General features: G+C 42.7%; 1 protein-coding gene across 1 annotated transcript; it reads right to left on the bottom strand.

Moving 5' to 3' along the window:
* Nucleotides 1-4,147: 4,147 nt before the first annotated feature.
* PRRX2 (paired related homeobox 2) lies at nucleotides 4,148-35,785 on the bottom strand. Its single transcript, XM_069986093.1, has 4 exons — nucleotides 35,272-35,785; nucleotides 8,135-8,322; nucleotides 7,704-7,879; nucleotides 4,148-5,487 (listed from the first exon to the last, which is right to left on the bottom strand). The coding sequence occupies exons 1-4, from the start codon at nucleotides 35,504-35,506 to the stop codon at nucleotides 5,337-5,339; spliced, it is 750 nt and encodes a 249-aa protein (XP_069842194.1). The 5' UTR covers nucleotides 35,507-35,785; the 3' UTR covers nucleotides 4,148-5,336.
* Between the last annotated feature and the right edge of the window lie 28,607 nt (nucleotides 35,786-64,392).

The following is a 64,392-nucleotide window of genomic DNA, read 5'->3' as shown; positions in this document are numbered from 1 at the left end:
CAGGCTGGGGCTTGCATCAGGGGACAGAACTGTGGAGGTAATCTCTTCATAGCTGTAACCCCTCTCTCTCCGGACAGAGAGCGCTGCATGTATGTACCCACATCTGTACTGCTCATTCCTTCATGCTCCCTGCAGTCTCTGTCAGTCCTGATTGGTCCATGCTGAGCACACACCCCTTCTCCATTGCTGTCATGTGACCACACAGACCTCTGACAGCAGCCCTGCTTCTCTATTCTAGCATGTTGTACTACGCTACTGCATTATAGGGATCTGCAGTTCCACCCTGTATCTACAAACTGCTGCTGTGTCCACATGCTGTCCATATGCTGATTGCTATACTACACAGTAACCTATAATATCACATATTCAGCTGTTTATAAATGTCTGTTTCATTTGTCTTACATGTTATTCAAAATATAAAATCATTATTTTTGGGGAGTGGAACCAATTGTCTGCATATCAGTGATTTCTTATGGGAAAATTAGCTTTGGTTTAAGAGTGGATTTGTATATATATATATATATATATATTTATATATTTAAATAGTTGCCAGGGTACCCCTTTAAGTAAATGTTTATGTTGAGTTTATTAAAAGAGGAGGAATAAAACTTTAAACTAACACTGAAGTAATGTGTATTTATAAACACTAGATGGCGACAAAGTCCTTATTATAGGAAGAGGATGCCGCAAAGCGCTCCTATGTGAGTTCACTTCAGGCTAGTTATCCAAGATTGCAGTAAAAAGTTACGCACAGTTATCATTGAGGCCGTTTTTGGAGCAGGTTCTTTACACAGTAGACATGTTACACCCCATTCCTTATAATTCTTTATACTTACTACATCCTTCATGGTTCATAGCACAGATTTTTACTGCATACTAGCATGACTTGGTCTGAGCATCTACGTGACTTAAAGGGGTTATCCAGCGCTACAAAAACCACTTTTCCCCCTACTGTTGTTTCCAGTTCAGGTGCAGTTTGCAATAAAGCTCCATTTACTTCAATGGAACTGAGTTTCAAAGCCCCACCCAAACTGGAGACAACAGTAGGGGGAAAGTGGCCATGTTTTTGTAGCGCTGGATAACCCCTTTAAAGGGGGATCTAAATTTATTTGGGGCCAGTTATGTATTTTTTCATGACTAATCAATATTGCTAAAGCTTTGGCTGTCCAGGCATGATGGGAATTGTAGTGTTGCAACAGCTGGAGGACCGCAGGTTTGACACCCCTGTAAGGCATCTATCTAGCCAACTAGAGGACCCCCAAAGTAGCTAAAGATTAGCTGATCACCAGGGCCCAAGAATTGGTAGAGGTTTAAAAAGATGGGATACCCCTTTAAGGAGTTATTCTCATATGAATATGTTCTGGCGTTAAAGAAACTGATTAGTAGAGGTCTGACTGCTAAGAACCTCACTGATCCTGATCCCTAAATCTATTAGTGTAGCTTGTTATCCCCTGTCCTGTGCAAAGGGGGCAACTTATTACCATGGGACACACATAAGAGACAGGACAACCTGTTGGCAGAAGCCGGCAGAGTCGAGATCAGAGATAACTCCAGTCCTAATTGTTTCATAGCCTAGATGAGTTGGTCAATGAGGTAAGCAATGAGGAGCCCCCTCTATCACCTGACATGATTGCAAGGTGCCATTAGGTTGCTATGACAGTGCCATCATTGTATTCCTGCTACAGTTAGGGGGCAGTATTGCAGTGATCAAGTAGTCACATGGTATTCTCTGACACAGCTCTGTAGAAAAAAAGAAAGTTACAGGGATCTAAATAGGATAATGCAACTAGGTTCTATCTCCCTACAGCTACCACTAGGGGGAGCTTAAAAGCTAGTTGCATACAACGTATAGATTAAACTCCACAATCATATTGTATGCAGTAAGCTACTTGACTCGCTGTGTATAGTAGTCATTATGAGGAAACACATCTTGCATCCAGAAGGGTCTCAGTCATTTGGAAAAGTAAGAATTTATTATTTTCCGTAATATTATCACATAACAAAAACCTTCCTTGACAGATACAATTTTACACAATACAGAAACAGACAAGCGTGACCCATAATACTGACGGTTTAATAAAATAAGATGATTTCGCAAACGACAAAACACATTTTATGAATAAAAAAGCTTCATTGTGATCACTGTGTGTTTTGTGGGGTGCAGTACCTGTCACAGCCTGTGATGGCGCTATTATTTTATGTATCACATCCTACACCCATTCCTGCATAGGGGGAACAGGGCTATTCCTGGGCAGGTATGGATGTAGCGGTGCTTGGATATACCTAATGGAAACAAGGTAATGTTCGGTTAATGTCAACCAGTGGAGAATCCCTTTAAGGAAATGTAAATGTATAGGGAAATGACATCACTATATTATGAGGATATTCATAAAGCATATTTGCATCTTAATATTACCCTACATGGGATTTTTCCCAGAAACAGTGCCACTCCTCTTTATGGACAGTGTTGGTATTGCAGCTCATTCACAGAAACAGAGACGAGTGATCTTTCTTTCATTCAATATTCCAGAGAGTCCAGTAGTTTGGCCCCCGTTTCTGTATTCATTGTGACAATCTTTGATGCTGAAAATCTAGTCCTCCTCACCCTGTTGCGGTTTGTTGCAATGTATCAGTCTATGCAATCCACCATAAGATTTATACCTCTAGCAGCACAGTCTGTTTTATGTCCAGGAATCCAGGTTATCTACACTGATACATGGTAACAAACCCTCAGCTGTGTGAGCAATACTATTTAAAGTATCACTTTAAGTTTTCCATTCACTGACTGCAGACGGAGATCATGAAATGCAAAATATATTTACAGGCCTGATGCTTCTTACAGCTGAGATTTTGCTACAATTGCACGCCTAGATAGTTCTTTGTTAGGATGCGTTCACACTACGGAATCCGCACGGAGCATTACCAGCAAAATGCGCCGCTCGCCCCCCCGCGTGCTCCCGCTTGGATCTCCTGTCTTGGAGTCCCATAGACTCCATTTTGCGTTCAGGCGGATTACGCTGTCCGCCCAAAGAATTGACATGCATAGAATGGAGTCTATGGGACCGTCGGAGATCCAAGTGGGGGGAAATTTATCAAACATGGTGTAAAGTGAAACTGGCTCAGTTGCCCCTAGAAACCAATCAGATTCCAATTTTAATTCCTCTCAGACTCTTTGGAAAATGAAAGGTGGAATCTGATTGGTTGCTAGGGGCAACTGAGCTAGTTTCACTTTACACCATGTTTGACAAATCTCCCCCATTGTGCCTGGTTTACAAGCCGTGAGTCTCTAGCTATTGTAAAACTACAATTCCCAGCAGCCTTAGCGCCTTGTTACCCATAGCAACCAGTTAGAATCCACTTCTTCTCTTCCAGCGCAGTGTCAAAAATTAAAGTTGAATTCTGATTTGTTGTTTAATTTTACCTCATAAGGCCCTCGCAGAAAACAGACAGCCATTTTAAAATGGTGCATTTGATATTCTAGAGATGAGAGGCACCAAAGCCCCAATAATCACAGCGTGCCTCGCGCCTCACTCATATATGTCACCATCCCAACAAAAAAGATATGCCGATATATACTATGGCACAGAGCAGCACGTCCATTCACTTTCATCCACTAGTGACTATGTTCAGGACACTTCTTGGGTGTTAGTGTTATTTTATTAAGTCAGTTGCACACTATTGAACTAAGTCAATAGCTGGCTACGTTCCGGCCATTAAAGTGAATGGATCTGCTGCTGTCCGCCACAGTATATGTTGGCATCCCTTTTTTGATGGGGTGCTGATATATAGTGGGGGGAGGTACAGCAATAAGGCAGTATGAGCCCAAACTATGTTGCATCCACTAAAATGGTCCCTCAAAGTCCTCAAAAGCAGCAAGAAGACTGTCCCTGATTGGCCATGGAGTGTGATAAGTGACCTCAGTTGGGAAGGACACAAAACACGTTTCCTTTTAGGCCACCAATAGGGCCCATACACTGGATAATATGGTTTCTTCTACATTTATATCATTAGAATGCAGAGATTTGTCTTTAAAGAACGAGTAGGTGCAGCACTCCATGTTACACTCAAAAATGGTGTCTTACTCCTGGTTACTGGTTTACACTCCATCCTGGGGTTGGATTTCCTAATCCAAACCTTGTAGGGTTGGTTTTGTTTTCTCCCCACCCTAGCAGATACCAAAATTTTAAAAGCCAAAGTCAGGACCCCCATACCGCCATAAACTACTCCTGAAACGGCACAACTGTCTACTTTTGGGTGGAGACTGCATAACCTTTCTCGTGTCGTGGTTCCTGGGATGGTTTCGAAACATTTGTACTGTATGTATCAGCCCTGTACATAGGGGTCTTGGCCATCAGGCTGGGTTCACACTACATTTTTGCAATCCCCTTTTTTTCACCTGTCCATTGACTTCCATTATTAAGAAAAAAATTGATCAAAACGCATCCGTTTTTATTAACGTATACAAAAATTCTGTTGTCTTTGTTTTTGGGTAAGCTAAAAAAATTGATGCGTTTTGATTCCATTTTTATAATAGAAGTCAATGGAAAAACGGATGAAAATGGATGCACACAAATGTATACAGTTTTCCATCCGTTTCTTGTAAAAACGGATGGAAAAAAAACGGATTGCAAAAACGTAGTGTGAACCCAGCCTTAGCCAAGCATTTCCCTGGGCCTGATAGTAGCCAAATGGGCAACCACTATGCAGTATATACCCGTTTCCAAGAATATTTCAATGGTAATATTTGTGATTCCCGATATTATATTATATAAAAAAACATGGGGAGGGTGAAATAAAAGCTTTAGCCATCTTTCCTATTCAAGGTGTGAACATTGTCTTCCCCACAGTCACTGAATATTGTATAAAATGATGTATTTACAAAGCATGGTATGTATCTACATATATACAGTGCGTACCGATGACACCGAGACACAAGGAAAGCGCAGATAACAGAAGTAATGAGGAAGGGTAGAACAAGATGGGTAAAAATTCTGATTACTGATATGAAAGTCTAAAGTATAAAATATCTACAGTCACAACAAAAAAAAACAATGTCTCAAGAGTCCCGTCCATGTGGTCAATGACCGGACCTTAGACATGGCCCGGCATGAATGAATCCTGTCATAAAGTGTATGACGCACTAGCAGGTGGGCGACCATTCTCTGGACTGCGGTCGGATTGTCACATGGAGCACAGCATCTTCTTGCAGTAACAGGAGCTGGGAAATGGAGCCACATGATTTTCGTTGTTGGCCATGGGCTCGTGTGTGGCGTGTCCAGCACACCCTGTGCCTCGTGGCTGGCTTAGTTATAGTTATCTGTCTATCTAACCAGGGTTCAGTTGACAGTGGACACCTGGCTGTGGTGCAGACTGAACTCCTTGGCTTTAAGACGTAGACTGGCGATGCTGTCGGCCATATTGACTCCTTGGGTAGGCAGTGTTGTAGGAGCAGAGGTGGTGTTTGGGTTATAAGGCGGCAAACTGGCACTGATGGGATTGAAGAAAACAAAAGGTTTTAGTCATGAATGCAAAATATGTCAAAATTATTTTAAAATCCATATTTAAAGGGTTATTCTTACAACTAATATAGCTATACTTGGAGGACTCGTCAAGTTAAATACTTTTGCAAATGCAATAATTTAGCAAACTTTGGGCTTTCTACTGATATTATTGTAGTTTTCTAGGTTACCGACCACCACTCTACTCTAGAAGCAGTGGCTGGTGTGTATATATAGCTATAGTATACATATTTAGGCTATGTTCACACTACGTAAGAGACCGGCCGTTCCGTGACCCCGGTCGGGTCACGGAACGGCTGGTCTCTGGCCGGATCATCTCCGGAGCCGCTTGCTTCACTGTGTGAACTGACAGGTCTTTCTGCGGCCGGAATTCACTGAATTCCGGCCGCAGAAAACTGACCTGTCAGTTTTTTTCCGGCGCAGCTTAGATCCCGGCCGGAGCGTATACGATGTGTGTACACTCCGGCCGGGATCCAATTGCACACAAGGCTATGTTCAACTCCGCAAAACTACGGCCGTAGTTCTGCGGCGAGAACTACGGCCGTAGTTTTACGTAGTGTGAACATAGCCTTATATATTTTATATCGTATATATACACTATGGGCCACATGTATCATCCGGTGAACGGATGATTTTCGGCGGAAAGTGCCAATTTGCGTATTTTTTTATTCGCAAATGGCCGATTTGCAAATAAAATATTCGCAAATCGGCACTTTCCGCCGAGTACGCCAGGGGGGCGGAAAGGGGGCGTGTAGTGGGCGGAACGGAGGGCGCGGACTCAGAGTCCGCGCGATTTACCATCCGTTCCGCCCAAATGTACGCCGAAAACCTACTCCAGTCCTCAGCTGGCGTAGGTTTTCGGCGGTGCGCACCGGCGCGCACGGGATTTATGTAGAGGCAGTCCGCCTCTACATAAATCTCCGTAGCGCCGGAGCTGCGGGGGCATTTATAAGTCCGGCGTAAAAAACGCCGGACTTAATAAATGCCCCCCTATATACCTACACATCTACATTACAGCTATATATACACCAGCCAGACCAATGCTTTTAGAGCAGAGCTGTGGTCACGAACCTAAACAACAGGCTGTCAACAAGGGGAGAAAAATAGCAGCATATCAGGAGAAGGAGTAAATGAATGTGTTTGCAAAAATATGTAACTTTAAAGGAGAAGTCCGGCTATACCAAATTGTTGTCAGTCGGCAGTGGCAGGAAAGAAAATGAGCATGATTGATTTCTTACCTCTCCCCGTGCCTGTGATGCGCTGCCTGACCAACCTCAGGAGCCCCGCCGAGAGGTATTTTCCCCCGAGTCATGATGTCATCACAATGCCCCACCTGGCTGATAGACAGCCCGCTCAGCCAACCAGGGACTATAGCGGCGTCCCGCCCCAGTCACTGGCTGGCTAAATGGGCTGCCAATTAGCCAGGCAGTGACATCGGCAGCACAGGAGATCCTGGAGCTGGTCAGATGGCGGATCGCCGACACAGGGAGAGGTAAGTTAGTTTGTTGTCCCCCCCCAAATGCCTTGCCATTAAAAAAAAACAAAAAAAAACGAAGGCCTGACTGCACATTTAATTATGTTAGAAGCTTAAAGGGGTTGTAAAGATTAGTAGAGTGACATTCATAAGAGTGGGGTCTATTGTTTAGGATTCTCACGTCTTGTCCTAAGAGGAGAATGGTTACAAAGAGTGTCTCTCACTCTAGAGGACCCTGTTCTGTCCTCCATTACACAGACAACCCACTGAAGTGAATGGTCACTGTGTATTGCTCGATTTCTCCAGTGGGGGTGCTGTTGGGGAATGGAACACTTACTGAAAGGTTTACCTACAGAGTACAGCTGATCACAGGACGTTCCAGCTGATTGACACTCTGTGACCAGTTTATTGTCAAGAAACCCTTTTTAGGGATTATTTAAAACAGAGAACCACATTTAAGTAATGGTTCTTTTCTTTTGGTACCCAGTAACCTTAAAGGGATTGTCTGGGCAGCATGTATATATACTGTAGTTATCAAAGAACTGTGGTCCCTGCTATATTGTGCTTCTGGGTTCGGGACTGTTATGTCACAGGCCCGCTCAGCTATTCAGTACCCCTCTTACCATATATGTATAGATAGATAGACAGATAGATATCATGGTACCCCACCAACCCCTAATTCTAATTCACATAATTCTGTGTTATGTTACCTGTAGCTGTTTGAGTTCCATGACAGAAATTCTGGTGCCAGACTGGTTGGTCGGGGGCTGATCTGCTGCTCCACAATGGGGTCTTGACTGTATGATTTCAAGAGAGAAGAAGACCGGCTGGCCAGCATAGCCCTCTCATTCCTACGGAACTTGGCTCGCCTATTCTGGAACCAAACCTGTGATTAAAGAAAGACTATATTAAAGCAACAAGCACCACTACTCCACCAATTTACTATTACAGCCGATTTATCACAAATCTGCTGATGTGGTGGTATACAATGTAATGACGTGCATTGCATATAATTAGCGCCATTTAGTGAAGGTGTATCAATTAAAATATAGAATAAGTTAATTATTGGATGAACAATAGAAAGAGAGATTTTTTCCCAGCAGCACAGAGCACTTCAGAGTAATGTGTTTTAGGCTCTAACCTGTACTCTGGCTTCGCTAAGGTTAACCCGTCTCGCCAAATCCTCTCGTACAAAAGCATCAGGGTAGTGAGTTCTTTCAAACACTCTCTCCAGGGCCTGCAGTTGGCTGCTATTGAAAGTTGTCCTGTTCCTTCTCTGCTTCTTTTTTATCCGAGCGCTCTTCGCACATCCCGAGATGGCGCTTTCACCTGAAAATATAAAGCAGACTATGGTAAAACAGTACAACCTATCAGGTACACAATCAAAGTTACCTGGACAAAAAAAAAATATTGATTAAAAGATCCAAAAATCATTCATATTAAAAGTAAAAAAATAAAATAATAATAATTCATATTATTTTGGGATCTAATTATATAATTTTTATGAATATTTATTTTATATTTAATATTTGACTTTTTGATATTTTTATTTAGTTTTGCATATTATTTATTCTTTCTTTTACCTTTCTATTTTACATTATATTTTATAGACATTTTAAAGATATTGTAAAAAAGATTATGTAAAAGATATAAAACATGAAAATAAATATATATAAATATATATAAATAAATAAATATATATAAATATAAATTTTTATGCTGGATGTAATGAGAATAATTTTAAATTTTAACATTTTTCTATTTTATTATCATTGTTTACATTTATATTTTTTATATAAATAATTTTATTATTGATATATTTATCTACCAAACATTATTTTTTTGAACTGGATGCAATAACAATAAAATTAACTTTTTTAAATCATTTTTTATTTTTAGATGTATTTTATTATTAGTATTAGTAGCAGTATTTTTAGATTTTTCAACCTTTTTTTTTAGTCATCAGAAAATATGTTAGTTTTGCAAATCATGTGTCAAATATGAAAAAGCAGAATACCAGGGTGACCGCAGCCTTATCCTTAATCAAACAAGATGCACAATATCGAATATTTCTCCGAAATGTAGATCCAGAAATCAAAGCGGGATGATTTCTGTCATTTCCACCAGCAGGGGGCAGCCGTTTTGGCTCGGTACATGTCACATTCTTATGTAACGGACATTAATTTTCTTTGTTTCAGATACACAAAAAAGAATTACCATGAAACTTGAGCTGCAGCCTGAGTCCATTAATTTCCTGCAATATGGCTCGCTGCGATATACAAAGCAAACAGAGCTTGCCCTGCCCTCAGATGACATTCTTCTTAAAGATTTGTTACAATGCCTTTGTTATTTTCATAGATTTTTTTTCTATTATTCCTTGTGCTGAACATGTATACAAGTCATCAGATGTTCAGTACACTGTGTGCCACATCCCACAAATCAATAGGCAAATGCTTCTATCAAAGTAACACGGATACGGCTGCGGCATAGAAGAATGAATATATACCCTAGAGCAGGGGTAGGGAACCTTGGCTCTCCAGCTGTTGCAAAACTACAACTTCCATCATGCCTGGCTAAAGCTTTGGCTGTCTAGGCATGATGGGAGTTGTAGTTTTGCAACAGCTGGAGAGCCATGGTTCCCTACCCCTGTTGTAGACTGTATATGTTATAGATAGACGGATGTATCATCCATAGAGAGATTACCAATATCTAATCGCACATCGTCATAAATCAGACGTCACACCCTAAAGAAATTTAAGAAAATTAAAGGCCATAATTTATACAGACTTAGGCTAGGATCTCATGATGTTTGTGATGTATGTTTATTGTATACGCTGGAAAAAATTCTGATCTAAACCCCAAATATATCCATAACTTATAAAGATGTATGCCGAAAGAATGCCCTTTCTACATATATACAAGTGGTATTCATCTACATACGGATACCATAAGGAAAAGGATCATATATACAGTATATAGTTTAGTAGTGAGAATCACTGGTTTACATTTGAGGAGCTGCCAGGGAAGTGTCGAATACAAGTCTGAGTAATAAATCACCATAAAGCACGGGTGCAGCACACTCCACACACACACACAGAATAAGGGGCCGTATGCATGTTACCACTAGGATGGATCACTTCCATGTAGATAATCCAGAAGTGAACACAAAAGGCAACAGCATGCTCCTCGAAGAACTCGCTGGTTTGTTCGCCACATGTGCTCAGGCGACGTTTCAGCTCACACCAGAGCTTTTTCTCTAAGCGAGTGTTATGTGCCACATATTAATAGTAAGTTTATTGCAATATATCATCATTAATGAATAAATACAACTATATAAAAACATAAAATAAATCATCAAAGTGCAAAACTTGGAATAGAAGGACTGGTGGGTTGAGGACATGGGCCCATAAATATTGACTAATGTAAAAGATGAAGTGTAAAAAGATGTCATCTAGTTAGTGAAGTAAACTAGTGCGGGTCATGATGTATGATGTGTTTATCGCACCTGGTAAACACGTGTGGTAGTCTTGTAGATTACTTTATCTGCACTGTTTTTGTAGTTGCCAGAATCTTTGTGCGGTAAACGGGTGCATTTCCACAGGTTGCCATGAGTTGTCGAGGTTTGGTGGTAATTACAATTATCAGTACAGGTAAAGTACAAATAACTACAAGGCTACCACATGCGACTTCTGGATGGGCAAAACCCATCGCATAGGATGGACAATAAGGATTTGATTGGTGCAGGTCCGACCCCTTTTGTTCATGAGTTGAATGCATAGTGTAGGATAGGCCAAAAGTATTTGATTGGTGAAGGTCCAACCCCTTCTGATAAGCAGTGATTATCTGATTGGTGAAGGTCTAACCTCTTCTGATAAGCAATGATTATCTGATTGGTGAAGGTCCAACCCCTTCTGATAAGCAATGATTATCTGATTGGTGAAGGTCTAACCCCTTCTGATAGGCAGTGATTATCTGATTGGTGAAGGTCCAACCCCTTCTGATAAGCAATGATTATCTGATTGGTTAAGGTCCAACCCCTTCTGATAAGCAATGATTATCTGATTGGTGAAGGTCCAACCCCCTTCTGATAAACAATGATTATCTGATTGGTGAAGGTCTGACCCCTTCTGATAAGCAATAATTATCTGATTGGTGAAGGTCCAACCCCTTCTGATAAGCAATGATTATTTCATTGGTGAAGGTCCAACCTCCTTTGTCATTGAGTTTAACGCATCGTGTAGGATAGGCGGTAAGTATGTAATTGATGGAGGTCCAACCCCTTCTTATAAGTCATAAGTATCTACTTGGTGCAGGTACAACTCCCTCTGGTATCTGATGGGTGGAGGTCTCCCCTTCTCAATCATTAGGTAAGTATGTGATTGCCAAAGATCCACCCTCCTTCAATAATTTGTTGAAAACATTGTGTAGGACAGGCGATAAGTCTCTGATTGGTGAAGGTCCCACCATCTCGATAGTGAGGTAAGTACGTGATTGGTGGAGGTCTGACCATCTCAATAGTGAGGTAAGTACGTGACTGGTGGAGGTCTGAACGCTGTGATTATGAGTGGAAAACATTATGTAGAACAGGTGATAAGTATTTGATCTGAACCCCTCAGATTAGCTGAACTCATTGTGTAGGATAGATAATAAGTATCTGATTGGTGGAAGTCTGACCTCCTTGATCGTGAGGTGAACATATCATGTAGGATAAGCGATAAGTATCTGATTGCTGGAGGTCTGATCCCCCCCAATGAGTTTTATAATGCAGTGCAGTATGTGCACTCAGGGCAGTAACTAATAGCTGGGTGCCATAGCAAACTTTTAATTGCCAGACACCCCCCCCCCCCCCCACTGACCACAAACTTATCAAGTGCTTCTCGCCAGGAGCGTTTGCAGTTAAAGGGGCATTTGCAGCACTCAGGAGGCCGCTTGGCCACAAGGTGCTACAAATGATAACGGCTCAGGGGGCCCAAGGTATTGAAGGAGTGGGTTACTGGGCCCTCCCTGATGTGGTGGGCCCTGTAGCAGCCGCTATGGCTGCTATGTTGGTAGTTACTCCCCTGTGTGCACTGCTGCTCCTTCAATCCGCTGCCAAACATAGTATAGCATAGTCCTCGGCTAGCTTCAGCAGTCCTATACATCTTCTTACACTTTCCCTACAAAAACTCAATATTTCGGAGCTGCTCTGACAGCAGATTATTTACTGAATGCACCAGTCACTTTATCCCAAGTTTTGCACTTCTCTGAATGATTGTATGTTTTTATAACTATATTAATGAGTTAATGATGATGTATTGCAAGGAATTTGCTATTTATATGTGGCACATAACACTCTGTAACTGCCTGAGATCGGCTCTGGCGTCAGTCTAAAGGAGCACATGTGCTGAACAAACCAGCAAGATCTATTTAGGGGACGTCCGCGTTCATTTCTGGGCTGACAACATATTTGTTGACTGTTTCCAATGATAATCGGAAGAAATACAACTGCATCTCTGGTGTATATTATAGTGGAAATACTGTATGGCCGATATGTTTCCCAATGTCAAAAGCACAAGGGGGGGCATTTATCAAGACAGACCCCATTAAACTGGCCGGATTTATTAAGAGGCGCACGCAGGACCTGCGCCGGAGTAGATGTAGATTTCTGCATTTCTGTTTCACTGATATCTTAAAGGAGTTATCCAAGATTAGAAGAAGTAAAGCTACTTTCTTGCAAAAACAGCACCATCCCTGTCCTCAGGTTGCGTGTGGTATTACAATTCAGCTCCATATACTTCGATGAAAATGAGCTGCAAAACCGAAACCCAAACGGAGGACAAGAGTGGTGCTGTTTCTGGAAGAAAGCGTCCATGTTTTTCTAAGCCTAGATAACCCCTTCAAGTTAAATCCATCAATTACAACACAATGTAATACTGACACGTGTTAGTAAAATCTCTTTTTATCATTCTTTGCGCTCCCAGTCACCAACGCACAAAGACTTTTTACAACAGCAAAAGTTTGGAATTTGATGCCCCCAATATAAACCATGACATAATGTCTCCCACATCCCCCCCACCTCCTGCGATCATGGTCTATATCCCAAGACTCCCCGAGCATCATGTTATCTCTCAGTTACTGAAGGCTAGTGCAAAGCGGTGTCAGCTGTCTGCACTTACCATATGATCCGTATTATTCACAGTCAGGATACAGAGAGAGGAATGACGACATGTCAACGTGGGCCGTATCTCCAGCAGAAAGTGCAGGAGGCTCAGGCTGGGGCTACCATACAGTATATACATACCCTACAGTATGACGCAGACAAAGAGGTTTTTAATGGTTGTCTTTACACATCTATCAAGACATTATTGATTATGGTAATTATAGGGCATCTATCTAACCTGGTGGGTGCTTTCTTAGCAGATGATGCTCCTTACTATCTCTTATATAGAGAAGGTGACAATGTGACGGATTGTAAGTACTGTATTAAGGGATGGAGAACCTTCGGCCCTCCAGCTGTTGCAAAACTACAATTCCCATCATGCCTAGACAGCCAAAGCGAAGCTTTGGCTGTCCAGGCATGATGGGAATTGTAGTTTTGCAACAGCTAGAGGCCCAAGGTTCCCCATCCTTGCTGAAAATCTTAAAGGGTTTCTTAAAGTGTCACTGTGGTTATAAAAAACAACAGTGATAGAGACATGCCAAAAGTTTTGAACGGTCCGGATCTGAGTGTTCAGGCCTGTACCGATCAGGAGATAGAGCCAGGAGAGGACCACAGGTGCACCATGTCCTCTCCCCACTCTGAGTTTGAAAAAAAAAAAAAAAGTTGCGCTCCATAGGTCCGACTCTTTTTTTTAATTCAGAGCATGGGCGTGCTGCGGCTCAGTCTTCTCCTTGCTCTATCTCCCGATTGGAACACTCAGACCCAGACGGATCAAAACTTTTGACATATCTGTATGACATGTCAAAAGTTTTTTTATAACCACACTTTAAAGGTTGCTTTTTTAGTTTTTATAAACCTAATTTTACAACACTACCCCATTCACTGAAATGTATAGGATAGACAGTAAGTATTGGATTGGTGGAGGTGCGAACCCCTCAGAGTTAAATGCATTGTGTAGGATAAGCAATATGTATCTGATGGGTGGAGGGCTGACCTCCTCGGCCATCAGCTGAATTAATTGTGTAGGATAGGTGAAAAGTATGTGATTGGTGGACACACTACCCCATTCACTTGAATGCAATAAGCTGCAGTACCAGGAATATCCTACTGACAAGGGTGGCGCTGTCTCTCGGGTATTTTTATTTTATAATTTTAAATATTCTCATACAACCTTTCTAGAGTGGTGATGATATTGATGATTGGACTGTGTTGTACTGAATGCTCAATCTTTTTTTTGTATAACCTAATAAAGAGTATGTGAAAGAAGGTAAAGCTCTTACTGTGTAGCCATATTACATCCACTGCATACATTACATTCCATATAAACTTGTAAGGATCTATCCGCTGGGAAACACTGTTGCCTTCACTAAATACTTCCAGCTTTGAGTCTAGCGAGTGTTATATTGAATTCCATAGCCGGCACTCATGGAGCTATAATGTAAGGGTTATGAGCTGCAGGGAAGGTTTTCCTACCTCACTACTTTATGAGGGTGAGCAGGGGTGAATTAAGACTCCCTGACCTTGGCCAGCATTCATAATACCCCCCCACCCCCACCTCTACCGAAAAACTAATAACTCTCTAATGCTCCACTCTCAACCTCTGACGTTAGATTTTCATTTTAATACACAATAAGTCCTTTACCCCAAGAATATTAAAATAAACAGCTAACCTAATACTTAAGGTATTTTGCAATAAATAGTAAGAACATCTCCAAAAGTTCAATCTTCAGGAGGCCAAGTCCCTCATCCAAAGACCCTTTTAACTCTAGACAAGACTATGCTAGAGAACAACGGGGATCCCTAACACCAGATGTAGCTAATATAGTCCTTGACTTCACAGCAGATGTAAAGATAGTACTTAACTTCAAGAGAGAGTCCTCCAACGTGGAGGTAAGAAAGTGCTTTACTTCAAGGCAGATGTTGATGTAGCTACGATAGTCATTGTCTTAATGGCACATGTAGCTAAGATAGTCCTCCATCAGAATATAGAAGTAGCTACGATAGTCATTGTCTTAATGGCACATGTAGCTAAGATAGTCCTCCATCAGAATATAGAAGTAGCTAGGATAGTCCATCACTTAAAGTAAATGTAGCTAAGATAGTCCTCATTCAGAATATAGAAGTAGCTAGGATAGTCCATCACTTAAAGCAAATGTAGCTGAGATAGTTCTCCATAAGAACATAGAAGTAGCTAGGATAGTCCATCACTTAAAGCAAATGTAGCTAAGACAGTCCTCCACATGAGGATGGAAGTAGCTAGGATAGTCCATCACTTAAAGCAAATGTAGCTAAGACAGTCCTCCACATGAGGATGGAAGTAGCTAGGATAGACCATTACTTAAAGCAACTGTAGATAAGATAGTTGTCCCCCTGAAGATAGATGTAACTAGGATAGTCCTTTAATAAGCAGATTTTGCTAAGCTAGTCTTCTACTTGAGGATAGATATAGCTAAGATCATCCTTTACTTAAAGGAATATGTAGCTAAGATAGTCCTCCACCAGAACATAAATGTAGCTGAGATAGTGCTTTACTTCAAAGCAGATGTAGCTAAGATAGTCCTCCACTGTAAGACACATGTAACTCTACTTCTCCACTTTGGGCCAAAGCTGAGATCACAGCATCTAGGGTAGGCTCATGAAGTAGTCTTCTACTTCAAGTTGGATGTATCTATGATACTACAAGGCAGATGTACCTATGATAGTACCTAACTTCAAGGTAGATGTATCTATGATAGTACCTAACTTCAAGGCAGATGTACCTATCATAGTAACTAACTTCAAGGCAGTGGTAGTAAAGATGGCCTTCTACGATAAGGCAGATGTAGCTAAGCTAGTCCCCCACTAAGGCAGATAAAGCTAAGATAGTTTTCTACTTCAAACCAAAAGTTTCTAATCCAGTCCCTCCACTGTTCATGATGCCTGTCTTGTCAATAAACAGACCAGCTATTGAAGGTGACCACTTTCAATCTTCTCTAGCTCTTCTTGTTGGGAAGCGTTGATACAGTAAAAATGCTGCCAGTGTTAGGGTTACCATTGTGTCAAGATTCTGCAAAAGAACTGTCCACTGGTCCTTAGGCCAAAAATGAGGAGTCCTGTTTGTTATAAACGTACCCCAATGTATCCCAATATCTTCTTGTTTAAAGGTATGGAATTGCCACCAGGACCGGACTGAGCCAGTTCAGTCCATACCAGGGGGCCTGGCAGCTGAGGAACCCAATGTAGATGATAGGTTCCACCACAACCATCTCTCAGTGGTGGATAAACAGGTAAACAATGGTAATTTGAGGTTCTAAAGAATTAAAGGTGACAATATTTGGCAGAGAAATAATTGCGTAAACTTGGTGGCAATTATTACATTGTATAGCAGAATTTCAACACTTAAAGAAGTATAATGTACAGGAAATTACATTTTACATTCACACTTGCAATACCCAATTTTAGCCACTGGGTGGCGATACAGGAAATTTTAGCAACTATAAACCACAGCTCCATCTTGCCAACGCCGGACACGACAAATTTAACCAAGATGGAAAATCCGCTGAATATATAATGGCCCTGATTATATATCCATACATTTGTTCCTAATTTTTTTCCTCTAGAATGATGTAACAACATAATTACAAGAACCGCAGAATAACCTTAGGACATTTTACCATGACAGCTGCTCTTTACGGCCAGATAATTGAACCTTGCACCAAATAAATTTTTTTTTTATTTTGTTAAATAAAAAAAACACATATTTTTTCCCTTTCCTTTTAATGTGCGTGTGGGGTGAAAAAAAAAATTAAATTAAAGGAACAGCGATGGGGTTAACACCGAGGGCGCTGAAAGGATTTCCATACCTGTGTAATACTATGGGGACATTCTGTGTGAGAGATTTTGGTGTATAAAACGGTAATGCCTTGAAAGTGTAGCTATTCGACTCGGCTATGTTAACACTTCGACTCTATAAATAATAGCTAATCCTTAGGAATTATCGCTTCAGTACAACACCCCAGTGAGACGGCCTGTGGAATAACTGTGACACCGAGCCCCTGTGCAGGGGCTGAGGGCAATACAACATGGCGGAAAGGGTTACACATACTAGTCCCAGCTCTTTAATGCATGTTTTTTTGTCATCTGGGTAAGGGTCCTGGGAGAGGGAAAAAAAACTATAAATCTTCCCCAAATATATAAATAAACAGAGGCCGGGCGCGCTATGGGAGTGTATTTCAATGTTTATTATTCTCTTGAAGGTGATGAGGGTATAATGCGTCCTTCGCTAACCCCCCTCTACTTCTTTCCCCGTCATCAGATCCGCCATTTAATTAATTAACAGCTCCGCTGGAAAATAAACTGGAAATTCGATCGGGGACGATGACAGGTGAGGAAAAATAAGCTAATTCTAATAGGACTCTCTGAGGATTTTACAAATTAACACAGCGTGGAGCTCACAAGAGGCGGCCCGGTCAGGTGACCGCCTGGTCCAGGAGGGTGATGTCATAATATACTGTATGCTACCAATAATTCCTGTGTATATATGTGGTAGGCGATAACTGGTCACGGGTCTGTGTAGACCACCAAGTCTACTTAGACCCATGGGGTCCAACCCATAGGACCTCATTTATCAAAGATGTCAAATAGAACAGGTCTTCTTGCCCATAGCAACTAATCACGACGCAGCTTACATATCTCCACAGCAGTATAAGACATGTTTCTATTAAAGGTCTAAGGCCAGAGCGTTCACAAAGAGTGTCTCCCGCACTGGAGGACCTGTCCTGTCCTGCATTAAACAGACAACTCATGGATGTAAATAGACACTGTGCAATGTTTCATTCACCCTGTGGTGGCGCTGCAGGGAACTTAAACACTCACTATCAGGCTTCTCCACAGATCGTTACTAGTCAGGGAACACTTTATGATCTGCTTATTGTCAAGAAAGTAGGAATGGCTCGATGCCCCTGACCACTGACCTCAATGTGACCCAACGGCCCAATTATATATGGAGCCATCACTGTTGTTACCCATAATGACCAATACAACCTAATATACGCAACAGCTACAATCCGATTGGCTGCGCTAATCCAAATTTTTAGGCGACATAGGTTAAATAATTTGTACCCATGCACAACGATGTGTAAAAGTTTAAAAAATAAATTTTAAAAATTAACAAAAATGTAGAATATTCTATAAGTAACCTTATAAAAATTTTTTAAAGGGCTTGTCCATATTTTTTTTTTAATCTTTTTTCTTCCAGAGACAGCGCCATCTCTGTTTCTGGTCAGCACCTGGTATTACAACTCTACCCCACTCAAGTTTGTGGTGCTGATGTGCACTAGCAGTCCGAAAAGGGAAAAAAAACGAACTTTATTTCTAGTACAACCTATTCAATACTGCTTTTGAGTTACATGATGCAATATTTGACAATCCCCTGGTTTTCTACCAGACAGCAGTGCATTGTGGGAGCTCAGATACATTTTCCCCTGCCTAAGATACGCTGTTCGGTCACATGAATGACAGTGGAAGGAGCTAACTGACAATTTCCAATAGCATCCATAATTCAAAATCTGTAAAAAAAAATCTGCAGAACAAGGGATTTATAAAGTTGTTCAAATGTTTATGGAGATTTAAATCAAGAAGGTTAGTTACAAGTGGAATTACACTTTAAATTTAAAGGGGCTTGAAAATAGATCTGTTTTTTTTTAAATTTTATTTTATATATGTCAATGGGGCTGAGCTGCAATACCAAACACGTCCTATAGACAAGTGTGGCGCTGTTTCTAATCCTGGACAGGCCTGATCCAGTGAAATATAAGATAGCAGATGTAGGGGGAGTACCTTTTTAAGTGCAGCTATACATTATTTATACAGCTCTGCCACTAAAGTATTTTTATTTGACAGGATGAAGCACTATCCCTGCATCAATGTCACTTTTATTTATAATCTTCATTTAGAGTCGGACTCGCAACCATCTGTCATGATGGGTAATATTCCCAGACAGGGAGACCATAATCTTTCCCTAACATTATTATCAACTCTCCGTATAGAAAAGCTATGCTTATATACTAGGAAACTACTGTTCTACCTGGCGCTGTGAACAGCATACAGATGCCCTTGACGGAGCTTGTGTTCTGTGAATGAAGAGAGGAAAGGCATTGTGATGCTCTTCATTGTCTGATGGCGAGAAGAACGAGTATGGAGGAGATCATTTTTAGTCGCCAGATTGTAAGAAGACATCTGCCAATAGGTATACGTAATGCAATTAGTGGAAATTCAAGTCTAAATCTTAAAGGGGTTGTCCACTTTGGACAAAGCTATTTACTTAGAAGGATTGGGTTGCTGATGACAAAGAGACCCCTCCCCAGCTGTGAGCTGTAATCTGGGAGCAAGTGACCAATTCTCCTACAGCGCCACCACAGGCGAAATGAGGCATTTTGTGGACAGTTTTGAAATCTGTCAATTGGAGTAGGCGTGGCTCTGTGTATATTAGAGGTGTGGCTTATTGGATGAGGCTGTCTGGGTTTTGTAGGGGAAGTGTGTATGGCAGGTTAGGTCCTGTGCAGTCTGTATGAATGCATTTTAATTCTTCACTGTTTCAGGCAATTTTTGGAGCTGTAAAATTGTGTGTGTGTGTGTGAACATATCCTTAAAGTGATACTGTCACCCACCTTCTTTATGTTCAGTTGTCTGTACCATTCACAAGCTTAGATGCTGCAGATTTGATATATACCTGTATAAAACATGTCTGTGTCTTCTTTCTGCTCTAAAATGGCTTCAATATATGAGTGGACAGTGTCACCTAGGCGGGACTTTACAACAGTTGGGCCCTTTCCCCAACAGGGAAAGGCGTGAAGCCCCGCCTAGATGACACTGTCCACCAATAAAATTAAGCCACAGTGGGCGGGGCAGTATCACTTTCAGGTACATTCGCTTTAAGTGTTGAACATGAATAGAATGGCACCAGCACCAGTCCATTACCAAGTACCAGCCCGGGCTGAAGCACTGGAATCCCTTGCCCCTCTATGACGCAGCTCCATTGATTCTAATGGAGCCGCGTCACAGGGGGCGAAGGTTTCGTCACACTGGGGGCGGGCCGGCCTGACTCCAGTGCCTCAGCCTGGGCTGGTGCTCGGTAATAGACCGGCGCTGTGGGCGAGAATTGGGCCTCGGTTAAAAAAAGGACCATGGCACTGGCTTCCCCGTGCCTGCGCCGTTTTATTTATGTGCAACACTTAAAGTGAATGTACCTGATGGTACGTTCACTTTAAATATATACAGTATTCTATATACTAGAGGGCAGGTTCTGGACTGCCTACACTGATAGGCTATGTTCACACAACGTATATTTTCGTAAAACCACGGATTACAAAAATATATGTGCCTTTGTTGCCTATGGGATCCCGGCCGGAGTGTATACACATAGTATACGCTCCGGCCGGGATCTCTCGCGGCGCCACAAACAACTGACATGTCAGTTTTCTGCGGCCGCTATTCATTGAATAGCAGCCGTAGAAAACCATGTCAGTTCACACTATGGAGCGAGCGGATCCAGCCGCCTCGCTCCATAGTGTGCTGTGGGGAGTTCTGATGCAGGGAGTGCACGGAAAAGAACACTGCGGCCGAAAAAATCAGCCGAGATGATCTTTTCAGAGACCGGCCGTTCCGTGACCCGGCCAGGTCACGGAACGGCCGGTCTCTTACAAACATGTGAACATGGCCTAACACTGTAACAAACTGTACTTCTAGGAGTAGAACAAGGTGAATGTAAAAAAAAAATCCATTCAGTAGAGCTCTTGAGATTAATAAGGAATTGAAGTTGTCCTGGCCAATAGAAAAGAAGGATACTCGGCTTATGTGACATAGCTCCAACCAACCAGAGTGTTGTATGGGCGGCGGGATTAAGGAGGCTTTCCTGGGATGGAAGGGGTTAGCCGTGGACTTGCAGACTAGTGAATCAGAAAGGAAGGGGATGTGGGTTAGTGATCATGTTGCACAAAAATGTTCTCATGGATTTTTCACCTCTTTAGCCGTGAGGGGAATGGAGCCGCTGACAGGAATGACTGCCCTCCCCGCTAAAACCTTTGCTGCCACCACATCTGCTCTAAGGGAAACACAGCTTTTATTATACCTGGACCACAACTGATGCCTGTAATACACTTGATGATAATTGCTTTTGCTGGAACTAGTCTCCAATTAGTAAAAGCAACATTTACAGTATAAAAAGTGGGCAGCCATAACTCGCGGCCGAGGTGGCAGCCGCCAGGGCTCTACAACACAGACGGTCTGTGCTAGGTGGCTTATATGTGCACATTCACGACAGGGGGACGCTATTTTTAACCTGAAGGCCTATCAACAAAACAAGAGGGGTTTTGGTGGGACGCACTGTAGACGCTCAGGGCATGTGACCAAGACTGACTGCTTTATACTAGGATGGCTATACACATGTCAGCTGAACGCCCAGCTATTTCACCCAATACCAATATAAACATGGACTCTCGGTCCAGTGCAACGTTTGTTTGAATGTGAAAGAAACTAGACTAGCATCTGCTTGTCTCTAACCAAGGGATCAGGAAGGGTAAAATCCATGCCCAATCCATATTTCATTTGTTTAGTCACTATATAGCAGTCTTATTAAACTACCATATGATACTGTTATTTAATACTATAGGGCAGTATTAAGTGGGCACTGTATATTTCTATTTAGGCACTATACAGTGGTATTATTTGACTACCATATAGTACCAATCTTTTATACTACGGTATAATAAGAAATTGCTTAGTCATTATATGGGATTATTATACAGCATTATTGTTTGACTACCATACAGTACCATTATTTATTATTTATTACATAGGCCCTACTGTGTGTCTCCAAAAATAGAACATACCCCAAAAATAACTTTTTGGAGTAAGCCTGAAATATAAGCCCTAGATACAGTCAGCTGACTAGATACCTGACACTGGGTGCTAAGCATCAGCCAATCAGGGCCAGACTTGTTATGCCCCGCCCCCACCTGCTCAACACAAGCTGCAGGGGAGGCAGGAGGGGTAAGAAGATGCATAGTAGGGGATATTGAATATGGGGGCACAGAGGGTACGTGGACCAAATACAGAGGGGTAGAGGGGTGAGGGAGGTATACAGTATAGGGCAAGAACTACAGAGGGGGAGGGCGGTATACAGTATGGGGGCTACCTGCATAGAGGGATGTATACAGTATGGGGGAACAACTATAGAGCGGGGAGGGGGTATACAGTATGGGGAGCCTTACTGCCGAGGGGGATGTACCTGCAGAGGGGGATGTATACAGTATAGAGGAAGGACTGAAGGGGGGGTATACAGTATGGGGGCTACCTGCAGAGGGTGATGTATACAGTATAGAGGAAGGACTGCAAGGGGGGGGAAGGTATACAGTACGGGGTATACCTGCAGAGGGAGATGTATACAGTATGGGGGGACAACTGCAGAAGGGGAGGGAGGTATACGGTATCAAGGCCTAACAACAGTGGGACATACAGTATGGAAGCTAGCTACTGTAAAAAAGTGGGGCAACAGTGTAGGGACATACTGTGTTTCTCCAAAAATAAGACCCCCCCCCTTTTTTTAGGGAAAAAAACATTAAATCCTGTATTATTTTGAAAGAAACACTATGTATAGTACTATTTTTGAGGCAGTATATAGTAATATTTAAATACCGTATGGTTCTATTATTTGATTCTATAGGTCTGTATTTGGCTCTATATCGTACTGTTATTTCGCAATAAATGATGCCACCATAGGAGGTTTTAACACAGATGTTAACACTGAAGTTTTATAACAGGAAGATCTTCGTGTTTGCTTCATAGATGATGATTAGAGATGGGCGAACCTCGAGCATGCTCGAGTCGATCCGAACCCGAACTTTCGGCATTTGATTAGCGGTGGCTGCTAAACTTGGATAAAGCCCTAAGGCTATGTGGAAATCATGGATATAGTCATTGGCTGTATCCATGTTGTCCAGACAACCTTAGAGCTTTATCCAAGTTCAGCAGCCCCAGCTAATCAAATGCTGAACGATCGGGTTCAGATCGACTCGACCCCGAACCCGGTTCGCTCAACTCTAATGATGATGTAACAATGGTCCTGACAGGAGCCTCCAAACACATCATATATTTGGCCATTGCTGACCTTATTAGTGGGATTGCCAGATGGTGCCTTAAAGGATATATATTTGAACAACAGGAAAGGTCCTACCTTTTCTGCTCTCCAGCCGCTCCACTCCCCCCCTACATGCAAGTAACCTCCGCAGACGATAATGGGGTGGGAGGATGTTGCGGGGGCTGCGGGCCGTGACATTGGTAATATTGGGCTATTGGTCACTGCCTTCAATATGCTCGTTTGCGGAAGAGGGGGAAGTGAAGCGCCGGAGGGCAGAAAAGGTAGGACCTTCCTGCTGTCCGGATATCACCTTTAAATGGGTATTCGCATCTCAATCTGTTATCCACCATCTATAGGATAGGGGATGCCAAGCTCATAGCTCGGGCTGCACTGATCAGCTTCTTATACTCTATCCTATGAATCCCTATGAGGTCTCCATCAGTTCTCAGAACAAAACTGCACTGAATGTTATTGGATCAATAGAGAATGAATAGAGGGTTGGTTGCATACACAGTGTACACTATTTATTCTGGGACAATTGTTCCCGTTCTCAGGATTACGTGGGTCTCAGTGGTTGGATGCCCACTAGTGCCCCATTAAAATGCACCAGAGTGCTCATTACTCGAATTGAGCATTTTTCAATGCTTAATTGCTTAAATTGAGTAATGAACCCAATTGAAGTCAATGGGAGACTTGATCATTTAACCAGGTGCCCCCTACTCGGCAGAGCAGAGGGTGCCTGGTTAACCTATTGCATTTTTTGTTCTAAATTTTGTATATTTCGTTGGCTGTTTAAGGCTGGTTTTCACACATGGCAGTTTTTTGGAAAACTCCACTGCAGTTTTTGTGCCAAATCCAGAAGTGGATTCAAATGGAATGGAAAATAAAAGGGGAGGACTTTTTTCTTTCCTGTTGGATCCACTTTTGGTTTTGGCACAAAAAACTTAAATTTTTAAAACAAACATAAATTAAATATACAAAAATTAGAACAAAAAATGATATGGGTTTCTGGAAGACGCATTATAACTCTAGCAATATGAGGAAGTGTGTGGATATAGCTATAGAAAAAAAGAAAACAACATTAAAAGGTTAGGGCCCCCTCAGTGTTTTGCTCAGACAACTATGTAAAAAGTGGGAAACAACCGTGGGCCATAGTGGATTAATATCTACACATATCTGGCTGATACCTGACTGCATCCATTATGTTTTATAACAGATGTGGGATGGATCCACTTGGTTTGTGGATTCACTGCAAAAGTTGCATGACGAAAAACCAGAGCAGCGATGGTGATTTGGTTTCTTTCAATGTATTATCACCAAGTGATCCAAACTGTATCAATCTCTATAGGCAAAATCCCCATATTGATCTAACCTGGAGCCTGTGTGGAATCACATAGGGACCTTATAGTTTTATTTTTGAGAATTTTTAAGAACTACAGGACACTCACTATATGACAATATTACGTAGGCACCGTATAGCAGTATCATGTGGTGCCATTATTTCATACAGTATTAGTGGCACTATTAGTTGGGCAGCATATAGCAGTATTATTTGCCTGCCATTTAAGTACCATTGTGTACTACAATAGGGCAGTATTATTTAGGCTATTATTATTAGTATTATTATTCATTAGGGAACCATTATTTTATATGATATTATTTAGACATTAAAATGTATTTGGGCATTATATAGCAGTATTGTTTGATTACCATATGTTACCATTATGTCATACCATGAGTCAGTATTCTTTAGGCAATGTGGGGGACATTTATAAAGAACGGCGTACAAGTAATTAGGCCCCACCCCCAATTACCAAATTAACTAAGAGGCGCATGCCTGACCTCATGAGCAGGTGTAGATTTCTGCCATAATTAACGCCTACAAGCAGGCGTACATGATGGTAAATCTGGCACAGGAGGAGGCCACACCTCCTCCCTGCCTTGCTGTGCCCCTCTGCCTGCCCATTAGGCAAGCGGGGGATATGGCAGACGTATGCCACAGAGAAGGTAAGTATCTTTGCCTTCTCTGTGGCGTCCGCCACAGGCAGAGATTTCATAATTCTCCCCCTGTATCGCTATGTTCACATACCGTTAAAATGGCCGTTATTTGATGTTAAATGACAAACGTCTAATAAAAACGTCTGTCATTTCAACGGTGTGTGAACGTAACGATATGGCTATGTTGCCACTATGGGAAGGCGGCGATCTATTGATATTGATGGCTGTAAATAATGACCATGATCATTATTTACGGCCTTCATAATAAATAGACGGCCACCTTTCCCCGCTAAATGATGGCATGTTCCCATAGTGGGAAAGGGAGGGGAGGCAGTAAATTACTGGTATCGTTTGGGCCATTATTTAAGTATGTAACATGCAGGTGAAGCTCAGGTAGATTGTTGAGCACTTACAAGGAGTATAATAAGGGTACAAACACACACGGCTTATACGCTGCGTATTTACTGCTGCAATACGCAGCAGATACGCAGCAGATTAGATCTAAATAACTGAACACAGCATCAAATCTGCTGCGAATCTGCTGCGTATCTGCTGTGTGTGTTTGTACCCTAACTTAGGACATCTCCTTCCTATTTGCCCTATTAGGGTATATGGAAGTATTAAAGGCCCCCCTGATCAAACACCCTTTCCATTAACCATCTCCGATAGCTCATTCCATATAGTAAAAATCACAGTTTTGGCCTCCGTCAGGTAAACATAGCCTTATGGATCCGTTTTACATATTTGCCAGGAGTTTTGAGCCAGCAAATGACTATAAAATGTCTCATGAAAAGAACTTACAAAGGGTTTTCATGTTCTGGATGTAAACAAGAAGGTTCCTATTCACTGACAGCAGGCAGAGATCTTGAGAAGGTTGAATATATTTTGCATTACACAGTGATCTAGGGGTGAACGCTCGCCAAGGCCAGTGGATTGTTCTCATAAATAAGTGTGTTCTAAGTCTATGGATTGTGTCATGCAGTTCTAGCAGGAGACCAACAAACTCAGCTCTGCTGCATCAGCATGGACACACAGTGGAAAGGCAAAACCTATTCATCCCAAATGTCACTTTGCAATAGATCTGTCGGACTACACTAGGATGAAGTTTTATTTACTATATTTATATATACTGTATGTGCATGAGGATGACTTTGCCAATGAAGGGGCCCCTGTGGTGCCTCACATATGGGGCCAGCCTCTATGGTCCTTATGCCCTTCACCGCAAACCTTTCCACCAATGAGCACTGTTTAGTCAGTCGGGGCCTGTGGTTTTTAGGCGTCGATGCAATTTGTGGTGAAGCTGTTTTTTTTCCCAGCAATGGAAATTATGTTAACTTATTCTCAAGAACTGTTTTTTAAACCTCCCCCCCCCCCTTCCCACCATGCGGTTATCCTTTAATACCACACGCCGGCCGAGCTGGACCCTCTCTAAAGCTTTCCTCGGTCCCATTTAGTGATGATCATAACATTCGCTGACCTCATATCACCGTGTCTCTCATCCCATTACCAACAACAATCCAATGTGGTTACAATTAGTGTCTCGGTGCCGCCTCGAATCCTGTGTTTTTTTTCTCTCTTGGATCTCGGCCTCTGCCTCTTTATCATATCCTGGAGTTTGCCTTTCTCTAGAACATCCATCTCCGCCATTGGGGGGGGTGGTTTATCAAAACTAACGCAAAGGATAAAGTGTGTGGCCCTTAGGCCATTTTGGAGCAGTGTGGCTTGTTGCTATGGAGAGTTGCCACCATTGTTGCTATGCTGTAGTTTTGATGAATCTCTACTCTAGGGAGTCTGACTGTACTCTCAGCGTGTTAAACACTAGATAGTCGCTGGAAAAGCTGGGTGACAACATGATGACCTATACAGCTAAGGGATTGCCCATGAACAACCCCAAAATGTTCTCCTCAAGCATAGGGTTTGTATCAACAACACCCTATGGTGACTTGTGCCCTCACAATGAGGACTATTGCTAAGTATACTATGGAGCAGTATAATCTTTGACTGTTGCAAAACTACAACTCCCATCATGAGCTGACAGCTGCAGCCTGTCAGTAACTGTAGATTGTGGAACAGAGTATGAGGATGGGAGTTGTAGTTCTGCAACACCTGGAGGGCCACGGGCTGGTAAGCTGTTTTAGGAAAACGCAAGGTGACATGATGGGAGTTTTGCAAACACAGATTGGGGAATACTGCTATAGGGGATGCAGCATGATTGGAGTTGTAGCTTTGCAACACCTGGGGGGTCAGAGGTTGGGGAACAGTGCAATAGAAGTGGTAGGGTAGCCTGCTGGTTGTAGTTTTGCAGAAGCTGCTATGATTGATGCAGTGATATGTAGCATGATGGGAGTTTTACAAATGCTGGAGAAATACAGCCTGGGAAATACTGCTATAAAGGATGTAGGGTATTATGATGGGAGTAGTAGTTTTTCAAAATCTGTGACACCACGGGTTGATGATCCCTGCTATAGGGGGTGCAGGGTAACGCAAAGAGAGTTGTCATTTTGAGACACAGGTTGCATACTACTACTATATATACTACCTCTCTATTATAAATGCCACATGGTAGCTGGCGCAGGCCTTACAGGTTTTACACTAGGGCCCAAGAACGTTTGGCTGATTGCAGCAGTCATCACCCAGCTTTTCTAAAGCCCTGAAAGACATTATAAATAGGCTAATGTGCTGATGATCCCCAGGCTTGTTACCTTTCAGGGCTCAAGAACAGCTTGGTGACAACATATTATTTATATAGGTTTCATTATGATCAAGAACAGAACAGAATTTACAACTTCATTAAAGGCAGTGACTTTTGGACTTGAAAGTTATTGGGGAAGTTTTTGAGCATTTTTTTATTTATTTAATTTTTCAGGGTACTTTTAACAAGTTAACAAATTGAACTTGTGTCTTTGGCTCCAAAATCTGCATAAAAAAAAACTATAGTGGTGTTTTTCCCAAAAGCGCTGAGTGTGAAACCAGCCGTACAGAAAGAATTATTATATTTTTTATTATTCTACTTTTGGATTTTTTCCCCACTTTCCACATTTCTTTCACCTCCCCCCTTCCTTCCTTGTTTCCTTTCAGATCCCCTATTTAAATGCTTGATGCCGCTTCTCTGGTTACGTTTCCCCGGCTCCTGATTCCTGCCTGCAGGCACACTTTATACAGGCCCCTCCTGTGTTGCTCTCCTGCCCATGTGGCTGCACTTTCCTTGCGTGTGAGCGGCACCTCCCAACATCTGGTTTAATGTCAGATGCTGGCGCCTTTACTCAGCCACAGGCTCCATCACAGACAAAGGCTGTAAGAGCTTCTCTCTTCCCTGCCTAGACTGAAAGAGAAATTGATGAAATATCCCAGAGTTTAAAAAAAAAAAAAAAGTTTAAAAAAATTCCCAGATTTCACAAAAATTTACCGAAAACTCAACAGGATGTGTGATGATGATGATGATACGATGGTGGGATTGGCTAAGATGTAAACCACACAGACGCAGCGTTTGCCATATCACCCTGGGAGGTAGGCATAATACCTGGCACTCAGCGCTGGCATGCCGCACCTCTATTTATTTATGTATATTGAGATGGTGATTACAATGTACATTTCCGTATTCAGAAGTAGCGCCAGCCAGAACAGTGTGGAAAATCTCAATTTCTACCATTGGCGTCTTGAAAAAAAACCTTGCCTTATTTAATTGTTCCCTTTTGGAACCAGATGTATCGGAGTCGTCTCTGGTAGGAGACAGGTTAATACGCCATGCTGGGTTTTCTTTTCCTCTTTCGTATTTGATCTTTTAAAATTAACACCCCCCCTCCCCACCCTCCGCCTTCTGTCCTCTGGCATCTGTCAAAAAGAAGGTGACTAACTCTAAATCAGACCATATTTGTCGGAAGGAGATGTCAAACCCTTCGCAGACAAAACGCAGTGGGGCAGACTATCAATAAAGTCGCGGGGCCAAATCCTGGAGCCTGGTCTTACTATAATGGCCTCTAGTAGACTGGCACAAGCTCCGAACCCACCGGTCCTCAGTGGGCACCAAAGTTCTGTCACACCAAATAAAAAAACACCACCCTTATAAACTGCTAAATTAAATTTACTTACTTTTTTTAAAATATTTTTATTTTATTATATTTTTACTATAGCCTGTAGCTATCCACTTACATAGTGTTTAAAATGGGCAAATGTAATAGCCAAACATCACTATAATTTGCCCTAATATCCATCATCTTGTTGTTGTTTTTTTACTTCTTAAATCCAAAATGTTTTTATTTTTCTTTGTTATTTCTCTTCATATGCGTATTAGATTTTTTTTCTCTCTCTGTTAAATCTTGTTTTCCCATTTTTCCATTATTGGTTTGGACAATTTGAACGAAAGGACATCTACTATGGAAAATGCTGTCATGCTGTATGTTTATGGCACAACTTCACCAATTGGGATTAGATACGATTCTACATTTGGGATTAGATACCACACTTAATTATTGTGCTCTTTTTGGGGTTAGATACTATTGTACATCAGTGCGCCCCTTTTTGGATTAGATACAATGCTACATTATTATGCCCCTTTGGGATTAGATACTGTTGTATATTATTTGCCCCTTTTGGTATTAGGTCCCTTTTATGTTTAGATACTGCTCTATATTATTGCACCCATTTTGGGATTAGATACCTTTCTTATATCATTGCCCCTGTTTTGAGATTAGGTACTATTCTATATATTGCGCCTGTTTCGGGATTAGATACTCTACTACATTATTATCCCCTCTTTTGGGATTAGATACAATTCTATATTATTACACACTCTTTTGGGATTAGATACTCTTCTATATTATGCCTTCCTAAAGGCATAGGTACTGTTCTACATTATCATGCCCCTTTTGGGATTAGATAGTGTTCTGAATTATTACGTCTTCTTCTCAGATTAGATACTCTTCTATATTATTACAACTTTTTCTAGGATTCGATACTCGTTTATATTATTACACCTTTTTCTAGGATTAATGTTTTCCTTCTTTTTATTATTTAATATTTTATATAATTTTTTAAAAGCTATTTTTATAATAAAAATAAATAAAGAGCAAAAAATATAAAAATATTTATGTTCATTGTACATTTATCACTGATGACATATTCCTTTATATTGTCTTTTTTGTAGTGTATAGGTCTACTCTCTCTTCGACAATTTCACTTTTTAAAAAAAAAAACTTCCGTCTAATAGTCTGAGATATTATATAACATATATGTCGTCCCTATTGTAATGTTTATTATTAATTTTGTGCTTCCTGCTATCTCGCCATTTCTTGCCCCCTCCAACATCTAGGAACCATACGTCTGTATTGGGCAGGGTGGAGATACAAAAACAACACGAGCAGCCGCCAGCAATAATACCGGGCAAAGTAGAGAAAAAAAAAAAGTCCTATAAGTCCAGCAGACAGTTACAAAGCGCAGGCCCTAAGCTGCTTTGTAGTGGAGCACTGTTGTTCTGGGGATGAATAAAACCTATGTATAGAAGGAGGACTATGGGCCAGGAAACAAAGTAGTCTTAATTAGGCCTAAATAACGTGTCACTTCTCCCCCCACCCTCCCCGACACCTCTTTGATGTGCCCGCCTGCAGACCTGTAGGTCACTGGTTACTTGTAACGCATTGTATAAACAGGGAAATAGTGGAAACCTAATCTCTTTTATGATAACATGGCTTGTGATGTGTTTTATAAACAGGGACATCAATTATATCCACTATTTCCCTGTTTATATACCGTTCTGCAATTATCTGGCTACCTCGGCTCAGGTCTGCAGTCAAACAACGTGTCAGATCTCTGTATCAAATCAGATACAAGATGGCAGGTATTAACCGTAAGCGCCACTTTTATTATTGCTTCTATTTAAAAAAAAAAAATTAAGCTTTATGAAATATAGTTTTTCATGAAGTTTTGGCCACTGGGGGCTCTGTGTAACTTATGCAAAGTTCTTCTTCAGATATGTTCTGAAGTCAGGTGTATTGGGTATTATGTGACTATTGAGATTAGGCACTGAGTCCCTGGGGTTTTGTGTGCTGCCATATGATATATATATATATATATATATATATATATATATATATGCAGAGGGGGAGATTTATCAAACATTACGTAAAGTGAAACTGGTTCAGTTGCCCCTAGCAACCAATCAGATTCCACCTTTCATTTTCCAAAGAGTCTGTGAGAAATGATAAGTGGAATCTGATTGGTTGCTAGGGGCAACTGAGACAGTTTCACTTTACACCATGTTTAATAAATCTCCCTCAAAATATATATATCTATGTCGCTGTATTACGGACATACTCTATAACGCAATATATGGTGTCTGATGGAGCCTGTATGAAATTGGAATATAGTATAGCGCCATAGACTTCTATAGGGATCATATTATGGCTCACTATAGGAAACATCTGTCTTTGTTGTTAGACTGCAAACTGTAATTATGGGATGTGCCATTATAATGTTCACACATAGCCGCCATCTTTTAAAGGTTCATGCCAACTTGTATCTGTGTCTTGCAGATTACTTGTCACACTTTAAATGCTCATCACTTATATACCTAAGCTTAGTCTGAACCATTACTATAAATTAGGGCAGCGATGTCTAACATGTGACCCTCTAGCTGTTGCAAAACTACAACTCCCATCATGCCCTGACAGCCTGCGGCTGTCAGGGCATGACGGGGGATGTAGTTTTGCAACAGCTGGAGAGCCACAGGTTGGGAAAATTTTGGCAAAGTATATGACTACAATAAATGTACAGACTTTTATAGTCTCGATGGGCCCTTTAATAAAGATGTCCCATTATGGGACACCATGACAGTAGCGTTTGCATAGTTTTATGACATCTCTCTCTGTTGCCACTTTCTAACTGTTAATGGCTGGTAATTGGAAAAAGGGACGTCCTATAATAGAACGCTTAGTGGTCCCACGTGTTGTAATGGGATCAGTATTTATACACATACACTACACATATGTGCCTGCATAAACCGCTCCAAGTACAACTGGGAAAGGACAAACTGGGCCCAGACCTGGGGATTTGGGGGTTTTTCATCCTCTTTGAAAAATACGTCAGTAGATGGGAAGCCGGTGGGTGAAGAGCTGTCATTGGTTGGATGCAGAAATGTGATGTCAAGAGCTTGGGAGTAAGATGTAGAGGCGGCTTTATTGCTTTCTTCAGAAATGATTAAAATATGTAATAGTCCAGCTATGAAGAAGGGTTATAGCTGCACTCCTATGGAAAACCACAGATAATAGACTGTGAAATTACAAGGAGTCCTGCCAAGTGACCTATAACAGGAGTCTGGGTCTGTTGCATCTAACAAACTCAGTTCTGCGACATCTGTGCCTATCAACTATCTCACATCTATCTATCTATCTATCTATCTATCTATCTATCTATCTATCTATCTATCAATCAATCCATCTCCTATCTATCTATCTATCTATCTCCTATCTATCTATCTATCAATCAATCCATCTCCTATCTATCTATCTATCTATCTATCTATCTATCTATCTCCTATCTATCAATCAATCAATCAATCAATCAATCCATTATCTATCTATCTATCTATCTATCTATCTATCTATCTATCTATTATCTATCATCTATCAATCTATCTATCTATCTATCTATCTATCTCCTATCAATCAATCAATCAATCAATCCATCTCCTATCTATCTATCTATCTATCTATCTATCTATCTATCTATCTATCTACCTATCATATCCTCTCTCTCTCTCTCTCTCTCTCTCTCTCTTTCTCTATAATTCTATATTTTCCTGAATGATGATAACCTCCCTAACGTTCTCAGTTATCAATTTCTTCCAATGGCCATGTACAACTTATAGCCCAATTCCACACCATCTCCATTACAACACAGTTCATGGTGATAATGTCTCTTCCGTACAGCTGTAGCAGAGCTGAATAAGTCATTTGCCTCATGTGATTTTGATAGAAGTGTTATCTTAACTCATTGGGTAGATAAACAATGCAGCCTCATAAAGTTACTTGACAAAGTTAGCTCTGCTACATGTGTGGGTTCATAGGCAGCTTTGTTATCTCTCACTAGTAGGGGGCACCTAGTATAAACAAATGCAGTTTATGGGGTACTTAGTATAAATCAACACACTTAAGGGGAAAAATTAGGCCGAGGAAAGATTCAAAGAACGGCTTATGCTAGTAAATGGGAGCCTTGTGCGAAAATTTCAAGTTGCAAATGAAGAGGTTCCACAATGTAATTATTATTGGGAATAATTTTATTATTAATATAATTTTTGCATCCCAATACAAACTTAAAAAAAAAAGTCAAATTCTTAATGTGACGCTTAAATAAAGTTCTCCCCCAATGAAGTTGAATATATTGGAATTTGAAATACAAACATTCTTAAAATTTTTATTTAAAAAAAAAAATTATCCTTAATCAATGTGCCTGTGTTGGGTTCATTGTTACCCAGTTAACTGTCCCTCCACATTAGGCCTCAGTGTTCTTGAGAACCGTCACTTATTTTTTTTTGTACGAAATCAGGGTCGCAATTACATCCTGCACTGGGATTAATGGAGACGGGGAAATATACCATAAAGTCACAAAACATTTCCGTGTACGCTGGGGATCCATTTCTATGATTGAAAATTGTCCCCCCAGGGCCCATGAGCGTCAGGATACCGGGGAAGAGTGGTGGGGGTGAGTGTTATTGAAATTTAGCTGATTAAGTTTTTCCCAAATTTTTTTCCAAAATGTTATGTTGATATTTTTTACCGTAAATTGGATTGGATTTTATTTCCAACAAACCTAAAATGATTGAAATATTTTTGTCTCTCTTAATATTTTACAATAATATATTCATATTTTATCAATTGTTGATTTCAGATCTCTGATAACTGTCAAAATTATCTAAAAGTTTTTTTATCTTTAAAGTTTTTTTTTATATATATATTTGGCACTACTGTAGGACTTTTAATAGGTTGTCATCCTATTCCAGGCACTGCTGACCTTAGGGGCTAAGAGGAATTTCTCATACGATGTCACAGTTTTTCAAAGCCAAAAAGTGGTCTCTCCCATGTCTCTGATGTACAATTTAGACAATTATTTTTTTTTTACTTTTTTAAATTTAAACAAATGTCACTTTCTGAATATTTAGCAGGAAGGAAATTAATTAGAAATTAATTTTTTATTTTTATTTTTAGAATTTATTCCTATTTCTGCTCAAATATCCCAACAAGAGATTGACTGAATATTTTACTGCAAATGACTCGATTACAGTTTTTATGAACTTTTTTCTAGCAGAACAGGATACAATTTACACCAAATTAAAGGATGAAGCCCCAGACTGATTAGAAGTCCAACCCGCATATTCATTGATTATTGAACTATGACAGTGGCCCTGGTGTGTGTTCTATAGGTATAAGATTATGGGCCCAGATGGGCCCATGAGCCAATGTATGTGTATTTTCCGTGCAGTGCTGCTGAATATAATAGCATTAGATAAGCTGAGTCCATAGCTCATCAGATCCATTCATCATATACAATCAATAGGTCTGACAGGCTGCACTATGCTGAGCACAGTATTCAAACATGCAGTAGATGCAGCAGAGCAGAACTGGTCAATTCAATGGTTTCTTTTTCACGCATACATACATACATATCACAAGCTCTTCTCAACTGTATTGACAACCTCAGCTCTGCTACATCTATACCCATCTATCAGCACTGCACATAGGATCTACTCGCTGATATCAGTCATCTCCTCATCCCATCCCAGATCGGTAATGCACAGATCTCACAATGAAATGTGCCACACAAACAACTCAGCTCTGCTGCACCCGACAGATTGCGCCCTGCTACAACTGTATCTCAAAAATGCAATGAGGCAGAAAATAATTCTTAATTTGAACAATTATCCGGACATGAGATTCACACACCCCTTTAAGAACGCTGACCCCTCCCCATCTCTGAGAAGCATCTCATGGGTGCAGCCCAGATGTCCCATAATTTTTGCCGGTACGGGGAGACTTACCTTCCTGAACTGTCACTTCGCTATCACTGCTGCCCCCTGTCATCGGGTCCTTGTCCTCTTCCTCGTTCGGTGGCCGCAGATCTCGGGAGCCTTGCATCCCTGCAGCCGCCGCTTCCTCCAGGTCCAAGAGGTGGCTGACACTAAAGTTCTTCCTGCTGTGAGGAAGTTCTGGAGTTTCCAAAATCCGCATTGTGTTGGGGGGTCCTGACTTATCCAGGCCAAGATCCCTGTCCATGCCACTTGCCCTGCTCCCCACTTGCCCTGCACCCTTCACCTCCCTCGATTCTAGAAAATGAAAACTTTTTGAATAAATATTTCTTCCAAAACTTTCGTCCTATTGTCTTCTCCTTCCCCTGGATCTTATTCTCGTCTCTCCAATTCTTGTGTTTACCTCTGGTCTCTCTGACTTCCCCCACTCTCTGACTTTCTTGTGCTGTCTCCTATCTTGCTTCCTTCCCTCTCTTCTCCCCTTAACTCTCCCTGTCTTCTCTCCCCCTCTAGGGCAGGGACCAACTCTCACTCACATGCACTTTCAGCCAAGTGACCAAAAAACGCCTTTTGCTGACGTCTAGAAGAAAACAGAACTTTTTTTTTTTCCCTCTTCCCTTTTTCTTTTCTCTCTCTCTAGTTCTTGGATAAATCTTTCCACACGCCCCCTCCTTCTCTGTCAGCGTTGACCCTTGACCCCCCTTCCCTTTTTTTTCCCCCTGGTTAAAAAAAAAAAAAAAAGAGAAAAGGAAAATTAGATGGTCAGAGTGTTTTTCTTTCAGCTCTTCAAGATGTGTCCTAGTGCTTCAAAACGTGAGGTTAAGTGCTTCTATCAACAAGTGGCCATGCCAGGAGAGGGGATTTTCTCAGAGCTTATGGGGTGACTGCCGGAGGTTGGGGTGGATCCATAAATTCCTATATTGAAATAAATGACCTTATAACAGGATCACAGCACCCAAAGGAGCGTTCAGACAAGGGTTAAATACAGATCATATATACTAAGCATACCCGGAATCATAAAAAATTTTTCCTATGAGTTTCAGCATCAACATATGTGTTTAAGGCTACGGTCACACGGTCCGTTTTTTTAACTGCCAAAAAAGTAGTGTCAACAGTACTTTATTGTGCGTAAAAAAAAAAACGCATCCGTTTTGATCCGTTTTTTTAAATAATGGAAGTCCATGGAAAAACGGATCAAGAACGGATGCACACAAATGCATCCGTTTTTTGCAATCCCTTTTTAACAAAAAACGGATCCGTTAAACGGATGCTGAAAATGCAGTGTGAACCTAGCCTAAGGGTACAAACACACACACCATATACGCAGCAGATACGCAGCAAATACACAGCAGATCTGCAGCAGATTTGATGCTGTGTTCAGTTATCTAGATCTAATCTGCTGCGTATTTGCTACATATTTGCGGCGTATCGCAGCAGTAAATACGCTGCGTATACGGTGTGTGTGTTTGTACCCTTAAGACCCCCCCTCATACATTATGATCTGAGATTTGATTATAATCCCTATATGATGTCATAAAGCACTCTAACTATAACTCCAGGCATGATGGGAGTTGTAGTTTTGCAGTAGCTGGAGTGCCATGCTGTGTACAAACTGAGTCAAGCATTGTCTTGAATATTAAGCAATTGCATACAATACAATTCCATAACACACCTCCATGATCAGAATGATCAGTAATGCTTCATATATTAAAGGGGTACTCCAGCAAAAAACGTTTTCTTTCAAATCTGGTTTCAGAAAGTTATACAGATTTGTAATTTACTCCTATTAAAAAAAAAATATCTAGTCTTCCAGTACTTATCAGCTGCTGTATTTCCTGCAGGAAGTGGTGTTTTCTTTTCAGTCTGACACAGTGCTCTCTGCTGCCATCACTGTCCAAGAGCAAAACAGGTTTACCATGGGCATTTCCTACTGCTCTGGACAGTACCTGACATGGACAGAGGTGGCAGCAGAGAGCATTGTGTCAGCCTGAAAAGAAAACACCACTTCCTGCAGGACACACAGCAGCTAATAAGTACTGGACGACTTGAGATTTTTAAATAGAAGTGAATTACAAATCTATATAACAGAGGTGGCAGCAGAGAGCATTGTGTCAGCCTGAAAAGAAAACACCACTTCCTGCAGGACACACAGCAGCTAATAAGTACTGGACGACTTGAGATTTTTAAATAGAAGTGAATTACAAATCTATATAACTTATAATATAAAAAGTCATCCCTTGTAACTAGAGATGAGCGAACTTGCTGAAAAGTTCGGGTTCATGCGAACTAGAATGATCGGCACTGGATTCACATGCACATTGTTCGGATTCATGCGAACCTGAACTTTCAGCAAGTTTACCCATTTCTAGTTACCAGTAAGAACCCAGTTACAGATGGTGTAAACCAGAATAGAATCCCTCAGGGTCTCAATGATGGGAGTAATCTCTAGGGACCCAGTGCTGGATACAAGCAATGGTTTCTCATGGAATTCTGTTATTAATCATACAAATAGACGATACATTTCGAAGGCTAGCCCTGTCCTCTTTATCAGATTAACCCCATTTAAGGGGCTAATTCATGTCCCGGCTCCATGACATGAAATCCGCACAGATTCCGGGTCATATAAGTAAATTTTTTTCCCTAACATGGATTTCAATTCCGTGTCTGAAAACATGAAGCGTTTCAATTACACTGCAAACTATAGGACATGAATTCCCAACAGTTTTCATAAGATCCCGACCTAGATTCGGAATCTTGGCTATAGGGGGATTTTATAACAGTATTTTTGGGGACAGTTATATATGCAATTGTAGTCAGACATGATGAGTGTAGCTCAGATCTCCACATCTCTGACCACCTATGACAAAATTGCCTCCTAGTATATTCATACAGTGGAACCTCGGTTTAAGAGTAACTTGGATTAAGAGCATTTTGATAGAAGAGCTCTCTGTACTGGGTGGGAATGGGAGTGGGGGAGGGGCATGGTCTGCATAGCGGCATCTACAGCCCTGTACTCTGACCCAGGAAGTCTCCCTCACCTCCCAAATTATAGCAAATCCACATCAGGCTAGGGCTTACATCAGGAGACAGGTCTGTAGAGTTAATCTCTTCATAGCTGTAACGCCTCTCTCCCTGGACAGAGAGTGCTGCTATACTGTGCCCACATATGCCCTGCTAATTCCTTCATACTCCCTGCAGTCTCTGTCAGTCCTTGTGTTTCCCATCCTCTCCATTCCTGCTATAATGTGCCTGCACTTACACTCAGCTATACACACTGCTGCTATAATGTGCCTGCGCTCACTCTCAGCTATACACACTGCTGCTATAATGTGCCTGCACTCACACTCAGCTATACACACTGCTGCTATAATGTGCCTGCACTCACACTCAGCTATACACACTGCTGCTATAATGTGCCTGCACTCACACTCAGCTATACACATTGCTGCTATAATGTGTCTGCACTTACACTCAGCCATTCACACTGCTGTATATAAAGTTTCTGTCACTGTACTCCTGCACAGCTCTGTGATTCTCACTTACTGATTGGTCCATGCTGAACACACACCTTCCCCATTGCTGTCATGTGACCACACAGACCTCAGACTGCAGCTGCTTCTCTATTCTAGCCTATTGTACTATGCTACTGCATGTGCATCTCCATTCTGTATCTACAAACTGCTGCTGTTTCTTCAGGTTTATGCACATGCTATACATAATACACCACATGCTGATGGCTACACTGTATAATCACTGATAATATGACATATTCAGCTGTTTCTCATCTGTTTTACATGTTATTCAGAATAAAAAATCATTATTTTGGGGGTGTGGAACCAGTTGTCTGCATATCAGTGATTTCTTATGGGAAAATTTGCTTTGGTGTAAGAGTGGATTTGGATTACAAGCACGGTCCCAGAACAAATTATGCTCGTAATCCAAGGCACCACTATAAATAGTATATACTGTGAAGCTCTGGTCCATAGAATCATGCAGTAACATCCAATCAGATCACTATTTAATATTGAAAACTAGATCCTGATTGGTTGCTATGGAAACATCCCTTGGCCCTTTTCATGCGTCTTGACATTAACCCCTCAAAATCCTGTTTGTATCATCACTTCTTGTCACCAACAAATTGCCCAGGGACACCATACACTGCAGACGGGAGGTACACAAGAGTTGTCACCCACGTCCTGACTCCGGAAGTGTTTCTAGGCAACTACTTTTTAGTCAAAAATTGCCATTAAGATGATCACCAAAGGCAAAACCAATTTTTTTTCTTCTGATTATTATACAGCAGTCAGATCAATACATGCCAGCATTCACCTTAAAGCGAATGTACCGTGAGGTACATCACTTTAGGAATTTTACATCAATCGACCGACACTGGTGTAGGGATGCCGATGCCTTGGTCCTTTTTTTTTTAAATTACGGCCCTGTTCCCGCACAAGACGCCAGTCTATCGTTGTAAGCATCTTAAAGTGATGTACCTAGACGCTTTAAAGGAATTGTCCAGAATAATTTATTTTCAATAAAACCAGTTAAAAGAAACGCTGTCCTGTACATCGTCCTAATTTACAATGTACAATGTGTAATAATTTGATGTCTGAGAGAGAGAATCTTCAGCTCTACTTTTTGGGTCCTCTCAGCACCCATAAGACAGTACATGTTTTTTTTTTAATTGAGCTTTATTTATAAGAAACAAAATGAACAATGCATCTAATCTATGGACGGCATGTATGCCTTTGATGTATCTGTAATAGAGAACAGGGACGATGATGTTTTTGGATGACGTAAAGAGTCCACTGATTGTTATAATATTCGTAGTTACATGTATGAGCATATCTGATGAGGACGGGAGGAGGGGGTGCAAAAAAAAGTGAGGGGGTGAGGGGTCTGCAGCTCTGGCACAAGCCTTGTGCAACAGACAGGGGCTTCAGAGGTACAATCAGATCCTAGCCGCCTAAGTGACTCCTCCACTGAGCTCCAGGTCAGGACCCTTGGGAAAACAGATCTCCTGGTAATGAGGTAATTAGGCCCCTCTCCGCAGTCACTAACGCCACGGTATGCATCCAGTGTGGAGACTTCTTAATGAAAACCAGCCCTGCACATGGGCAGCAAAACAGGAGCCTTCAATCTCTTGTCAGACTCTGGAGGTGAAGGGACACATGAGTTTGGTTTAGGGATCAGCTTGAATAAGTCAGATTATGATGACTTTGATAGTCCCTCAGTACACATGTAATTAGATGAGCGCTTTCTAATTTACTTACCGCTAGTTAATTTCCTTAGACAGAAACCTACATGATCTTTTTTTTTTCTTTCTCTTTTTTATACTTCAATACTGGCCATAGGGGAATATCTATAAAAAAAACAACAACGAGAAAACACAATGAATAACTTCCATATGATGATTAAATAAGGCAGAATAGGGGTTGGATTTCACGGGTCTGATTGGTCGGATTTACCTGCCCGGTGAGATTTGCATAGAGATGAGACTAGGGATGGTCCAAACCGAGTTCGGTTCGGGTTCGTATGAACCCGAACCCTCGGTAATGATCCCCGCTGTCTGCCAGCTCCGTAGAGCGGGCGGATCCAGCGGGAGGACCGCCTGGAAAACTGGGATACAGCCATAGCCATAGGCTGTATCCCAGTTTTCCAGGCGTTACTCTCGCTGTATCCGCCCGCTCCACGGGTGGATCATACGAACCCGTACCTCGGCAGGTTCGGACCATCCCTAGATGAGACAATCGATTTAACGTGAATTGAATTCATTCAAAGTTTCACAAATCTTTGTTACTTTGGGAATCTGAATCAATTGGGAGATCAATTTCAGATGAATCTCTCAAAATTGCGTCCACTAATATTCTCCCTCCTGAGTTGTCTGTTGTTTTTCATACTGTACTGCTGCTACTACTACGACTACTAGACCTACAGCCACACATTTCCTTCCTTCCATGTTTCATACTGTACTTCTACTACTACTACTACTACTACTACTACCACCAGGGGCGTAACTAGAAATGGCTGGGCCCCATAGCAAACCTTTGATTGGGCCCCCCCCCCCCCCCCCCCCCCCGACTGACCACTAAACGGTCAAGTGAAGTCATAACTACATAACTGCTAGCTCTGGTCAGGAGTGCTTGCAGTTGAAGGGACATTTGCAAAACCCAGGAGACCAGCAGGGCCACCCGGTGCTGCAAATGATGACGGCTCAGGGGGCCCAGTGTATTGCAGGAGCAGGCCATGGGGCCCCCTGATGCCGCTATGGCTGCTATAGTGGTAGTTATGCCCCTGACTACTACTACTACTACTACCACTACCCTAGTACTACTGCTGCTGCTGCTACTACTACTACTACTACTAGCCTTTCACAGCTGCACATCTTCTGTATTGTCCAATACATTCTATATTGTCCTACTACAACTACTACCCCTACTACTACTACTACTTCTACTACTACTACTACTACTACTACTACTGCCACTACCCTACACAGCTGCATATCTCCTGTATTGTCCATTACATTCTATACTGTAGTACAACTATTACCCCTACTACTACAGCTAACCCTACTACTACTACTACTACTACCACTACCAACACCTTAGTACTATTACTACTACTGCTGCTACTACTACTACTACCAATACCCTAGTACTACTACTACTGCTGCTGCTACTCCCACTACCAATACCCTAGTACTACTACTACTGCTGTTGCTGCTGCTACCACTACTACTACCAATACCCTAGTACTACTACTACTGCTGCTGCTGCTGATACTACTACTACTACTGCTACTACTACTACTACTACCCTAGTACTACTACTGCTGCTACAACTACTACTAATACTATCCTAGTACTACTACTGCTGCAGCTACTACTACTACTAGCCTTCCACAGCTGCACATCTTCTGTATTGTCCATTACATTCTATACTGTACTACAGCTATTACCCCTACTACTACTACAGCTATTACCCCTACTACTACAGCTAACCCTACTACTACTACTACTACTACTACCACTACCACCACTACCCTACACAGCGGCACATCCCCTGCCTCCTCCATCATGTCCTATACTGTACTAATATTCCTCCTCCTCCTACTACTACTACTACACAGCCACACATCTCCTGCCTTGTCCATCATGTCCCATACCGCACTTCTATTACTATTTACTACCCCTAGTACTACTACTTTTATCACTAGCTCTACTGCTACTACTACTACGAGCCTTACACAGCTGCACATCTTCTATTTTGTCCATTACATTCTATACTGTAGTATTACAACTACTACCCCTGCTATGACTACCACTAACCCTAATACTACTAACCCTACACAGCTGCACATATCCTGCCTTTTTCAAATCAACTGGTGCCAGAAAGTGCCAGAGATCTGTAATTTACTTCTTTGAAAAATGCTTATCAGCTGCTGTATGTCCTGCAGGAAGTGGTGTATTCTTACCAGTCTGATACAGTGCTCTCTGCTGCCACCTCTGTCCATGTGAGGAACTGTCCAAAGCAAATCCCCATAGAAAACAACTCCTGCTCTCCAGACTGTAAAGAATACCACTTCCTGCAGTACATACAGTAGCTGATAAGTACTGGAAGACTTGAGATTTTTTAAAGTAAATGACAAATATATGGCACTTTCTGGCACCAGTTGATTAGATTTTTTTTTTTTTGCTGAACTACCCCTTTAAAATAGGATCCAGTGGGGCCATTGGAGAGTTAGGTTTATATGAGGATACTAGAACAGTGGTGTAGCCCTATGGGTTGCAAAGATTGCAGCCACAAACAAGCCCTTGAATAGGCACTGTCACTTAAAAAAAAAACTTTTGACATGTCATAGAGACATGTTAAAAGTTTTGAATGGTGGCTGTCTGGGTGGTCATGCCCAGATTGAGCTCTAGAATAAACCAGGAGGAGAGAAGCTCGTTTTTCTCCACTTGTCTAACAAACGGTGATCAGATCTCGACCAATCAAAACCTTTGAATGGCTTGGACATGTAAATTTGTGTTTAAAGTAACAGGTACACTTGGTAATTCCAGAAAAAGGGGGCATCACTTCTGGACGTTGAGTAGGCAAAACTTGCTAATATACAATCATCCAATCATAGATGCAACTATCTCACTGTACAAATAAATACTTCACCATTATACATGATACAGATGTGATGACATCATATATGGTGACGCATGACATCAAAAGTGATTAGGGAATGGGGTGTGTACAACTTTTGCACCAGGGTACAAGAGCTTCTCACTACATTTAGCAGATGCCAGCCTTACCCTTGTTGCATTATCTTTACATTTTTGGTAAAAAAAAATAAAAAAAAGTTCTGTTCTTGGATTCCTTTTTATATTTTGAGAGACAAGTATGGGATTTTTTTTTATAGTGCAGCATGTGAAACTTTTTTTTTTTATTGCACTATTATTTTAGGTATGTAATTTTTTACAAGATTGCAAAAAAAAAATATGTATACTATAAATGCAAAATATAATATAAAACTATATAGAAGTATATAATATAAAAAGATCATAACTAATGACTGGGTAACTGTGTTTTTATGATGTAACAAAAACAATGAAAAATAAATAGATGAAAGGTGCATTTCGGGTATCATTTATGCCCAATTCCCATGAACAAAACTGTATGTATAAAAAGTTTTGAACCAGGACCAATTTGAACGTCTATTTTTTTTATTCTTTGATGTAATAAAAGTCATGCCCTGTATGTCGCCGTGCCTGTGGAAAAAGTCTGAGGTTCCGTCTCACAAAGAATAAAAGAAAGAACATATTTGGTATCAAAGAACATGATGTATTTTGTGGGTAACGGGAAGTTACATTGAGTAAATGAGAAAGAAATCTTTATTTTCTTTACGAGAACCAATTGTTCTTCGTTACCATACGAAACTTTCTGGAACGTTCTCTAGAGGTCTCGGTAGGTTTAGGCCAAGAGAAGACTCACCCATTCAGGAATGCCAGGAGCCCCTGAGGATTAACTTGGGTTTGCGACCATCTTTTCACGCACGTCAAGAGAGGTGGGAGTGGCGGGTCAGTAACACATACGTGACTCATATATGTCTCACAGCTAATCGGCAGGGAATGTACATGAGTAGTCGCCATGTCACTGGGTGATTAAGGGAGCACTAACACTTGTAAAAGTAAAAAAGTTGCACCCATCATTAACTGTGTGCAATGATGTTTTTGAAGTTTTTCGCAACTGGAGACGTGAGATAATGTAGTGTTTGGGGGGGGGGGGCAGAAACTTTCCTGTTAGTAAGCCTATAGAAAAAATTAGAACAGTAGGCGATATTCAATTGAAAAGCGGATGTAGGTATAAGACTTTAGGTTTAGTTCTCTACAAAAGATCGCTCATACTTATAGTGGGAGATGATAGCCCAAAACATGATCAGCCTAAAATCCCGACAGGTTTCTGCATCACTAATTCAAGTTTTCTTCTGAAAGGCACTTCCCCTGTGAGAATGCTAGAGTAGGACCATGTCTCTGAGGACACCTTAACATGGTGACATGGTACACTCTGTTTGATCAAATAGTTTGCTAAGATCCTCATTTCTTAATAACTATAGAGCAGGTGTTTATTGTGTGTTTGCCAGCTGGAGTATATATGGTAAACACTTGCATCTGTAAGTTGCTGTTGCACTTTTTTTGTGTGTATACTTTACAACATGCAGGGTGCAACCTACAGTGTGAACAGAGGCATAGGAGTGCTGCCGATTTTTGCTTTTTTTATGTCTCTATGACATGTCAAAAGTTTATTTATAACGACAGGTAACACTTTAACAACAGAAAGTCTTCTGGCTACACTGAGACATGTCAGATGTGTGCCAGGTTAGGTTCAATGAGCCTTGACCAACATTCTGAGTTGTAGCTAGACTTTCCTGTCATTAGAGAGATCATTATGACGGTTTACATTTTAGGCAATGTTTCATTGGAAAAAATATGCAAGTTCACTTCTCCCCCACAAGGCAGCACTTTAGCCAACCAGTTCTCCCCCTGGGAAAAAAAGTCCCAAACAGGAGACTCTTCCTTTTTGGTGGAGACTTAAGAAGTCTCACTGTCACCCTCACAAGTGGGTTCAGCTCACAGCATAAGGTGTAAGTGGAGAGAAGGGTGCGATATTGCTGGTTCATGTAGGGATAAAAGGTGGGATAGAGGTGGGCAGTGGGGCCAATCTGGACCTGTATATGATTGTGTATAGCGCTTTGGGATATGGGTTTTCAATGACTGACCCTTATGTTCTGGGAGCAATAAACCACTGTCAGAGTAGTTCAAAGGTGGTGTACAGCTCCCCATAGGGAACACAAGAACATTTTGGAGGCCAGGACAAATAACTGTTGGCCGAAAGATAGCTTGGCCAATAAATGTATGGGCACTAGAGATAAGCGCAAGAGCAGGCACAAGTCCAATCATTTGGCATTTTGGGAGTCCTGAAAAACATGGATACAGCCATAAGGCATCGGCTGTATTCACGTTTTTCAGAACTCACTAGGGCAGGGTCCAACTTCTCAACTTCTTCAGCCACCGGTATTCATATGCTGAACGACTGGGCTATGGTTTATTGCCCCCCCCCAACCCATTACCCGGGCTGAATACTCTGTCAGACTCCCTCTAGTTTAACCACAATTAACAAGAGTAGCCAACATAAAGTGGCTGCAGAGCTGTACACTTCTTTAGGTAGTTTAACTTGGTTATTTCCGTGAGGAATCCTCATATGGCAATACTAGTAAGCACTTAATAGAACAATCCATAAAAACTTATGAATCCCCATGAATCTTGTATGGGCCTCCCCCTATACTCACCTGGCTTGGCGCACTCCCCTGGCATTACTTCAAAATCTCTGAGCTCACCCTGTGCAGAGTGACGTCACTTGTGTGCCAGAAAGCTGAGTGAACGAACACCAGGGGACTGTGCCGGGCCAGGTGAGTATGTTAAAGGGTGTGTGTGTGTGGGGGTCCTCTTGTGGCTGGAGGTGCAATGCGGCTTCCGTCCACAAGAGAGACAGTCAGGGTGGGGAGCCAATGGCTTCTTTCTCAGTCAGAGAGCTGCAGCATTAAACTGTGAGTGTTCACAATCTCTTACAGTTAAAGGGCCAGGGGTCTGCAGATCCCCTTAGTGCATGGGCCCTGTAGCAGTGGCATGGTCTGCCTTTATGGTACAGTAGCTACGCCTCTGGTTGTGCTCCACTCACTTCAGAATGACAGGACAGATTACTTCTACCTATAGCTTTTTTGGATCCTTGTGTCATACACCACCCTTTCAGACCACGCATTAGACTTCACACAGTGTATCAAAGTGTTACTTTAAAGGGGAACTCCAGTGAAATTTCTTTTTTTTTAAATGACTGGTGTCAGAAAGTTATACAGATGTGTAATTTACTTCTATATAAAAAAAAAATCTCAAGCCTTCCAGTACTTCTCAGCTGCTGTATGTGCTGCAGGAAGTGTTGTATTTTTTCCAGTCTTACACAAGGCTCTTTGCTGCCACCTTTGTCCATGTCAGGAACTGTCCAAAGCAGGAGAGGTTTTCTATGGGGACTTGCTACTGTTTTAACAGTTCCTGCAGAGAGCACTGTGTCAGACTGGAAAGAATACACCACTTTCTGCCGGACATACAGCAGCTGATAAGTACTGGAAGACATGAGATTTTCAAATACAATTCAACTACAAATCTATACAACTTTATGACATTGGTTGATTTGAAAGAAAATTTTTGCCAGACTACCCCTTAAAGGTTCATTGGGTGATATGGATCTAGAGATCATTTGGGGTCTAAGCCCATGGTACCCCATCAAAAGAATCTCTTGCTATGTCTCACTTAGCCATACTAAGGCACAGATACCCCATAAATATTTGCTTTTGTTTCAATCACACCCAATTCCAGTAGTCATGATGGTTGTCACCCAACATTCCCAGGAATAGAGAATGAAGGGATTTTTTTAATATAATTTTAAAGGGAAATGTTTTTAAGGAAACAACACGACCTCCTGCTTAGCTGGACTGGATCAGGACGGGAGTGGGTTCACCCTAAAAAAGCAATATAGGGGCTGGGGGCAGTATTATTCTAAGAGGGAGAGCGTTCGCTGCAGGCCCGGGCTGGTATGTAGTGTGTACACAGAGCTTCACAAAACAGACATCGCACGGCGGGGAGTCGTAACAGGAAAGCACACTATGGCAAAAGGAATTCCTACCCAGAAGTGCTTATAAAATACCTTCAAAGTTGCTTTTAAGAAGGCAGATCCCATGTAGAGAGTGCTCAGCCTGTCCAGGTGACAAATGGACAGAACATTACATGGTTTTTTTCCCCTGAAATTCAATCCCCTCTTGAAGGATTGTTCCTCTCCTTGGGCCCAGCATATAAAATGAATTTAACAGTAAGCTTATGCCTGACAGAATCCCCAGCACCATTACAAGTATGAGGCCCGGGTCACGCAAATTTGCAAATAGCGCTAGGAAGAGCGGTCTATGAAAACCGCAGTGTAATGTAGAGGAATGGTAACGTCACCGTATCACTCATACCCATTATTAGATTGAGTTTTATAAGAGTGGACACTGCGAGGAAAATGTGAAAACAATTAGAGAGGTGAAGGCTAGAAATGGAAGATGGAAAAGAAATGAAGGCTAGGCCCCCGGTCAGGTGATGGAGGTCCATACATCAATCATAGGAAAAAGGACGGAGTATAAAATGTGGATCACATTCATCAATGGAACCAACAATTCACTGAAAATCTGTCAACAGCAACCAGCCTGCTTGTTGATGGTTTCCAGGTAGAAGGGGATATTTCTATGTAGAAACACGTACAAGGGTGCTACCTCCCATCATAGTATACTGCTGCTGTATAAACAAGCCGGTCATCATATAAACAACCAGACTGGTCAGACCCCATCTCTCTGACGTAAAGAGTCACGGTATAGTCTCCGCTTTCTTCATGTGTTGCTGACTCTTGGGAATATCACATGACCACTAGGGATGAGTGGTGGACATTGGCTGTGTAAACCTTAGCATCTGTGCAATATTACTTCATTACTTTCTTGTTACTTTCAGTTATTTTAGTCATTTTTTTTTTACTCTGAAGTAGAGAAAAAAAACTTCTGATGTCAAAACAGTCCGCAAACTGCTGGTGATAGATCAGTCATTGCTCAGAGTCTCTGAGTTATTTGAATACATCATATAGTTAATGTACTTTGGGCCTTAACTAAAACTAAGTAAATATAGTAAAACTAAACAATGACTATATAGACAATATAAATCAAAGGTGGAGCTATTGCGCAGCAATGAATGCTATCCCTGTAATACAATGCACTTCAGAGGAAGTAAATGGGAATGAAGGCAGCTGCACAACTGTAACACAGCTTCTCCTATTCAGTTCTATTAGAGTCAGACTCAAGATGGGAAAACTTGTGCTAGTTTAGACGCCCATCACATTACGAGATTTGATATTGAAGTTATAATTCCTTTCTGGCCTTAAAGGGATTATATCAGTTATATATCATGCTCAGACTATAAAATTATAAAATCATGTCTTTTTTCTAACCACAAGAGGGGTAGAGGTCGAGCTGAGCTGCAGCATGCATGCCTCCTCCCCTACATGATTTTTGTACAGGGTTTGGCTTTCAGAACTGAGCCTACAGTTATGCAGAGCATAGAGGAGTGGGGAAGGGAAGGAAGGTTTATATTGCTATAATGTATGTAGATATTTTATATAATATATATTAATATGTATCCTATAGCTATTTATACTTCAGCTAGACCACTGCTTTAAAGCAGAGTGGTGGTTGGTAACCTTGGCAACAATTTGTCAACAATGGCAGGGAGAAGGTACATCAGGACTTCGCTAAATGAATGAATTTGTAAAATTATTTACAGAAACCTGACAAGTCCTACAAGTTTAACTATACTAGTTGAGATGGGAATACCCCTTTAAAGGGGTAGTGCGGCGCTAAACAATTATTCAGTAAATAACACACATTACAAAGTTATACAACTTTGTAATGTATGTTATGTTAGTGAATGGCCCCCTTCGCCGTGTTTCCCCCCACCCACGCTAGACCCGGAAGTGTAGTGCTCTATACTCACCTGATGCGTGTCGACCCCCGTCCGCCATCTTCTGACAATGATGCAATTTTTGGGCGGACTGAGAGTCCCGTCAGTCAGACCCCACTGATCAGCTTGTTATCCCCTATACTGTGGATTAAGGATACATCAATGAGATTAATTAATGAGCTGACCCAATACACGTATTTTGGGCAGTGTATCATGGCTTCTAGTCTATTCTACACATAGCCAACCTACTAGACCCTTCCTTTTCCAACAGGACCTAGTAGGAGTACATGCATGACAGACATAGGGATCTTGTGATGTGATAAAGACTTGGAGGTTGAAACTTTGTGTTGGTACCTGGTCACACAATACATTTGTGATCCTTGGAACCACTATTGATACTTGGTCTATGGGCCGCGTAACCTGGGATTGGTGGTTCACAGCGGGCATCAAGACTTCTATTGCAGATTTGGAAAGATAGCCGCAGTTGGACCTTCTACTATTTAGGTATAGGGATCCATGCATTATTTAGGGAGCCCCTTTCCTATATTTAACCACCTCGTCTTTGATTACTATTGTATCTAGGGGGTTATACAGACAAGATCAGAGTAGGCTCCGTAGTCGGCCATTGCCCTATAGTAAAGCCAGCTCTTATAGAAACAACCAGCACGGGCAGAGTTCCTGAGCCAGCGCTATACAAACAATGTAACTGTACCTCCAATTACAGTAATTGCCGCTCATTACAGTCATTGACGTTAATTGGTGACATTTTTTACGGTCACTCACATTCACATGACTCAGTACTTTGCAGTTTAACACATTTTATAGGATAAACCTCGTTCAGTCATAATTAGTCATCGCAGAATGTTGGATCTATTTAGATATAAAAGGGCGGACATCATACTAACCTATAAAACACTACACAACAATAATAATAAAGTGTATACAGGACAGCTCTGAGAAGGGAAAGTATGTTCAGCATAAGCCCCTTTGAGGATGCCCCTTGCTCTTAAGGCTCACACTATTCTCTGGCACTTCGGCTAAACCTCTGAAATCCCAGAGGGTCATGAAACGCATTTCAAAGCAACACAGGTCGAGCGAGATGAAAAGGCCACATATGTATCAGTTAAAAAAGCAGCATTATAAATGAGCCTATGTATATAATACATTACCTCTTCAACACCTTGCCAGCCCAGTAAGTGCTCACGTTTCCTATACAGTATATACAGTGCTGTATGTGTGTGCAGAGCATGGTGATATATTACCCTTTGTAGGGTTTTATTATTTTCTTTAATAACCTACTTGGGGACATGGGATTCTTAACTGTCTTGTGTCACTGACATGGCGGCTTAGAATAAATATATTTTAATAGGATAATGTAACCCTCTACTTCAAATCACCGGCCATATAAATCACACAGTAGTTGGGAAACTCAGGCAACCTGGGGCTCAACATCTGTTCCTGGTCTTTGCATGGACTCTCAGCCACCAGTTTCAGGTCTTCAGGGGTTGTCAAAGAACCATAACTCCCAGTATGAAGTAGTTTATGGTATATATGTTATAAACAAAGGCATTAACCGATAACTATTATGCAGGGGCGCCGCAATGATGAGGCGACCTGAGTCGTCTGCCTCAGGCGGCGCCACCAGCTATCTTCATGGGGGCGGCATTCAGTGGCAGATTATAATATGAGCGGTTCGGGCGGCCGCCCACATTATAATCCGCCACTGACTGTACCCAGGGCCGCTTTAACCAGAGGGCACATGGTGCACGTGCACCGGGCCCACTGGTTAAAGGGGCCCCCCCGAGCAGGCCGGCCGTTGCTATGTGCGACCAGTGCGGTCGCACAGGGCTCCGGCCACCAGCCTGTCATGGGGGAGCGCCATGGATGGGTAATCTACTTACCCCTCCATGGCGCCCCCTGCAGGGCCCCCCCCGTCCGCCGCTGCCCCCGTCCGCTGCTGCTGCGGCGCTTCAGCGCTGCAGCAGCAGCGACACTGACAGAGAGAGAGCCATTGGCTCCCTCCCTGTCAGTCACTCACTCTTGTGGCCGCACTTCCTGCGGTCACAAGAGGCCGCGCTCTCCCTCTAGCGGCTGACGTCACTAGAGCGTCGGCGCGAGGGTGAGGGGAGTGCAGCCTCTTGTGACCACAGGGAGTGCGGCCACAGGAGGGAAGAGAAGAGGATCGCCTGGACCCAGGTGAGTAAAAGTGTTTGTTTTTTTCAATGTTATATAGCAGGGGGAGCTATATACTATGGGGGAGCACAGGGGAGCTATATACTATGGGGGAGAACAGGGGGCTATATACTATGGGGGAGAACAGGGGGCTATATACTATGGGGGAGAACGGGGGCTATATACTATTGGGGAGCACAGGGGGGCTATATACTATGGGGGAGCACAGGGGAGCTATATACTATGGGGGAGCTATATACTATCAGGGAGCACAGGGGGGCTATATACTATGGGGGGGCACAGGGGGCTATATACTATGGGGGAGAACGGGGGCTATATACTATTGGGGAGCACAGGGGGCTATATACTATGGGGGAGCACAGGGGGCTATATACTATGGGGGAGCACAGGGGGCTATATACTATGGGGGAGCACAGGGGAGCTATATACTATGGGGGAGCACAGGGGGCTATACACTATGGGGGAGCACAGGGGAGCTATATACTATTGGGGAGCACAGGGGAGCTATATACTATTGGGGAGCACAGGGGAGCTATATACTATTGGGGAGCACAGGGGAGCTATATACTATGGGGGAGCACAGGGGAGCTATATACTTTGGGGGAGCACAGGGGGCTATATACTATGGGGGAGCACAGGGGAGCTATATACTATGGGGGAGCACAGGGGAGCTATATACTATGGGGAGCACAGGGGGCTATATACTACTGGGGAGCACAGGGGGCTATATACTATGGGGGAGCACAGGGGGCTATATACTATGGGGGAGCACAGGGGGTTATATACTATTGGGGAGCACAGGTTAGCTATATACTATTGGGGAGCACAGGGGCTATATACTATTGGGGAGCACAGGGGAGCTATATACTATTGGGGAGCACAGGGGTCTATATACTATGGGGGAGAGCACAGGGGGCTATATATTATGGAGAGCACAGGGGGGCTATATACTATTGAGGGGGAGCACAGGGGGGCTATATACTATTGGGGGAGAGCACAGGGGGGCTATATACTATTGTGGGAGAGCACAGGGGGGCTATATACTATTGGGGGAGAGCACAGGGGGCTATATACTATTGTGGGAGAGCACAGGGGGGCTATATACTATTGTGGGAGAGCACAGGGGGGCTATATACTATTGTGGGAGAGCATAGGGGGGCTATATACTATTGGGGGAGAGCACAGGGGGGCTATATACTATTGTGGGTGAGCACAGGGGGCTATATACTACTGGGGAGAGTGCACAGGGGGGCTATATACTAATGGGGGAGCGCACAGGAGGGCTGTATATAACTGGAGGAGCACATGAGGGTCTATATACTACAGGGACACCTTAAAACTATGGAGGCACAGAGGGGTGTAACTATGTAGGAGTACAGAGGGGTGTAACTACTGTATAGGGGTACAAGGGACCTAACTACTGGATGTGTTGGAGCCTAAAATATTTGTCTGGCAGATTCTGGAGAGAAGATTCACAGCCAGGAGAAGACTTCAAGGTGGCCCAGGCTGGATGGAGAGAAAAAGAAAAGGTGACAGACTCTGATCGGAGAAGACGCCTCCGGTGAGTCACTGGATGTAACTTCACTCTGTTATAGGCTTGTACTGATAGGGGTCATGGTATGGCGGTATTATGTAATGGTATCAATGGTGATATCTTTCTGTTTTGTTTAGTGCAGTTTTTATGTAATATGTAATCACTGAATGGTGGAAATAGTGTTATAAGGTAACTACTGTATGTATTGGGGCTCTTGATACAGTGTGGGGGCAAATTCAGTACATTATACAATGTGCAGAAAGGTAAGGGGGGGCCCACTCTTGAGGGCTGTGCACTGGGCCCACCAATGTATTAAAACGGCCCTGACTGTACCATGTACTGGAGCCCCCCCGCCCCCGGGCAGTATCTGTAATGAGATGCTGTGAGCGGGGGAGACTGTATTCATAAGCGCCGCGCTGTACTAAATCAGCCGCGCGGTGCTGATACTACAGCGCGGCGCTTATGAATACAGTCTCCCCCGCTCACAGCATCTCATTACAGATACTCCCCGTGCGCTGGAAGTCACAGGCACAGGCGCACGGGGAGCTCTGTGATGCGCGCGCTGCCGGGGACAGGACGGGACACCCCGGGCAGCCGCACATCAGCCGGGACCAGACCAGAGAGGCTCGACGGGGGAACGGAGGGCAGGTGAGTTGTGTGCTGTTTTTTGTTTTTGTTTTATCTGCTGTGCAGGGGGGGGGGGAGAGGGGGACCATCTATAAGGTAGAGGGGGGAAGGGGGCCATCTATAAGGGAGGGGGGAAAGAGGGGGACGATCGATAAGGGAGGAGGGAAAGAGGGGGACGATATATAAGGGGGGGGGACCATCTATAAGGGAGGGGGTGAGGGAAGAGGGGGACCATCTATAGGGGGGGGGGCCATCTATAAGGGAGGGGGGAAAGAGGGGGACCATCTATAAGGGGGGGGCCATCTATAAGGGAGGGGGGAAAGAGGGGGACCATCTATAAGGGGGGGGGCCATCTATAAGGGAGGGGGGAAAGAGGGGGACCATCTATAAGGGGGGGACCATCTATAAGGGAGGGGCGGGAGGGGGACCGTCTATAAGGGGGGGGAAGAGGGGGACCATGTATAAGGGGGAGAGGGGGACCATCTATAAGGGAGGGGGAAAGAGGGGGACCATCTATAAGGGGGCATCTATAAGGGAGGGGGGAGAGGGGGACCATGTATAAGGGGGGGAGGGGGACCATCTATAAGGGAAAGGGGACCATCTATAAGGGAGGGGGAGAGAGGGAAGAGGGGGACCATCTATAAGGGGGGGGGAGAGGGGGACCATCTATAAGGGGGGGGAGAGGGGGACCATCTATAAGGGGGGGAGAGAGGGAAGAGGGGGACCAACTATAAGGGGGGGGGGAAGAGGGGGACCATCTATAAGGGGGGAAGAGGGGGACCATCTATAAGGGAGGGGAAAGAGGGGGACCATCTATAAGGGAGGGGGGAGAGGGGGACCATCTATAAGGGAGGGGGGAGAGGGGGACCATCTATAAGGGGGGGAGAGGGGGACCATCTATAAGGGAGAGGGGACCATCTATAAGGGGGGGAAGAGGGGGACCATCTATAAGGGGGGAAGAGGGGGACCATCTATAAGGGGGAAGAGGGGGACCATCTCCTAAAAGATCAGCACCCTCCTCTCCTGACATCCTCTGTGCTGCTGGGACTTCTCCTATAGGATTAGCACCCTCCTCTCCTGACATCCTCTGTGCTGCTGGGACCTCTCCTATAGGATTAGCACCCTCATCTCCTGACATCCTCTGTGCTGCTGGGACCTCTCCTATAGGATTAGCCCCCTCCTCTCGTGACATCCTCTGTGCTGCTGGGACCTCTCCTATAAAGTCAGCCTCCTCCTCTCCTGACATCCTCTGTGCAGCAAGGGACCAAACATTATGTTTATTGGGGACAGCAGTGGGGGGGGGGGGGGGGGGGGGGCAGTAGTGGATTATAATGTGGGCGGATTGACGGGGGGGGGGGGGGGGCGTCATTCTATAGTTCGCCTCGGGCAGCAGAGAGGCTAGAATCACCCCTGCTATTATGGCCACCATTGGTCCAAATGTTATCCATATACTGATAGGGAAATCGAGACTGATAAATACATCTAATAAGACTTCCCTATTAAGAAGAATTGCATTGTTAGGCTATGTTCACACAACGTCAAAAATAGAGAAAAGGCGTCCGATTTTGCTAGTTAAAAAAACGTCCGTTATTGCCGCGATTTAACTGACTGACTCCGTTTTTAATATTAAATTCAATGGACTTTTCAATTAAGCCTCATCCAAAGGGCAATTAGTAACCCAAACTAGAATAATGTACCAACAGCCGTCATTGCACTAAGGGAAGGCCAGACAGCTAAATAGGGGTCCGTCATTTTAGACTCAAAATAACGGACGTAATTTTAAACCTAGCTGAAAAAACGTTGTGTGAATATAGCCTTAGCAAACAAGGTCTTTGTGTTCAGGGTGGCAAAACCCAGCACCATAATAAAGGCCCATGATAATCTCGAATCAATTTATATCTGTCTGTTACTGCCCATTGGGTCAACATTCCCCCAGAAGACCACCATAAAGTTAGCCCATTCTTGCCACTGTCACCTCCCCGATGCTTTAGGGGGCCAGTTCTGCAAAAGTTCTGCCCCCAACAGCTTGCAATCATCCACCGCTTTGACTGCAGTCCAACCTGCCCCGGTGTCTTACCAACGATGTCAGGCCCGGCGCTCTCAGGCTGTCCTTCATTTGGTGAGCCTTGGTGAACGGAGCCACAGTGGGTAGGAGCTCCTCTGGACCATCAGGGAGGATATATATGAAGGGCTGACCCCAGGTCAACTAACGGTGGGAAGTGTTGTACCCCACAAAGGGAGGAACATTGTATCTGCAGTGCAGCAGGGAGGGCTGAGTTATACACCTTGTATGACACATGTGATAAACCTCATAGTGCACAGGTTTCTTCCAACATGTCCTGCCAAATTTTGATCCCTTTTGAGGATGTACCTCTGTTTGTGAGCAGGCATGACTGGGATCAACTACATCATCCCACTCGTCCGTGTTCTGGAAAGTGCGCTGAACAACATCATCAGCGAGGATTCCCAGGCCACCACTCCAAGGCTGAACATCCTCCTCCTCCGTGAATTGTCTGCTCTCAACCATACTGGCCTGGGTGCAATCAGGTACTGCCTCTTCCTCCTTCTCCTCAAATAGTCTGTTCTCAATCATACTGGCCTGGGTGCCATCAAGTGGTGCCGCCTCCTCCAATAGTCTCTTTTCAACCATACTGGGCTGGGTGCAATCAAGTGCTGTTCTCAACCACACTGGGTCCAATACAGTACTATTACCGCTGCTGGTTCCACTGTCAAATGTTTGTTTTCCACCCTACTGGGTCCAAGGAACTTTGTGTCCTATGTCCCATGTAATCACTTACACCTTGGCTAATTTTTTTTCACTATTTTTGCACTTTGATTTTTTTCACTTTTTTCATTGTAATAGCAACTGCAACTAAACGAAACTATACCCTATCACACTCCCACTATTGTAGCTGCAATTATTCAGCTGTTATAGTAAGGGTCGTTTTAGGTTCGGTTCGTACGAATCCGAATTTCACGAAAGTTCGCCGGATCGAAGCAAACTTTTCAAAAGTTCGCTCATCCCTGCTATGAACATTGGGTTTTTCTACTAGTGAGTGATGATGAAACAAGATATGTCGGTCGTCTCCATCACATTTCTGTTGCATCCTATCCATTTACCCAATGAGTCAATTAGGTATAGACCATGGGTCTCCAAACTGCAGCTCTCCAGCTGTTGCAATACTACCCATGATGCAATATTTCCCATCATGCCTGGACAGCCAAATCCAAATGTCCGGGCATGATGGGAATTGTGGTTTTGCAACAGCTGGAGTTTAGAGGCCCATGATAGACTAATAAAAGATCCAACTTGATTCTGTGCCAACATCACATGCCTAAGGTTAAGGCTGGACTATAGGGAAAGCAAAAGGGGCAAATACCCTTAGGCTTCTACTACCTAGAGGCCTCCACCTCCAGGATGACTCACATTAGGAACTGGGATTTAGGCCTTACAACAACTAAACTGTTCTTAAAGGGAATGTGTCATAAAAAAAGACCTCTTGTCTAAATCAAGTTTTATGTTAAACATATTTTTTACAAGTTTGTGGTGAGTTTTCTAATTTTCCAAAATATTATCTATATTATAAAATAATCCTGGCCACAAAGCCTAATACTGAGCTGAGGCTTCATGTTCTGTATCGATCACTTGCTAGCGTTTTTCTTCTTATTATATTAATAAGGTAGAAAATGCTACACAGTATTTTGGTCAGAACATGACCTGGCCCTGTCTAAACCCAGAACATGGAGCTCCAAAAATGGTTGTTTCTGATAGTCTCCCTTACATTACTTATTGCCATATAAAGGTTAACAAAGGTCCACATGATTGTACTCTATCTCCATAGCAATTCTCTGCCGCTGAACCACACACTTTCTGAACGTTAGTAACGCAACCACAAGCTAGACACGTCTAAAAATCTGTCTTTAGGCTAAACATTCCTAGTGCATTAATCTGCTGCTGCTCTTGGTTCCTTCTTCAAAACAGACAAGTAAGCCCAACAAAATGAAATGGCAGACGAAAAGAAAAAAAATGAAGAAAAACATATTCAAGGCTAAGACCTTACAGAGACCGTCACAGCAGGACTCTTCCTCTTCTAATGAAGTACACGGCACCATGAGTAACAACTCTTAGAGAGTCATTGGAACGAGTAAAGTCTCAAAAGCCCAATTCTCCACCAACAGGATAAGAAGAACCCCCAATACTAAGTGAGCTGTCCCCACATGAAGGATTTCTAGGAATTTAACTGGTTGATGGGAGTCGGGAAACACTGATGGAAAATATTCTGGGAATCTGTCACCACTCCAGACACTAAGATACGAATAAGACACTCCAAATCTTGTTTCCTGAACCGGTACTGATACACGGCTATGTGAATTATTAGGACCCAATATGGAAAAAATGACATATATTAATCAACCTTTGACGACTAATATATTTCGAGGAAGAAAACCTTATTTTTCTCCTTGTCCTTTTTTGGTGTGTAGATCTATGGCAGCTCTCATTGGTGGAGGAATAAATCAGTTTCTGCCATAGATGTGCCAAATCTATTAGGTGTTGGGTCATGTTAGACATGTGAGGCCCTAGTCGCACATAGTCCTTGCCTTCAAAAGTAATCATGTCAGCTTAATATTATCTGCTGGAGATTTGCCAATAGATCTAGGTAGCATGGCTGGTGTAAATGCAAAGGCTGTATTACATGGCCCAACCTGCTGTGTAAGCAAGCGCCATAGTTCTGGTGACAGTAGGGTTTACGTGGTCATGGTGGCTGGAGTTTTTCCACCAGACCTGCCACACTCTTTGTACTGGTGCAGTGAAGAGGGGGTTGCAGTAAGGATAATGTTGGTATTGTACCCCTGGGGCAATACCTGTGTGTGTAGGTTTCCTTGCTGATGTAGTTTGGGGGCTCTTGATTTGACATATAGCAGAGCATGTCAACTTCAAGGTGGAGGTATAGTCAAGGTAACAGGCAGGCTTCGCCTGACGCAAGTTTCAGAACAAATCTGATCTGTTTGTGTAGCATTTTCTCTAGTTTTTCAGTAGCTTTCTCAAAATGCAGGCATACAATTGTTTGGCTTACAGTTTTTTTTTTGTTTTATGACACCATCTTTCTGTACCACAGTTCCCAGCTGTGAGGTGGAGATTTTTAGGATATAAAAGATGTTTAATCCATTGGTGTGCTAGATTAGGATGAGTGCTAGTCCAGGGCTGTGGGGTCCTTGTACAACTTCTCTTTTTAAGCTATTCTCATCTATCCCGCATTGAGACTTCCCAACTGTGAGGTGGAGATTTTTAGGATATAAAAGATGTTTAATCCATTGATGTGCTAGATCAGGATGAATCCTAGTCCAGGGCTGTGAGGTCCTTGTACAACTTCTCCTCTTAAACTATACTTGTCTGTCCCCTGTAGAAACAGCCACACTCCTTCCCCTTAATCTTCTGCACTCAACTTCTAACTCCTTTATACTTTAGCGCAAAGCATCATTTCAAAGCATAAGCCATCTAAACTATAAAGAACACATGATATTCCTAACCAGTCCTTTTGTAGTGGATCCAGTGGGACACTATACATGAAGTGGACATTGTCCACACAGATAAATGCAGAGAGTAATATCTTATTGTAAGGCATTGGAAGTACATTGAGGAAAAGATAAACTTTACTTATAGTGAATAAAAATCAGCCTAGGGTCACATGGGTCCAACCCATAGATGCATGGTTTGTTATTAGAAACAGCTCTATTAACGTAAATATAATCAACCATTTGTACTGAATGACAAAAGCAGAGATATCCCTATTTCTTCTCTAGTTTCCGAAATATTGGATATTGAATGGAAGAGGAAGAACATAAGTATTATCTTTTCTGAGTCATATGAAAAAAGTAAAAAAAAAATAGAAAATGATTCCATAGAAGAACATAGAAACCAAAGAAAACCTGACTTTTTAAGGAATAAAGCAGAACAGAACAGGCATTGTTTCACTCTAAATAAACACGTTCATACATTTATGCAGCTTGTTGTACAGTTGTAGCGTTGTTCCATCAAAGACAATTAAGAGGAGACTGAGACTCCTCCATTTTTATAGAACCACTTCCACCTCAAAAATGAAGTTTTTGACACAAGCCAGATGGAGAAAAATTAACAAAAGAGCTATATTAGCCATTCAACTCCTATGCCAAACAAAGACCATCACAGTCAAGGGTGTATGAATCACAGAGAGCATAGAGGGCTGTTATAAGGTCCATCAGGGGTGCTCAAAGAGGTAGGGGGCCCCCTTGCAAAGATTGGCATGTGGCCCCTCTCTGTTTCCGAGTGCTGGCAGTGGGACAGGAGCTCTAGGTGGGGGTCCAAACAGGGAGATACTGTGTGATGTACTTAGGCAACCGTGTAAGTAAGCATTGGTAAAAGCAAAGAACATTTTTAATAATTAATTTAAATTTAATTAGGCTGCAACTTTTTGCACTGGCCAGACTGAGGTAGTAGTCTAAGGGATCTGGGGCCCACCAGAGGAAATGATCCTGAGGGCCCTCCAATGAAGAACCAGTGAGAACCGACATGTCAGTGCAGGTTCTAAAGCTGGGGGCCCACCGGAGCATTCTCCGGTCCTCTGGTGGGCCAGTCCGACGCTGAAGGGATCCCTTAGTCTTTACCCTTCACCACTGCACAGAGATGTGGGCATAAATGTTGGGACTAGAGACTAGTGTGGAATGTGGAAATGGTTCAAGAAAACCAAAAGTGGAGTACAGACCCAGGGCAGGTACTTGATCACAGGACAGAGACATAGTGAGATGGAGCTGGATTAAAACCAGGAGAACAAGGCTGGTTAGAATCCCGGAACAAGGAGCCAGATACAAGGACAAAAGACAGACCAGGAGCAAAACCAGGATAACCAGCACAATGTTGGCTGATAGTTGCCTTTATGCATGAACCAAAACCCCGATAATGATAGCAACATTCTGCTGGTTGTTGCTCCATGCAATAGGAGCGGTGGCAGCAGACCACCCCTATCTTCTACGGGTCACCTGGGCGATCTAAAGATGCGTGTAATAGCATAGACAGCGAGTGGAGAATGAGAATCAAGTTAGCGCTGACCTGATAGTTTGGCGCTTGCTTGCTCCTAAATATTGGGCCGTCTAATATGGCCCTTAGACCAGAAACAGGCCAGGACAAGGCTTTGAGGCAGAAACAATGGGAATAAAAGGCCAGATGGGACCACTAACAGCAAACCAGAAGAACAAGGGATGCAGCGCTCTTCTCTCCAGGGGCAAAATAGCAGCCACATGGCCTCTGTGATTCATATGCCATGGGGGTATATGGAGATTAGGGATTTATTAGCTTCCTATTCCTAAGACTCAAAAGAAACCACAAACATAAGTTTTCTTTTTTGCTCTTCAAGGGATGGGGTATAAGATCTAGGGCGATGGTGAGAAGATATGAAAATGGGGATATAGGAAGCCCCATTATGATATTGGCTGTTCCCAGGCATCACCTCACCACCACCTAAGCTCTTTCCTCCTCTAGTCATCCATTCACACTTTCTCCATTTTTCCATCTGAGATTTACCAAACCTTCTAATGAACACAGAAAAATTACTGCATTTGACAAGTTTATGACTTGACTTATAGTCTCCCTGAACTGGCTTCCGCTAACCTCTTGTATGTATTCCATATTCCTTACAGATTATAAGCAGCCCATATAGACAAGGCTCCTTTCCAATGTATAATAATAATACTATGGTTATCCCCAGCTTCATCACAGTGAACGCTGCATTGACGATAGAGTTACAATAGGATTTCTAGTGTGTAAAATATTTGCCAACTATTTCTGTAGAGAAAGTCCCGATTTGAAGCCTGCTATATAATTTGGCCTTAGGTAAAGCTCTGGCCAAGACTGAGGCCAAAATTCATCTTTATAAGAGCACACAAGCCTCCATAAGTGCACGTATGTGGTCCTGCTGACAAGTCCCCTCATTCAGCCAAGTGAGGATCACCATGTAATCACAACCCAAAATGAATGTATTTAAGTAAGGGATGGACCAGCCAACAAATAGACTTATTCACTCGCACTTCTGGCAAATGGCGGAGTCATCAGATAGTTGTCCAAGCATGGAACAAGCAGACGGAAAGGCGAGTAAGGAAGCATCAGGAGAATGGTCTTTGTTCTGAATTTTTTATTCAAGAATGTTGGGCATGTATACAAATATACATTTCAGTTTATTACTTGTATATAATGCGTCCCAGATGTTTGAATGTTGAGTATGTGCACCGAGGTTCTGCAGATATATCATGGAACCAGATCAGGGGGTCTTGTAGAAGGCAAAAGAATTGTAGCTCGTTGTGCTGGTAAGCAAATGTAGACCAGAACACAGAACTGGCAGAGTTGATGGATGTAGGCTTCAATATAGCCCAATGATAACTGTCAAGTGGAGGCCCAGGCTTATGTTGGAATTTCTGCTGTGGCCCGGGGGGCTGAAGTGTCATGCAGCAGGGGGGCGTTTGGTGATTTGTGGCTGATTGACTTGTTTCAGTGGCCAGGAGTGGTGTTACCCACCCCCGGACACATGGGCGCTGGCACTTGAAAGGGTAGCACAGTTGTGAGGGTGTAGGTGCAGCGGAAAAAACAGCACAGTGCAGCACTTAAGCAGGGGTGTATTTTACTTAGAAACTATACAGTTGACAGTAACATAGAAGTCAACAGGTGCAGGTGACAATAGTGCGTACGATAGCGACTGAAAGAGGTAGTGAGCAGGAACAGAAGCGAAGCTTGACTTAGAAAAAGAAATGGGGACCGTCTTGGTGGCCTTGTCGAAGGTAGACGTGTACTCTGCCGGGATTTGTGTAGAGAGTAGTACTTATACTGTACAATAAGGAATATCTGTACTCACGGTTAGTAGCAATATGGTAGATGGCCTTATGCCCAACCAGATCAGCGAGAGCCAGGTTGGGTTGCACAAGCCCCAGGCCTATACAGCTAGGTGTAGCAGACTCCTTGAGGCCTCCCAAGGTAGCAGTGTGTGATCAGTAAAACACTTCAGCTTAAGCTCATTGTCTTACTGCGGATCAGTCCCCTGTAAACTGTCCTGACAAATCTGGAGAAGGATCCCTGGCGTGGACAAGGTTTTCCCTAAAGGACGGTTACCCCTTCTGTGGGTTTAGCAGTGCATCCTATCTAGAGTCTCTTTTATAGAAGAAAATCTGTATCTGTGTCTTTTGGCCCCTGACAAGGGCTCTGGTCCTGAGCCAGGCCTGGGTATAACTGCAGCAGGAACTCCTCTAGCTTGTGTGTTCTTCCTCCTATAGACCAGACAAAAAGCCTCCCACCAGGAACTAACTACCCTTTATAGAGGTGACTGGGTCTAACCTCTCATTTGTGGGGACAGTGTAGGAGAGATGAGAGGGAAGAAGTGAAATAGGTGGACTGTGAGTGTAGTACCTGCACCTGTGATTGGTTAAAACAGTGAACATAAAACACAGTGGTTAACCCTTGTCCTTCAGCCGTGCTCTTACAGACAGATAGGGGAAAGTAAGACACCAAGTGGGGAAAGTGCTAAAGGCAGCTTCATCCCCCAGTGTGACACCTAACACCTTTACTTGGGTGGCATAAGACTTAGTGGACCACCTGTACTGGGGCACTACACATCCACACAAGAGAAAACTAGGTCTAAAAGTTAGACCTCCCTTAAAAGTTATGGAAAAGGTCTTGGTTGTCCTTGGATGAAGTAATGCTATAGCTGTGAGACTTAATTCCAAGAAAAAGCCTGGGTTAAGGTATTTGTCACCAAACTCTTTGATATTACAGCATATTTTCAACGTTTTAAGGGTGAAGCTTTTAAACCTCCAAATGTTATGATTAAAGCTATATGAGGTTCTGGTTAAGCTTTGGTTGGCTGGGCAATGCCTACATTAGCCCTTCTTCTTACACCAATATGTCCGCCTTTTATTAATGGGGGCTACTTTCAGTAGGGAGTTTAGGACCATCTTATGACACCATAAAGGATTTGTTCGCCTTGTGCCCCTTCTGCCAACAAAGCAGAAGTGAAGCTACCCTGACTCTCCCTTATACATGTCTAGATATTGGCACATATGCTCCATACCTGCATAGAGAACATGGAGGTTTTCAAGTTCTTCACATCTATGTTTCCAGGTTTGCAGTTTTACTTGTCCATAGTCCCACTACGGAACATCTATTTTTTTCAAGAGGAAAAGCCACAGGGACCCTGAATGGCCCAGACTAATTTTCCCACCACTCCATTGCCATATGGGCAATCCAGCAGTCTTCACAAGTCTAGTCATCTCCTAAAAGACTCAATTCCACAAACAACCTTGTTGTCTCCTTTTTGGACCAGCCAAGGCTCTAAATACTTATTGTGTAGATGGAGACTGTATTTATTTCTGGTGAAAGGAATGCTGTTAAATATCATCTTGGCAGAGGGTATGACTGCTTTAGGGATGTCTCTGGTCTTGGGAGACTTACATCTTAAATGACTGTAGATCCGTAAAGGAACACAGCTCAGTTTCCACCAGACTGGCGCATAGGGCTTGGTTAATGTGAACAATTTTCAGCCCATGGGACGGGCGAGACTTAGAAGTCACAGTCATGCAATGTGGAGAGGAACAGAAACTTCTAATGCCCTGTGGCAACTGTGTCCGATGGCAGACTCAGTGGAAAATGTGCGGAATAGAACGTGTTGACCCCCTGGTTATGTCTTAT

Source organism: Dendropsophus ebraccatus, chromosome 10, assembly GCF_027789765.1.
Source record: "Dendropsophus ebraccatus isolate aDenEbr1 chromosome 10, aDenEbr1.pat, whole genome shotgun sequence".
Classification (NCBI taxonomy): Eukaryota; Metazoa; Chordata; class Amphibia; order Anura; family Hylidae; genus Dendropsophus; species Dendropsophus ebraccatus.
This window is presented reverse-complemented; position numbering and strand designations above follow the sequence as displayed.

Bases quoted from the DNA above. Each gene is read 5' to 3' on its own strand.
- PRRX2 (XM_069986093.1), bottom strand. From the start codon at position 35,506: ATGGACAGGGATCTTGGCCTGGATAAGTCAGGACCCCCCAACACAATG. The intron at 7,880-8,134 runs GTTAGAGCCTAA...CTTTAATCACAG, and splicing joins TTAGCGAAGCCAGAGTACAG to GTTTGGTTCCAGAATAGGCG. The intron at 5,488-7,703 runs GTAACATAACAC...CAATCCCATCAG, and splicing joins TGGAACTCAAACAGCTACAG to TGCCAGTTTGCCGCCTTATA.